Raw genomic sequence first — 72,089 nt, 5'->3', positions numbered from 1 at the left:
CACTCAATGATTCAGGAACAGCTTCTTCCCCTCTGCCATCAGGGAGGAGGTACAGAAGCCTGAAGACACACACTCAACGGTTCAGGGACAGCTTCTCCCCCTCTGCCATCAGGGAGGAGGTACAGAAGCCTGAAGACACACACTCAGTGATTCAGGGACTGCTTCTCCCCCTCTGCCATCAGAGAGGAGGTACAGGAGCCTGAAGACACACACTCAACGATTCAGGAACAGCTTCTCCCCCTCTGCCATCAGGGAGGAGGTACAGGAGCCTGAAGACACACACTCAACGGTTCAGGGACAGCTTCTCCCCCTCTGCCATCAGGGAGGAGGTACAGGAGCCTGAAGACACACACTCAACGGTTCAGGGACAGCTTCTTCCCCTCTGCCATCAGGGAGGAGGTACAGGAGCCTGAAGACACACACTCAACGATTCAGGAACAGCTTCTTCCCCTCTGCCATCAGGGAGGAGGTACAGGAGCCTGAAGACACACACTCAACGATTCAGGGACAGCTCCTTACCCTCTGCCATCAGGGAGGGGGTACAGGAGCCTGATGACACACACTCAACGATTCAGGATCAGCTTCTTCCCCTCTGCCATCAGGGAGGGGGTACAGGAGCCTGAAGACACACACTCAACGATTCAGGGACAGCTCCTTCCCCTCTGCCATCAGGAAGGGGGTACAGGAGCCTGAAGACACACACTCAGCGATTCAGGAACAGCTTCTTCCCCTCTGCCATCAGGGAGGAGGTACAGGAGCCTGAAGACACACACTCAACGATTCAGGGACAGCTTCTTCCCCTCTGCCATCAGGGAGGAGGTACAGGAGCCTGAAGACACACACTCAACGATTCAGGGACAGCTCCTTCCCCTCTGCCATCAGGGAGGGGGTACAGGAGCCTGATGACACACACTCAACGATTCAGGAACAGCTTCTTCCCCTCTGCCATCAGGGAGGGGGTACAGGAGCCTGAAGACACACACTCAACGATTCAGGGACAGCTCCTTCCCCTCTGCCATCAGGGAGGGGGTACAGGAGCCTGAAGACACACACTCAGCGATTCAGGAACAGCTTCTTCCCCTCTGCCATCAGGGAGGAGGTACAGGAGCCTGAAGACACACACTCAACGATTCAGGGACAGCTTCTTCCCCTCTGCCATCAGGGAGGAGGTACAGGAGCCTGATGACACACACTCAACGATTCAGGAACAGCTTCTTCCCCTCTGCCATCAGGGAGGGGGTACAGGAGCCCGAAGACACACACTCAATGATTCAGGAACAGCTTCTCCCCCTCGGCCATCAGGGAGGAGGTACAGGAGCCTGAAGACACACACTCAACGATTCAGGAACAGCTTCTGCCCCTCTGCCATCAGGGAGGAGATGCAGGAGCCTGACGACACACACTCAACGATTCAGGAACAGCTTCTCCCCCTCTGCCATCAGGGAGGAGGTACAGGAGCCTGAAGACACACACTCAACGATTCAGGAACAGCTTCTTCCCCTCTGCCGTCAGGGAGGAGGATACAGGAGCCTGAAGACACACACTCAACGATTCAGGAACAGCTTCTCCCCCTCGGCCATCAGGGAGGAGGTACAGGAGCCTGAAGACACACACTCAACGATTCAGGAACAGCTTCTTCCCCTCTGCCGTCAGGGAGGAGGATACAGGAGCCTGAAGACACACACTCAACGATTCAGGAACAGCTTCTCCCCCTCGGCCATCAGGGAGGAGGTACAGGAGCCTGAAGACACACACTCAACGATTCAGGAACAGCTTCTTCCCCTCTGCCATCAGGGAGGGGGTACAGGAGCCCGAAGACACACACTCAACGATTCAGGAACAGCTTCTCCCCCTCTGCCATCAGGGAGGGGGTACAGGAGCCTGAAGACACACACTCAACGATTCAGGAACAGCTTCTTCCCCTCTGCCATCAGGGAGGGGGTACAGGAGCCCGAAGACACACACTCAATGATTCAGGAACAGCTTCTCCCCCTCGGCCATCAGGGAGGAGGTACAGGAGCCTGATGACACACACTCAACGATTCAGGAACAGCTTCTTCCCCTCTGCCATCAGGGAGGGGGTACAGGAGCCCGAAGACACACACTCAATGATTCAGGGACAGCTCCTTCCCCTCTGCCATCAGGGAGGGGGTACAGGAGCCTGAAGACACACACTCAGCGATTCAGGAACAGCTTCTTCCCCTCTGCCATCAGGGAGGAGGTACAGGAGCCTGAAGACACACACTCAACGATTCAGGGACAGCTTCTTCCCCTCTGCCATCAGGGAGGAGGTACAGGAGCCTGATGACACACACTCAACGATTCAGGAACAGCTTCTTCCCCTCTGCCATCAGGGAGGGGGTACAGGAGCCCGAAGACACACACTCAATGATTCAGGAACAGCTTCTCCCCCTCGGCCATCAGGGAGGAGGTACAGGAGCCTGAAGACACACACTCAACGATTCAGGAACAGCTTCTGCCCCTCTGCCATCAGGGAGGAGATGCAGGAGCCTGACGACACACACTCAACGATTCAGGAACAGCTTCTCCCCCTCTGCCATCAGGGAGGAGGTACAGGAGCCTGAAGACACACACTCAACGATTCAGGAACAGCTTCTTCCCCTCTGCCGTCAGGGAGGAGGATACAGGAGCCTGAAGACACACACTCAACGATTCAGGAACAGCTTCTCCCCCTCGGCCATCAGGGAGGAGGTACAGGAGCCTGAAGACACACACTCAACGATTCAGGAACAGCTTCTTCCCCTCTGCCGTCAGGGAGGGGGTACAGGAGCCCGAAGACACACACTCAACGATTCAGGAACAGCTTCTCCCCCTCTGCCGTCAGAGAGGGGGTACAGGAGCCTGAAGACACACACTCAACGATTCAGGAACAGCTTCTTCCCCTCTGCCATCAGGGAGGAGGTACAGGAGCCTGAAGACACACACTCAACGATTCAGGAACAGCTTCTTCCCCTCTGCCATCAGGGAGGAGGTACAGGAGCCTGAAGACACACACTCAACGATTCAGGAACAGCTTCTCCCCCTCTGCCATCAGGGAGGAGGTACAGGAGCCCGAAGACACACACTCAGCGATTCAGGAACAGCTTCTTCCCCTCTGCCATCAGGGAGGGGGTACAGGAGCCTGAAGACACACACTCAACGATTCAGGAACAGCTTCTTCCCCTCTGCCATCAGGGAGGAGGTACAGAAGCCTGAAGACACACACTCAACGGTTCAGGGACAGCTTCTCCCCCTCTGCCATCAGGGAGGAGGTACAGAAGCCTGAAGACACACACTCAGTGATTCAGGGACAGCTTCTCCCCCTCTGCCATCAGGGAGGAGGTACAGGAGCCTGAAGACACACACTCAACGATTCAGGAACAGCTTCTTCCCCTCTGCCATCAGGGAGGAGGTACAGGAGCCTGAAGACACACACTCAACGGTTCAGGGACAGCTTCTTCCCCTCTGCCATCAGGGAGGGGGTACAGGAGCCTGAAGACACACACTCATCGATTCAGGAACAGCTTCTTCCCCTCTGCCGTCAGGGAGGAGGTACAGGAGCCTGAAGACACACACTCAACGGTTCAGGGACAGCTTCTTCCCCTCTGCCATCAGGGAGGAGGTACAGGAGCCTGAAGACACACACTCAACGATTCAGGAACAGCTTCTTCCCCTCTGCCATCAGGGAGGAGGTACAGGAGCCTGAAGACACACACTCAACGATTCAGGAACAGCTTCTTCCCCTCTGCCATCAGGGAGGAGGTACAGGAGCCTGAAGACACACACTCAACGATTCAGGGACAGCTCCTTCCCCTCTGCCATCAGGGAGGGGGTACAGGAGCCTGATGACACACACTCAACGATTCAGGATCAGCTTCTTCCCCTCTGCCATCAGGGAGGGGGTACAGGAGCCTGAAGACACACACTCAACGATTCAGGGACAGCTCCTTCCCCTCTGCCATCAGGGAGGGGGTACAGGAGCCTGAAGACACACACTCAGCGATTCAGGAACAGCTTCTTCCCCTCTGCCATCAGGGAGGAGGTACAGGAGCCTGAAGACACACACTCAACGATTCAGGGACAGCTTCTTCCCCTCTGCCATCAGGGAGGAGGTACAGGAGCCTGAAGACACACACTCAACGATTCAGGGACAGCTCCTTCCCCTCTGCCATCAGGGAGGGGGTACAGGAGCCTGATGACACACACTCAACGATTCAGGAACAGCTTCTTCCCCTCTGCCATCAGGGAGGGGGTACAGGAGCCTGAAGACACACACTCAACGATTCAGGGACAGCTCCTTCCCCTCTGCCATCAGGGAGGGGGTACAGGAGCCTGAAGACTCACACTCAGCGATTCAGGAACAGCTTCTTCCCCTCTGCCATCAGGGAGGAGGTACAGGAGCCTGAAGACACACACTCAACGATTCAGGGACAGCTTCTTCCCCTCTGCCATCAGGGAGGAGGTACAGGAGCCTGAAGACACACACTCAACGATTCAGGGACAGCTCCTTCCCCTCTGCCATCAGGGAGGGGGTACAGGAGCCTGATGACACACACTCAACGATTCAGGAACATCTTCTTCCCCTCTGCCATCAGGGAGGGGGTACAGGAGCCTGAAGACACACACTCAACGATTCAGGGACAGCTCCTTCCCCTCTGCCATCAGGGAGGGGGTACAGGAGCCTGAAGACACACACTCAGCGATTCAGGAACAGCTTCTTCCCCTCTGCCATCAGGGAGGAGGTACAGGAGCCTGAAGACACACACTCAATGATTCAGGAACAGCTTCTCCCCCTCTGCCATCAGATTTCTGAATGGACATTGAACACCTCCTCACTAACCCAAGAGGTTCTGGAAATCCGGGCAAACACAAAGAACATTCTGGAAGGTCAGGCAGCTTCTACGGAGAGGAATACAGAGTTCAAAAGCAAGTTTATTATCAGAGTACGTACACGTCACCATGTACAACCCTGAGATTCATTTTCTGGTGGGCTGTGGTGAACTACATATACCTGTCTGACCCCGGTATAAAGGCGATTGAGGCCTGAGCCTGGCCCTCAGTCTCCAGGATGTAGTATGGTGGTCAACTACTGCTTGTTCTTTCTTCCAGTCAATAAAAGCCGATATCTCGCCTTCACATCTCAGAGAGAGTTATTGATGGTGCATCATGGACATACTCTGTAATTTCAAAACCTTCAAGGCTGGTGAATATCAGCCAATAAAGCGAGGAGTCAGACAGGGTTGTGTTCTATCACCAGACAAGTTCTCTCTGTACGGTGAAAACATCACGAGGACTATACAGGGCCCACCTGGAATAAGTACAGGAGGCTACAATATCAACAACGTCCGCCGCACGGATGATTCAATACTGACAGCAAACAGTGAAGTAAATTCACAGAAACTAGAACCTACCATCAACGCAGAGAGCGAAAGACTTGGCCTAAGCTTAAACAAAAAGAAACCTGAAGTAATGGGAATATCAAAGAAACCTGATATCCCAGACTGTAGGATCGTATTGGGGAATGAAATCCTGAAACAAGTTCACAACTTCAAGTACCTTGGATCGTGGGTAACATCTGACGGCAAATGCGAAACAGACATAAAAGCAAGAATAGCAACGGCAAGAACAGCATTTACAGGAATGAGAAACATCCTAACGGACAAGAAAACAGCAATTGACGTCCACGTTCGAACCCTCAGCTGCTACATTCTCCCTATATTGATGTACGGCTGCGCGATGGACCATCACAAAATCAGTGGGAAAAGGAATCAAAGCAGCAGAGATGTGGTTCCTCAGAAGAACGCGATGCATATCATCTACGGACAGGATCACCAACGAAGAAGTTCTACAGAGAACAAAAACAAACGTACATTACTTTAAAAGATCAGAAAACAGTGATCAGTATTCTTTGGACACGTCATGCGAAGAGAAACATTGGAACATTTAGTTACAACTGGAAAGCTGGAAGGTGAACGACGCAGAGGCTGACAGAGGTAGTGCCCGTGGGTTTGTTGTCTGTTCAGAAATCTGAGCAGAAGCTGTGCCTAACATTGAGTGTGTGTGTCTTCAGGCTCCTGTACTTCATCTGGGATGGTAGCAATGCCAAGAGGGCATGACTTGTGTGGTGGGGGTCCTTAATGATGGATGCAGCCTCTTTGAGTCTTTAGGAGTTACAAGATTCAGCACACGAGTGTAAATGAGAATGAAATAATTGTTAGGCCGAGTATGACCGAGTTAGACAGAAGTATAGGTATGAAAGCAATCCTATAGACTACACTGTACAAATGTCACTCACTCTCACTCTCTCACACACACACTCACTCGCACGCACTCACTCTCACTCTCACACACACTCACTCGCACGCACTCACTCTCACTCTCACACACACACTCCCTCGCACGCACTCACTCTCACGCACTCACATTCGCACGCACTCACTCTCACTCTCACACACACTCCCTCGCACGCACTCACTCACACTCTCACACACACTCCCTCGCACGCACTCACTCACACTCTCACACACACACTCCCTCGCACGCACTCACTCTCACGCACTCACATTCGCACGCACTCACTCTCACTCTCACACACACACTCCCTCGCACGCACTCACTCTCACGCACTCACATTCGCACGCACTCACTCTCACTCTCACACACACTCCCTCGCACGCACTCACTCACACTCTCACACACACTCCCTCGCACGCACTCACTCTCACTCTCACACACACACTCCCTCGCACGCACTCACTCTCACGCACTCACATTCGCACGCACTCACTCTCACTCTCACACACACTCCCTCGCACGCACTCACTCACACTCTCACACACACTCCCTCGCACGCACTCACTCTCACTCTCACACACACACTCCCTCGCACGCACTCACTCTCACTCTCACACACACTCCCTCGCACGCACTCACTCACACTCTCACACACATTCACTCGCACGCACTCACTCTCACTCTCACACACACTCCCTCGCACGCACTCACTCACACTCTCACACACACTCCCTCGCACGCACTCACTCTCACTCTCACACACACTCCCTCGCACGCACTCACTCACACTCTCACACACACTCCCTCGCACGCACTCACTCTCACTCTCTCACACACACACTCCCTTGCACGCACTCACTCACACACACACACTCCCTCGCACGCACTCACTCTCACGCACTCACATTCGCACGCACTCACTCTCACTCTCACACACACTCCCTCGCACGCACTCACTCACACTCTCACACACACTCCCTCGCACGCACTCACTCTCACTCTCACACACACACTCCCTCGCACACACTCACTCACACTCTCACACACACACTCCCTCGCACGCACTCACTCTCACGCACTCACATTCGCACGCACTCACTCTCACTCTCTCACACACACACTCACTCGCACGCACTCACTCACACTCTCACACACACTCCCTCGCACGCACTCACTCTCACGCACTCACATTCGCACGCACTCACTCTCACTCTCTCACACACACACTCACTCGCACGCACTCACTCTCACTCTCACACACACTCCCTCGCACGCACTCACTCACACTCTCACACACACTCCCTCGCACGCACTCACTCTCACTCTCACACACACTCCCTCGCACGCACTCACTCACACTCTCACACACACTCCCTCGCACGCACTCACTCTCACTCTCTCACACACACACTCCCTTGCACGCACTCACTCACACTCTCACACACACTCCCTCGCACGCACTCACTCTCACGCACTCACATTCGCACGCACTCACTCTCACTCTCACACACACTCCCTCGCACGCACTCACTCACACTCTCACACACACTCCCTCGCACGCACTCACTCTCACTCTCACACACACACTCCCTCGCACACACTCACTCACACTCTCACACACACACTCCCTCGCACGCACTCACTCTCACGCACTCACATTCGCACGCACTCACTCTCACTCTCTCACACACACACTCACTCGCACGCACTCACTCACACTCTCACACACACTCCCTCGCACGCACTCACTTTCACGCACTCACATTCGCACGCACTCACTCTCACTCTCACACACACACTCCCTCGCACGCACTCACTCTCACGCACTCACATTCGCACGCACTCACTCTCACTCTCACACACACACTCCCTCGCACGCACTCACTTTCACGCACTCACATTCGCACGCACTCACTCTCACTCTCTCACACACACACTCCCTCGCACGCACTCACTCACACTCTCACACACACTCCCTCGCACGCACTCACTCTCACTCTCACACACACACTCCCTCGCACACACTCACTCACACTCTCACACACACACTCCCTCGCACGCACTCACTCTCACGCACTCACATTCGCACGCACTCACTCTCACTCTCTCACACACACACTCACTCGCACGCACTCACTCACACTCTCACACACACTCCCTCGCACGCACTCACTTTCACGCACTCACATTCGCACGCACTCACTCTCACTCTCTCACACATTCACTCTCACACACACACTCCCTCTCACACACACTCCCTCGCACGCACTCACTCTCACTCTCACACGCACTCACTCTCACACACACACTCCCTCACACGCACTCACTCTCACTCTCACGCACTCACATTCGCACGCACTCACTCTCACACACACACTCCCTCGCACGCACTCACTCTCACTCTCACACACACTAACTCGCGCTCTCTCCCTCTCACTCTGTCACACATTCACTGTATTGTTATGTGCGATGAGAAAACCATTGGGGAGATGGGGTCCAGAGTTGACCCCCCCGGGAACTATGCTGCTAACGAGAGAGAGAGATAAAGAGGGGGAGAGGTGCCATGCTACACATGCTGATAATGAGAGAGATACAAGTATTTAAAATTATGGCAATAACAATCATCATAATAACAAATACATAAACAGTAAATATCGAGTAAATATGAGATGAAGAGTCCTTGAACATGAGAACAGTTGTTTGTGGGAACATTTCGATGATGGGGTGAGTTGAGGTGAGTGAAGTTATCCCCTCTGGTTCAGGAGCCTGATGGTTGAGGGGTAATAACTGTTCCTGAACCTGGTGGTGTGGGACCTGAGGCTCCTGTACCTCCTTCCCGATGGAATCAGTTCAGAGTTGAAGTTATCCTCACTGGTTCAGGAGCCTGATGGTTGAGGGGTAATAACTGTTCCTGAACCTGGTGGTGTGGGTCCTGAGGCTCCTGTACCTCCTTCCCGATGGAATCAGTTCAGAGTTGAGGTTATCCTCACTGGTTCAGGAGCCTGATGGTTGAGGGGTAATAACTGTTCCTGAACCTGGTGGTGTGGGACCTGAGGCTCCTGTACCTCCTTCCCGATGGCAGCAGTGAGAAGAGAGCATGTCCTGGGTGGTGGGGTCCCTGATGATGCTCTGTGTAGATGGTGATAGTTACAGGTAAACTGTCAACAGTGCCTTGTTATCCTTTAATTTTGTAATTTGTAGCTATTTTTATATTTTTTCTGCTGCCTTGGAACAACCGATTTTACACCACAGAAGTGAGTAACAATAAATATGACTGTTTGAAGCAAAGCAGAACATTACCAGACTCAATTCGCCTCAGGGCGGCCTGGACCTGGGCCTGATTATCCATTGCTGTGAACACAAAAGAAGGGTGAGTCAGGACCGTTAGGGACCTCTGTAATCATTAGCTCCAGTCATTAACAGCAGATTGGGTGCTGAGGATGTCTGTACCTGCCTTTCGCAGGTCTCATCATTTTGCAGGGTGTCATTGTTCCCCCCAGACCCAACTTCACAGGGCCATTTGCACCTTCTTTGTGCCTCTGACAGTTGTTTGTACTGGCTGGAGGCGAGCACCGCCCTGTTGTCTGGCCCTGCACCAGGCCGGGCAGTCTCTGGGAGGTTGTCCCACAGGGACATGTCTGTTCTTGTCGATGAGCGAGGACAGGCCGGCTGCGATCGTGGCTGAACTCTGGGACCCCGGCGTTGGAATTGGAGCTGGGCAATTATGGTCACATCTGGGCTGGTGATGACCACTGACGTATATCGTGCAGTGTGGCAAGTTGTTAAAGAATATAAAAAATAAGTCACAAAAATAAATACCGCAGCAGAAGGTGAATAGCGAGGCAGCACCCACCCGGTCAGAGAGAGAGCGTGCAAACTCCACACAGACAGACGTAGATAGATACACACGCAGGGGTTGAGGGGGGCAGGGTTCCTGTGCCGGCCAGAGAGAGAGCGAGCAAACTCCACACAGACAGACGTAGATACACACACAGGGGTTGAGGGGGGCAGGGTTCCTGGGCCGGCCAGAGAGAGAGCGTGCAAACTCCACACAGACAGACATAGATAGATACACACACAGGGGTTGAGGGGGGCAGGGTTCCTGGGCCGGCCAGAGAGAGAGCGTGCAAACTCCACACAGACAGACGTAGATAGATACACACACAGGGGTTGAGGGGGGCAGGGTACCTGGGCCGGCCAGAGGCCTTAACCGCAAGGCGGGGGTCTTTGCCTCTATCTCCACCTGCCCTCTGAGGGGGCCCAGTGGCACCTCAGCGGCCCTGATCGGAAAAGCGGTAGTCCAGTCCCCACCACCCTGTGTCCCGGGGGTGATTCCCTCACCCCTCAAACAATGCCTCTCATACTGATCCCAGTGCCTGTGGGAGGGAGATTGCAAGTGGTGCCGGAACGACAACTGTTCCCTCAATGTCAGCAAGACCGAGGAGCTGATTATCGACTGCAGGAGAGGGAAACCAGAGGGCCTTGAGCCAGTCCTCATCATGGGATCAGAGGTGGAGAGGGTCAGCAATTTCACATTCCTCACTGTTATCATCTGGAGGACCTGTCCTGGGCCCAGCACGTAAGTGCAGTTACAAATCCTACTGCCTTGGGAGTTCGCAGAGATTCGGCGTGACATCCAAAACTTTGACAAACTCTACAGATGTGTGGAGGAGAGTATATTGACTGGCTGCATCACAGCCTGGGATGGAAAAACACCCAGGAAATGCCCTTGTACAGAAAATCCTATAAAAAGTAGTGGACAAGGCCCAGTCCGTCATGTGCTCCCCACCTTCAAGCACATCTACATGGACCACAGTCACAGGAAAGCAGCATCTAACATCAGGGACCCCCAGCACCCAGGACATGCTCTCTTCTCACTGCTCCCAGCAGGAAGCAGGTACAGGAGCCTCAGGTCCCACACCACCAGGTTCAGGAACAGTTATTATCCCTCAACCATCAGGCTCCTGAACCAGTGAGGATAACCTCAACTCTGAACTGATTCCATCGGGAAGGAGGTACAGGAGCCTCAGGCCCCACACCACCAGGTTCAGGAACAGTTATTACCCCTCAACCATCAGGCTCCTGAACCAGTGAGGATAACCTCAACTCTGAACTGATTCCATCGGGAAGGAGGTACAGGAGCCTCAGGCCCCACACCACCAGGTTCAGGAACAGTTATTACCCCTCAACCATCAGGCTCCTGAACCAGTGAGGATAACCTCAACTCTGAACTGATTCCATCGGGAAGGAGGTACAGGAGCCTCAGGTCCCACACCACCAGGTTCAGGAACAGTTATTACCCCTCAACCATCAGGCTCCTGAACCAGTGAGGATAACCTCAACTCTGAACTGATTCCATCGGGAAGGAGGTACAGGAGCCTCAGGACCCACACCACCAGGTTCAGGAACAGTTATTACCCCTCAACCATCAGGCTCCTGAACCAGTGAGGATAACCTCAACTCTGAACTGATTCCATCGGGAAGGAGGTACAGGAGCCTCAGGCCCCACACCACCAGGTTCAGGAACAGTTATTACCCCTCAACCATCAGGCTCCTGAACCAGAGGGGATGACTTCACTCACCCATCACTGAACTGTTCCCACAACCTATGGACTCCCTTTCAAGGACTCTTCACCTCATGTTCTTAACATTTACTGTTCATTTATTTATTATTATCATTTGTTTCTCTTTGGATTTGCTGTCTGTTGTCTTTTGCAGCCCGGCCCAACGCCAACATTGGCGAGGTCTTTCCCTGATTCAGTCTGGATTTTGGATTTATTGAGGGACCCGTAGGCATGGACACGGTGCTGTGTGTGTGCACACGGTTAATAAAATTCACTTTGCAGTCAGTATCTGCAGAGCCCAGCACTACAGTCCAGGGCAAAGGTGCTACCCGAGCGCACGTCTGATAACCTGACACTGCTCACCACGGGGAGAAGGAATCCCTGAGCTGACCCCGCGAGCCCGGAGGACCAGCGGACTCTGGCCTCTACCCTTCGACCTGTGACCCGATCCACAGCCAAGGCGTGCAGCCCTGACTCCAGCTGACGCAGCTCTCCGGGTCACTGAGGCATGCGAGCCTCCAGACCCAACGACAAGCCTGTCGTAACGGGGGCAAAGCGGCCTACTCTCTCAGCTCCCCACCTCCCCCCCGCCACCGGCGCATCCTGGCGACAAAACGCTCCCCGGTTACACATCCGGTCTGCCCCACCATGGACAGCGGCCGCAGGGGAAGCCCAACTCGGAAAGAGACCACAGAACGGTATCGGGCCATTCCGCCCCTGTGTGGGTGTGTGTGTGAGTGCGCATGTGTATGTGCGTGTGCGTGTGTGTGTGGTTGTGTGTGTGTTTGTGCGTGCGTGTGTGAGTGTGTGGTTGTGTGAGCGTGTGTGAGTGTGTGTGTTCATGTGTGTGTTTGTGCATGCGTGTGTGTGCGCGTGTGTGTGAGTGTGTGAGCGTGTGTGTGTGTGTGTGGTTGTGTGAGCGTGTGTGAGTGTGTGTGTTCATGTGTGTGTTTGTGCGTGCATGTGCGTGTGTGCGTGTGTGTGAGTGTGTAAGCGTGTGTGTGGTTGTGTGAGCGAGTGTGAGTGTGTGGTTGTGTGTGTTCATGTGTGTGTTTGTGCGCACGTGTGTGGTTGTGTGCGCGCGTGTGTGTTCATGTGTGTGTTTGTGCATGCGTGTGTGCATGTGCGTGTGTGTGTGTGTGTGTGTGTGTGTGTGTGGTTGTGTGCGTGCGTGTGTGTGAGTGTGTGTGTGAGTGTCTAATAGTTTTGCACAGGGGTCTATCTGCCTCTCCCACCACCCCTGCACGGTGTGACACACAGCCACTGCTCTGTGATAAAAGGAACCCATTCTGACATCGACCCTGCCATTTCCCAGCAAGGCAGAAGGTCCCGATGGAGTACCTGGTAAGTCTCTGAAAGCCTGTGCCAACCAACTAACGGGAGTGTTCAAGGACATTTTGAACCTCTCACTGCTACAGGTGGAGTTCCCACTTGCTTCAAAAGGGTAACAATTGTACCAGTCCCTAAGAAGCATAATGTGAGCTGCCTTGATGACTGTTGCCCGGTAACACTCACATCGATAGTGATGAAATGCTTTGAGACATTGGTCATGACTAGACTAAACTCCTGCCTCACCAAGGACCTGGACCCATTGCAATTTGCCTATCATCACACGGCAGATACAATCTCAATGGCTCTCCACATGGCTTTAGACCACCTGGACAACACAGACACCTATGTCAGGATGCTATTCATTAACTATAGCTCAGCATTTAATACCATCATTCCCACAATCCAGATTGAGAAGTTGCAGAACCTGTTCCTCCCTCAGCAATTGGATCCTCGACTGACTAACCGGAAGACCACAGTCTGTGCGGATTGGTGATAACATATCCTCCTCGCTGACGATCAACACTGGTGTACCTCAGGCTGTGTGCTTAGCCCACTGCTCCACTCTCTGTATACACATGACTGTCTGACTATGCACAGCTCAAATACCATCTACAAAATTTGCTGACAATACAACCATTGTTTGTAGAATCTCAGGTGGTGACGAGAGGGCATACAGGAGTGAGATATGCCAACCAGTGGAATGGTGCCGCAGCAACAACCTGGCACTCAACGTCAATAAGATGAAAGAGCTGATTTTGGAGTTCAGGAAGGGTACGATGAAGGAACACATACCAATCCTCATAGAGGGATCAGAGGTGGAGAGAGTGAGCAGCTTCAAGTTCCTGGGTGTCAAGATCTCTGAGGATCTAACCTAGTCCCAACATATCGATGTAGTTATCAAGAAGGCAAGACAGCGGCTACACTTTATGAGGAGTTTGAAGAGATTTCGCATGTCAACAAATACACTCAAAAACTTCTATAGTTGTACTGTAGTGAGCATTCTGACAGGCTGCATCACTGTCTGGTACGGAGGGGCTACTGCATTCTGACAGGCTGCGTCACTGTCTGGTACGGAGGGGCTACTGCATTCTGACAGGCTGCGTCACTGTCTGGTACGGAGGGGCTACTGCATTCTGACAGGCTGAGTCAATGTCTGGTACGGAGGGGCTACTGCATTCTGACAGGCTGCATCACTGTCTGGTACGGAGGGGCTACTGCATTCTGACAGGCTGCATCACTGTCTGGTACGGAGGGGCTACTGCATTCTGACAGGCTGCATCACTGTCTGGTACGGAGGGGCTACTGCATTCTGACAGGCTGCATCACTGTCTGGTACGGAGGGGCTACTGCATTCTGACAGGCTGCGTCACTGTCTGGTACGGAGGGGCTACTGCATTCTGACCGGCTGCATCACTGTCTGGTACGGAGGGGCTACTGCATTCTGACAGGCTGCATCACTGTCTGGTACGAGGGGCTACTGCATTCTGACAGGCTGCATCACTGTCTGGTACGGAGGGGCTACTGCATTCTGACGGGCTGCATCACTGTCTGGTACGAGGGGCTACTGCATTCAGACAGGCTGCATCACTGTCTGGTACGAGGGGCTACTGCATTCTGACAGGCTGCATCACTGTCTGGTACGAGGGGCTACTGCATTCTGACAGGCTGCATCACTGTCTGGTACGGAGGGGCTACTGCATTCTGACAGGCTGCGTCACTGTCTGGTACGGAGGGGCTACTGCATTCTGACCGGCTGCGTCACTGTCTGGTACGGAGGGGCTACTGCATTCTGACAGGCTGCGTCACTGTCTGGTACGGAGGGGCTACTGCATTCTGACAGGCTGCGTCACTGTCTGGTACGGAGGGGCTACTGCATTCTGACAGGCTGAGTCAATGTCTGGTACGGAGGGGCTACTGCATTCTGACAGGCTGCATCACTGTCTGGTACGGAGGGGCTACTGCATTCTGACAGGCTGCATCACTGTCTGGTACGGAGGGGCTACTGCATTCTGACAGGCTGCATCACTGTCTGGTACGGAGGGGCTACTGCATTCTGACAGGCTGTATCACTGTCTGGTACGGAGGGGCTACTGCATTCTGACAGGCTGCGTCACTGTCTGGTACAGAGGGGCTACTGCGTTCAGACTGGCTGCATCACTATCTGGTACGGAGGGACTACTGCGTTCAGACTGGCTGCATCACTGTCTGGTACGGAGGGGCTACTGCATTCTGACAGGCTGCGTCACTGTCTGGTACGGAGGGGCTACTGCATTCTGACAGGCTGCGTCACTGTCTGGTACGGAGGGGCTACTGCATTCTGACAGGCTGTGTCACTGTCTGGTACGGAGGGGCTACTGCATTCTGACCGGCTGCGTCACTGTCTGGTATGGAGGGGCTACTGCATTCTGACCGGCTGCGTCACTGTCTGGTACCGAGGGGCTACTGCATTCTGACAGGCTGCGTCACTGTCTGGTACGGAGGGGCTACTGCATTCTGACAGGCTGCATCACTATCTGGTACGGAGGGGCTACTGCATTCTGACAGGCTGCGTCACTGTCTGGTACGGAGGGACTACTGCGTTCAGACTGGCTGCGTCACTGTCTGGTACGGAGGGGCTACTGCATTCTGACAGGCTGCGTCACTGTCTGGTACGGAGGGACTACTGCGTTCAGACTGGCTGCATCACTGTCTGGTACGGAGGGGCTACTGCATTCTGACCGGCTGCATCACTGTCTGGTATGGAGGGGCTACTGCATTCTGACAGGCTGCGTCACTGTCTGGTACGGAGGGGCTACTGCATTCTGACAGGCTGCGTCACTGTCTGGTACGGAGGGGCTACTGCATTCTGACAGGCTGCGTCACTGTCTGGTACGGAGGGGCTACTGCATTCTGACAGGCTGCGTCACTGTCTGGTACGGAGGGGCTACTGCATTCTGACAGGCTGCGTCACTGTCTGGTACGGAGGGGCTACTGCATTCTGACCGGCTGCGTCACTGTCTGGTACCGAGGGGCTACTGCATTCTGACAGGCTGCGTCACTGTCTGGTACGGAGGGGCTACTGCATTCTGACAGGCTGCGTCACTGTCTGGTACGGAGGGGCTACTGCATTCTGACAGGCTGCATTACTGTCTGGTACGGAGGGGCTACTGCATTCTGACAGGCTGCGTCACTGTCTGGTACGGAGGGGCTACTGCATTCTGACCGGCTGCGTCACTGTCTGGTACGGAGGGGCTACTGCATTCTGACAGGCTGCGTCACTGTCTGGTACGGAGGGGCTACTGCATTCTGACAGGCTGCATCACTGTCTGGTACTGAGGGGCTACTGCATTCTGACAGACTGCGTCACTGTCTGGTACAGAGGGGCTACTGCATTCTGACCAGCTGTGTCACTGTCTGGTACGGAGGGGCTACTGCATTCTGACAGGCTGCGTCACTGTCTGGTACGGAGGGGCTACTGCATTCTGACAGGCTGCGTCACTGTCTGGTACGGAGGGGCTACTGCATTCTGACAGGCTGCGTCACTGTCTGGTACGGAGGGGCTACCGCATTCTGACAGGCTGCGTCACTGTCTGGTACGGAGGGGCTACCGCATTCTGACAGGCTGCATCACTGTCTGGTACGGAGGGGCTACTGCATTCTGACAGGCTGCGTCACTGTCTGGTACGGAGGGGCTACCGCATTCTGACAGGCTGCGTCACTGTCTGGTACGGAGGGGCTACCGCATTCTGACAGGCTGCGTCACTGTCTGGTACGGAGGGGCTACCGCATTCTGACAGGCTGCGTCACTGTCTGGTACGGAGGGGCTACTGCATTCTGACCGGCTGCATCACTGTCTGGTACGGAGGGGCTACCGCATTCTGACAGGCTGCGTCACTGTCTGGTACGGAGGGGCTACTGCATTCTGACAGGCTGCGTCACTGTCTGGTACGGAGGGGCTACTGCATTCTGACAGGCTGCGTCACTGTCTGGTACGGAGGGGCTAGTGCCGTCACACAGAGCCTGGGACAGGGGAGAGTGATCTCTCCAGGGGACCCCGGGTCACAGTGGTGTCACACAGAGCCTGGGACAGGGGAGAGTGATCTCTCCAGGGGACCCCGGGTCACAGTGGTGTCACACAGAGCCTGGGACAGGGGAGAGTGATCTCTCCAGGGGACCCCGGGTCACAGTGGTGTCACACAGAGCCTGGGACAGGGGAGAGTGATCTCTCCGGGGGACCCCGGGTCACAGTGGTGTCACAGAGAGCCTGGGACAGGGGAGAGTGATCTCTCCGGGGGACCCCGGGTCACAGTGCCGTCACACAGAGCCTGGGACAGGGGAGAGTGATCTCTCCGGGGGACCCCGGGTGACAGTGGAGTCACACAGAGCCTGGGACAGGGGAGAGTGATCTCTCCGGATGACCCCGGGTCACAGTGCTGTCACACAGAGCCTGGGACAGGGGAGAGTGATCTCTCCGGGGGACCCCGGGTGACCGTGCCGTCACACAGAGCCTGGGACAGGGGAGAGTGATCTCTCCAGGTGACCCCGGGTCACAGTGCTGTCACACAGAGCCTGGGACAGGGGAGAGTGATCTCTCCGGGGTACCCCGGGTCACAGTGGTGTCACACAGAGCCTGGGACAGGGGAGAGTGATCTCTCCGGGGGACCCCGGGTCACAGTGGTGTCACACAGAGCCTGGGACAGGGGAGAGTGATCTCTCCGGGGGACCCCGGGTCACAGTGGTGTCACACAGAGCCTGGGACAGGGGAGAGTGATCTCTCCGGGGGACCCCGGGTGACAGTGGTGTCACACAGAGCCTGGGACAGGGGAGAGTGATCTCTCCGGGGGACCCCGGGTCACAGTGGTGTCACACAGAGCCTGGGACAGGGGAGAGTGATCTCTCCGGGGGACCCCGGGTCACAGTGGTGTCACACAGAGCCTGGGACAGGGGAGAGTGATCTCTCCGGGGGACCCCGGGTGACAGTGCAGTCACACAGAGCCTGGGACAGGGGAGAGTGATCTCTCCAGGGGACCCCGGGTCACAGTGCCGTCACACAGAGCCTGGGACAGCGGAGAGTGATCTCTCCGGGGGACCCCGGGTGACAGTGGTGTCACACAGAGCCTGGGACAGGGGAGAGTGATCTCTCCGGGGGACCCCGGGTCAGAGTGCCCTCACACAGAGCCTGGGACAGGGGAGAGTGATCTCTCCGGGGGACCCCGGGTCACAGTGCTGTCACACAGAGCCTGGGACAGGGTAGAGTGATCTCTCCGGGGGACCCCGGGTCACAGTGCCCTCACACAGAGCCTGGGACAGGGTAGAGTGATCTCTCCAGGGGACCCCGGGTGACCGTGCCGTCACACAGAGCCTGGGACAGGGGAGAGTGATCTCTCCGGGGGACCCCGGGTGACAGTGGTGTCACACAGAGACTGGGACAGGGTAGAGTGATCTCTCCGGGGGACCCCGGGTCACAGTGCCCTCACACAGAGCCTGGGACAGGGGAGAGTGATCTCTCCGCGGGACCCCGGGTGACAGTGGTGTCACACAGAGCCTGGGACAGGGGAGAGTGATCTCTCCGGGGGACCCCGGGTGACCGTGCCGTCACACAGAGCCTGGGACAGGGGAGAGTGATCTCTCCGGGGGACCCCGGGTGACCGTGCCGTCACACAGAGCCTGGGACAGGGGAGAGTGATCTCTCCGGGGGACCCCGGGTCACAGTGGTGTCACACAGAGCCTGGGACAGGGGAGAGTGATCTCTCCGGGGGACCCCGGGTGACAGTGCTGTCACACAGAGCCTGGGACAGGGGAGAGTGATCTCTCCGGGGGACCCCGGGTGACAGTGCCGTCACACAGAGCCTGGGACAGGGGAGAGTGATCTCTCCGGGGGACCCCGGGTGACCGTGCCGTCACACAGAGCCTGGGACAGGGGAGAGTGATCTCTCCGGGGGACCCCGGGTCACAGTGTTGTCACACAGAGCCTGGGACAGGGGAGAGTGATCTCTCCGGGGGACCCCGGGTCACAGTGCTGTCACACAGAGCCTGGGACAGGGGAGAGTGATCTCTCCGGGGGACCCCGGGTCACAGTGCTGTCACACAGAGCCTGGGACAGGGGAGAGTGATCTCTCCGGGGGACCCCGGGTCACAGTGCTGTCACACAGAGCCTGGGACAGGGGAGAGTGATCTCTCCGGGGGACCCCGGGTCACGTGGTGTCACACAGAGCCTGGGACAGGGGAGAGTGATCTCTCCGGGGGACCCCGGGTCACAGTGCTGTCACACAGAGCCTGGGACAGGGGAGAGTGATCTCTCCGGGGGACCCCGGGTCACAGTGGTGTCACACAGAGCCTGGGACAGGGGAGAGTGATCTCTCCGGGGGACCCCGGGTGACAGTGCAGTCACACAGAGCCTGGGACAGGGGAGAGTGATCTCTCCAGGGGACCCCGGGACACTGTGCTGTCACACAGAGCCTGGGACAGGGGAGAGTGATCTCTCCAGGGGACCCCGGGTGACAGTGCCGTCACACAGATCAGATCCTTTTGCTGCCCTTAAAGGTAGAATGCAGAATGAGCCTGGTGGTGTGGGCATTCTTGTATTTTCAGTCTGTCTGGATGGTAGAGTGGATACACGTCTCTACCAGAGGAGGTGTAAGGGGCTCCTTCCCTCCGCTGGCCTGCAGGTCACCCTCGGGCAAGTTGTAGCTCCTGCTTAGCCCCTGATCGGGGTGAGGTGAAGCCGTGGGAGCAGGTGGTGGATGGTCGTATGAGTAGCCGGTGCAGATCACAAGTCCTGGTTATGTGACCACTGACGCCAGGCGGACAATCTCTGACCAGCATTGATAACGGCTGGGGTCACCCGTCTTGTAGGATAACTGGAGAGAAATTTGACAAGAGCGATCAGAGCCATGGAAAGGGCACGATTGCCAACGAGATCGCTGCCTTTCTGAGACACCGCTCCCTGAAGATGTCCTGGGTACTCTGTTGGCTCGTGCCCAATATGGAGCTGACTACATTTACAACCCTCTGTAGCTTCTTTCGGTCTTGTGGAGTAGTCCCTCCACACCAGACAGTGATGCAGCCTGTCAGCAAGTCTACGGGATACCAAATCTCTTCAAACTCCTAATGAAGTACAGCCACCATCTTGCCTTCTTTATGAATACATCGACATGTTGGGACCAGGTTAGATCCTCAGAGATCCTGACACCCAGGAACTTGAAACTGCTCACTCTCTCCATGACTATGGACCAGAACTATTCTCATCTTACTCATGTTAATATTATTGACAATACCACTATTATTTTCTTTATTGAACTATGGCTTTAAATAGGCCCCTCGAGCTGTGTCGAACAGCAATCCCGGACAATTTAAAATGACTAATTAACTACTGACCGGTTTGAGAGGAAACGGCAGCAAACGGAGAAAACCCACACAGACACAGGGGGAACGTGCAAACTCCTCACAGACAGCGATTGGAGTCGAAACCGGGTGGCTGGTACCCTAAAACGTTGTGTTAATCACTACACTACCGTGTGATGGGAATCGAACCCGGGTCACTGGTACTGTAAAACGTTGTGTTAATCACTACACTACCGTGTGATGGGAATCGAACCCGGGTCACTGGTACTGTAAAACGTCGTGTTAATCACTACACTACCGTGTGATGGGAATCGAACCCGGGTCGCTGGTACTGTAAAACGTCGTGTTAATCACTACACTACCGTGTGATGGGAATCGAACCCGGGTCGCTGGTACTGTAAAACGTTGTGTTAATCACTACACTACCGTGTGATGGGAATCGAACCCGGGTCACTGGTACTGTAAAACGTTGTGTTAACCACTACACTACCGTGTGATGGGAATCGAACCCGGGTCACTGGTACTGTAAAACGTTGTGTTAATCACTACACTACCGTGTGATGGGAATCGAACCCGGGTCACTGGTACTGTAAAACGTTGTGTTAATCACTACACTACCGTGTGATGGGAATCGAACCTGGGTCACTGGTACTGTAAAACGTTGTGTTAACCACTACACTACCGAGTGATGGGAATCGAAGCCGGGTCACTGGTACTGTAAAACGTTGTGTTAATCACTACACTACCGTGTGACGGGAATCGAACCCGGGTCACTGGTACTGTAAAACGTTGTGCTAACCACTACACTACCGTGTGATGGGAATCGAACCCGGGTCACTGGTACTGTAAAACGTTGTGTTAATCACTACACTACCGTGTGATGGGAATTGAACCCGGGTCACTGGTACTGTAAAACGTTGTGTTAATCACTACACTACCGTGTGATGGGAATCGAACCCGGGTCACTGGTACTGTAAACATTGTGTTAACCACTACACTACCGTGTGAAGTGAATTGAACCCGGGTCGCTGGGTGTGTAAAACGTTGTGTTAATCACTACACTACCGTGTGATGGGAATCGAACCCGGGTCACTGGTACTGTAAAACATTGTGATAACCACTACACTACCGTGTGATGGGAATCGAACCCGGGTCACTGGTACTGTCAAACGTTGTGTTAATCACTACACTACCGTGTGATGGGAATGGAACCCGGGTCACTGGTACTGTAAAACGTTGTGCTAACCACTACACTACCGTGTGATGGGAATCCAACACGGGTTACTGGTACTGTAAAACGTTGTGTTAATCACTACACTACCGTGTGATGGGAATTGAACCCGGGTCACTGGTACTGTAAAACGTTGTGTTAATCACTACACTACAGAGTGATGGGAATCGAACCTGGGTCACTGGTACTGTAAAACGTTGTGTTAACCACTGCACTACCGTGTGATGGGAATCGAACCTGGGTCACTGGTACTGTAAAACGTTGTGTTAACCACTGCACTACCGTGTGATGGGAATCGAACCCGGGTCACTGGTACTGTAAAACGTTGTGTTAATCACTACACTACCGTGTGATGGGAATCGAACCCGGGTCACTGGTACTGTAAAACATTGTGTTAATCACTACACTACCGTGTGATGGGAATCGAACCCGGGTCACTGGTACTGTAAAACGTTGTGTTAATCACTACACTACCGTGTGATGGGAATCGAACCCGGGTCACTGGTACTGTAAAACGTTGTGTTAATCTCTACACTACCGTGTGATGGGAATCGAACCCGGGTCGCTGGTACTGTAAAACGTTGTGGTAATCACTACACTACCGTGTGATGGGAATCGAACCCGGGTCACTGGTACTGTAAAACGTTGTGTTAATCACTACACTCCCGTGTGATGGGAATCGAACCCGGGTCACTGGTACAGTAAAACGTTGTGTTAATCACTACACTACCGTGTGATGGGAATCGAACCCGGGTCACTGGTACTGTAAAACGTTGTGCTAATCACTACACTACCGTGTGATGGGAATCGATCCCGGGTCACTGGGTGTGTAAAATGTTGTGTTAATCACTACACTACCGTGTGATGGGAATTGAACCCGGGTCACTGGTACTGTAAAACGTTGTGCTAATCACTACACTACCGTGTGATGGGAATTGAACCCGGGTCACTGGGTGTGTAAAATGTTGTGTTAATCACTACACTACCGTGTGATGGGAATTGAACCCGGGTCACTGGTACTGTAAAACGTTGTGTTAATCACTACACTACCGTGTGATGGGAATTGAACCCGGGTCACTGGGTGTGTAAAATGTTGTGTTAATCACTACACTACCGTGTGATGGGAATTGAACCCGGGTCACTGGTACTGTAAAACGTTGTGCTAATCACTACACTACCGTGTGATGGGAATTGAACCCGGGTCACTGGGTGTGTAAAATGTTGTGTTAATCACTACACTACCGTGTGATGGGAATTGAACCCGGGTCACTGGTACTGTAAAACGTTGTGTTAATCACTACACTACCGTGTGATGGGAATTGAACCCGGGTCACTGGTACTGTAAAACGTTGTGCTAATCATGACACTACCGTGTGATGGGAATCGAACCCGGGTCACTGGTACTGTAAACATTGTGTTAACCACTACACTACCGTGTGATGTGAATTGAACCCGGGTCGCTGGGTGTGTAAAACGTTGTGTTAATCACTACACTACCGTGTGATGGGAATCGAACCCGGGTCACTGGTACTGTAAAACGTTGTGTTAATCACTACACTACCGTGTGATGGGAATCGAACCCGGGTCACTGGTACTGTAAAACATTGTGATAACCACTACACTACCGTGTGATGGGAATCGAACCCGGGTCACTGGTACTGTCAAACGTTGTGTTAATCACTACACTACCATGTGATGGGAATGGAACCCGGGTCACTGGTACTGTAAAACGTTGTGCTAACCACTACACTACCGTGTGATGGGAATCGAACACGGGTTACTGGTACAGTAAAACGTTGTGTTAATCACTACACTACCGTGTGATGGGAATTGAACCCGGGTCACTGGTACTGTAAAACGTTGTGTTAACCACTACACTACCGTGTGATGGGAATTGAACCCGGGTCACTGGTACTGTAAAACGTTGTGTTAATCACTACACTACCGAGTGATGGGAATCGAACCTGGGTCACTGGTACTGTAAAACGTTGTGTTAACCACTGCACTACCGTGTGATGGGAATCGAACCCGGGTCACTGGTACTGTAAAACATTGTGATAACCACTACACTACCGTGTGATGGGAATCGAACCCGGGTCACTGGTACTGTCAAACGTTGTGTTAATCACTACACTACCGTGTGATGGGAATGGAACCCGGGTCACTGGTACTGTAAAACGTTGTGCTAACCACTACACTACCGTGTGATGGGAATCGAACACGGGTTACTGGTACAGTAAAACGTTGTGTTAATCACTACACTACCGTGTGATGGGAATTGAACCCGGGTCACTGGTACTGTAAAACGTTGTGTTAATCACTACACTACCGAGTGATGGGAATCGAACCCGGGTCACTGGTACTGTCAAACGTTGTGTTAATCACTACACTACCGTGTGATGGGAATTGAACCCGGGTCACTGGTACTGTAAAACGTTGTGTTAATCACTACACTACCGAGTGATGGGAATCGAACCCGGGTCACTGGTACTGTAAAACGTTGTGCTAACCACTACACTACCGTGTGATGGGAATCGAACCCGGGTCACTGGTACTGTCAAACGTTGTGTTAATCACTACACTACCGTGTGATGGGAATTGAACCCGGGTCACTGGTACTGTAAAACGTTGTGTTAATCACTACACTACCGAGTGATGGGAATCGAACCTGGGTCACTGGTACTGTAAAACGTTGTGTTAACCACTGCACTACCGTGTGATGGGAATCGAACCCGGGTCACTGGTACTGTAAAACGTTGTGTTAATCACTACACTACCGTGTGATGGGAATCGAACCCGGGTCACTGGTACTGTAAAACGTTGTGTTAATCACTACACTACCGTGTGATGGGAATCGAACCCGGGTCGCTGGTACTGTAAAACGTTGTGTTAATCACTACACTACCGTGTGATGGGAATCGAACCCGGGTCACTGGTACTGTAAAACGTTGTGTTAATCACTACACTACCGTGTGATGGGAATCGAACCCGGGTCACTGGTACTGTAAATGTTGTACTAACCACTACACTACCGTGTGATGGGAATCGAACCCGGGTCACTGGTACTGTAAAACGTTGTGTTAATCACTACACTACCGTGTGATGGGAATCGAACCCGGGTCACTGGTACTGTAAATGTTGTACTAACCACTACACTACCGTGTGATGGGAATCGAACCCGGGTCACTGGTACTGTAAAACGTTGTGCTAACCACTACACTACCATGTGATGGGAATGGAACCCGGGTCACTGGTACTGTAAAACGTTGTGTTAATCACTACACTACCGTGTGATGGGAATTGAACCCGGGTCACCGGTATTGTAAAACGTTGTGTTAATCACTACACTACCGTGTGATGGGAATCGAACCCGGGTCACTGGTACTGTAAAACGTTGTGCTAACCACTACACTACCGTGTGATGGGAATCGAACACGGGTTACTGGTACAGTAAAACGTTGTGTTAATCACTACACTACCGTGTGATGGGAATTGAACCCGGGTCACTGGTACTGTAAAACGTTGTGTTAACCACTACACTACCGTGTGATGGGAATTGAACCCGGGTCACTGGTACTGTAAAACGTTGTGTTAATCACTACACTACCGAGTGATGGGAATCGAACCTGGGTCACTGGTACTGTAAAACGTTGTGTTAACCACTGCACTACCGTGTGATGGGAATCGAACCCGGGTCACTGGTACTGTAAAACATTGTGATAACCACTACACTACCGTGTGATGGGAATCGAACCCGGGTCACTGGTACTGTCAAACGTTGTGTTAATCACTACACTACCGTGTGATGGGAATGGAACCCGGGTCACTGGTACTGTAAAACGTTGTGCTAACCACTACACTACCGTGTGATGGGAATCGAACACGGGTTACTGGTACAGTAAAACGTTGTGTTAATCACTACACTACCGTGTGATGGGAATTGAACCCGGGTCACTGGTACTGTAAAACGTTGTGTTAATCACTACACTACCGAGTGATGGGAATCGAACCCGGGTCACTGGTACTGTCAAACGTTGTGTTAATCACTACACTACCGTGTGATGGGAATTGAACCCGGGTCACTGGTACTGTAAAACGTTGTGTTAATCACTACACTACCGAGTGATGGGAATCGAACCCGGGTCACTGGTACTGTAAAACGTTGTGCTAACCACTACACTACCGTGTGATGGGAATCGAACCCGGGTCACTGGTACTGTCAAACGTTGTGTTAATCACTACACTACCGTGTGATGGGAATTGAACCCGGGTCACTGGTACTGTAAAACGTTGTGTTAATCACTACACTACCGAGTGATGGGAATCGAACCTGGGTCACTGGTACTGTAAAACGTTGTGTTAACCACTGCACTACCGTGTGATGGGAATCGAACCCGGGTCACTGGTACTGTAAAACGTTGTGTTAATCACTACACTACCGTGTGATGGGAATCGAACCCGGGTCACTGGTACTGTAAAACGTTGTGTTAATCACTACACTACCGTGTGATGGGAATCGAACCCGGGTCGCTGGTACTGTAAAACGTTGTGTTAATCACTACACTACCGTGTGATGGGAATCGAACCCGGGTCACTGGTACTGTAAAACGTTGTGTTAATCACTACACTACCGTGTGATGGGAATCGAACCCGGGTCGCTGGTACTGTAAAACGTTGTGTTAATCACTACACTACCGTGTGATGGGAATCGAACCCGGGTCACTGGTACTGTAAAACGTTGTGTTAATCACTACACCACCGTGTGCTGGGAATCGAACCCGGGTCACTGGTACTGTAAATGTTGTACTAACCACTACACTACCGTGTGATGGGAATCGAACCCGGGTCACTGGTACTGTAAAACGTTGTGTTAATCACTACACTACCGTGTGATGGGAATCGAACCCGGGTCACTGGTACTGTAAAACGTTGTGTTAATCACTACACTCCCGTGTGATGGGAATCGAACCCGGGTCACTGGTACTGTAAAACGTTGTGTTAATCACTACACTACCGTGTGATGGGAATCGAACCCGGGTCACTGGTACTGTAAAACGTTGTGTTAATCACTACACTCCCGTGTGATGGGAATCGAACCCGGGTCACTGGTACTGTAAAACGTTGTGTTAACCACTACACTACCGTGTGATGGGAATCGAACCCGGGTCACTGGTACTGTAAATGTTGTGTTAATCACTACACTACCGAGTGATGGGAATCGAACCTGGGTCACTGGTACTGTAAAACGTTGTGTTAATCACTACACTCCCGTGTGATGGGAATCGAACCCGGGTCACTGGTACTGTAAAACGTTGTGTTAACCACTACACTACCGTGTGATGGGAATCGAACCCGGGTCACTGGTACTGTCAAACGTTGTGTTAATCACTACACTACCATGTGATGGGAATGGAACCCGGGTCACTGGTACTGTAAAACGTTGTGCTAACCACTACACTACCGTGTGATGGGAATCGAACACGGGTTACTGGTACAGTAAAACGTTGTGTTAATCACTACACTACCGTGTGATGGGAATTGAACCCGGGTCACTGGTACTGTAAAACGTTGTGTTAACCACTACACTACCGTGTGATGGGAATTGAACCCGGGTCACTGGTACTGTAAAACGTTGTGTTAATCACTACACTACCGAGTGATGGGAATCGAACCTGGGTCACTGGTACTGTAAAACGTTGTGTTAACCACTGCACTACCGTGTGATGGGAATCGAACCCGGGTCACTGGTACTGTAAAACATTGTGATAACCACTACACTACCGTGTGATGGGAATCGAACCCGGGTCACTGGTACTGTCAAACGTTGTGTTAATCACTACACTACCGTGTGATGGGAATGGAACCCGGGTCACTGGTACTGTAAAACGTTGTGCTAACCACTACACTACCGTGTGATGGGAATCGAACACGGGTTACTGGTACAGTAAAACGTTGTGTTAATCACTACACTACCGTGTGATGGGAATTGAACCCGGGTCACTGGTACTGTAAAACGTTGTGTTAATCACTACACTACCGAGTGATGGGAATCGAACCCGGGTCACTGGTACTGTCAAACGTTGTGTTAATCACTACACTACCGTGTGATGGGAATTGAACCCGGGTCACTGGTACTGTAAAACGTTGTGTTAATCACTACACTACCGAGTGATGGGAATCGAACCCGGGTCACTGGTACTGTAAAACGTTGTGCTAACCACTACACTACCGTGTGATGGGAATCGAACCCGGGTCACTGGTACTGTCAAACGTTGTGTTAATCACTACACTACCGTGTGATGGGAATTGAACCCGGGTCACTGGTACTGTAAAACGTTGTGTTAATCACTACACTACCGAGTGATGGGAATCGAACCTGGGTCACTGGTACTGTAAAACGTTGTGTTAACCACTGCACTACCGTGTGATGGGAATCGAACCCGGGTCACTGGTACTGTAAAACGTTGTGTTAATCACTACACTACCGTGTGATGGGAATCGAACCCGGGTCACTGGTACTGTAAAACGTTGTGTTAACCACTACACTACCGTGCGATGGGAATCGAACCCGGGTCGCTGGTACTGTAAAACGTTGTGTTAATCACTACACTACCGTGTGATGGGAATCGAACCCGGGTCACTGGTACTGTAAAACATTGTGCTAACCACTACACTACCGTGTGATGGGAATCGAACCCGGGTCACTGGTACTGTAAAACGTTGTGTTAATCACTACACTACCGTGTGATGGGAATCGAACCCGGGTCACTGGTACTGTAAAACGTTGTGTTAATCACTACACTCCCGTGTGATGGGAATCGAACCCGGGTCACTGGTACTGTAAAACGTTGTGTTAATCACTACACTACCGTGTGATGGGAATCGAACCCGGGTCACTGGTACTGTAAAACGTTGTGTTAATCACTACACTCCCGTGTGATGGGAATCGAACCCGGGTCACTGGTACAGTAAAACGTTGTGTTAATCACTACACTACCGTGTGATGGGAATCGAACCCGGGTCACTGGTACTGTAAAACGTTGTGTTAATCACTACACTACCGTGTGATGGGAATCGAACCCGGGTCACTGGTACTGTAAAACGTTGTGTTAATCACTACACTACCGTGTGATGGGAATTGAACCCGGGTCACTGGTACTGTAAAACGTTGTGTTAATCACTACCCTACCGTGTGATGGGAATTGAACCCGGGTCACTGGTACTGTAAAACGTTGTGTTAATCACTACACTACCGTGTGATGGGAATCGAACCCGGGGTCACTGGTACAGTAAAACGTTGTGTTAATCACTACACTACCGTGTGATGGGAATTGAACCTGGGTCACTGGTACTGTAAAACGTTGTGCTAATCACTACACTACCGTGTGATGGGAATCGAACCCGGGTCACTGGTACTGTAAAACGTTGTGTTAATCACTACACTACCGTGTGATGGGAATTGAACCCGGGTCACTGGTACTGTAAAACGTTGTGTTAATCACTACACTACCGTGTGATGGGAATGGAACCTGGGTCACTGGTACTGTAAAACGTTGTGCTAATCACTACACTACCGTGTGATGGGAATCGAACCCGGGTCACCGGTACTGTAAAACGTTGTGTTAATCACTACACCTCCGTGTGATGGGAATCGAACCCGGGTCACCGGTACTGTAAAACGTTGTGTTAATCACTACACTACCGTGTGATAGGAATCGAACCCGGGTCACTGGTACTGTAAAACGTTGTGTTAATCACTACACTACCGTGTGATAGGAATTGAACCCGGGTCACTGGTACTGTAAAACGTTGTGTTAATCACTACACTACCGTGTGATGGGAATTGAACCCGGGTCGCTGGTACTGTAAAACGTTGTGCTAACCACTACACTACCGTGTGATACACAGTCAATTTTTCGGGTAGAAGCCCTTTGGCTCAAGTCCTGTTTAATCTTTCTCTTCTGACTTTTAACCTGTGACCTCTAGTTTTTTTGACTCCCCTGCCGCGATGAAAAGTCCAAGTGTCCCCTCGTGATCTTATACACCTCCCTCAGGTCTCCTGCACCTCAGCCTTAGCAAGAAAATCTTTGGGAGTGCGGGAGGCTGCGACCCGAAACGTCGACTGTTCATTCATTTCCCCAGACGCTGCCTGAGCCGCTGAGTTTGTGTGTGTGTGTCGCTCTGAATTTCCAGCGCCTGCATCTTGTTTGTCGTTGTCTCTGTGTCTCTTTTGGTCTTATGATAAGCAACGCGCAGTCCCATTTCCCGGAGGTGTTTATCTCCCTGTTTTGTGGATTGGAGAGGGGCGGGGGAGGGGGTGTCACAGAGGGAGGAGATTCCGGCCACATCATGCCTCGACTTGTTCCCAGGGCCCTCCCTATAAAGTTGGGGAGTCGGTCGGGCTAGAGGCAGGTACAATTTGGACTTTACTTTGTCTTCGGAGCGATGCAGACGCTGCGGGCGCCGGAGCCCCGGAGGGACATGGTGCCCGACAGTTCCCGGGACCAGGAGGCGGACAGGACGGACGGGATGGCGCTGATGGGTAAGTTCACTATGACCGAGTCAGACGCGCAGGGTCTCCGGAACCTCTCGTGACCGGGCGTCTGAGACCTGCCGGTTTGGTCACAGTCCCTCTCCTCACCTCTGCTCTGTCCTCAGTGCCCCTCTCAATCCCCTCCAAATCCTCCCAACCGGATTCAATCCCCTTCTCAAACTCCCAGTCTCCTCTCAACCGCCTTCAGAATCTCCTCTCTACCCCAGTCCTCCTCGCCCAACGCCCCCATTCGTCCTCTCTGCGCCCCCTCATTTAACCCCTCAATATCCCCCTCACAACATCCTTCAACCCCCTCCCTCCGTCACCAGCCCTCTGCGCTCTCATCCTCTGTCTAACTCTCACCCCCTTGTGTTCCCTCTTTCCCGATGCCCTGTCCTCTCTCCCCGTTTTCCCACCAACGTCCCCCTTTCCCCTCGCTGCCTCCCTGCACTCTCCCCCTGTACTCCTGGACCCTGAGTGTGGGCGGCCGAGGTGCTACTCAGGCACATCGCATCTCCGGAAGGGCGTTCCTGGCCCCGGAGAGGACACGGAAGGGTTAATGTATGAGGATAGTGTCCATGTCTCTGGGCCTGTATTTGCTGCAGTTCGGGACGGTGGGGGGAGTCTCAGGACTGTACTGTACTTCACCTCATCTTTCAGCCTAACCTTTCCCTCCCAACTAATCCTCCGTTTTTATCTCAAACGTCCCCAGTGCACCTCCCCTCTCTGTGTTAAAATAAAAATCTTACCTCTGACATTCCCTGCGGACATTCCCCGAATCACCTTTCCGTGCCCCTGTCTCCTGGCATTGACCGTTTACTCCCTGGGAAGTGGCAAATCCCTGCTGGATGAATACCTACCCTCACTGAAACCCAAAGACTGGACAGAGTAGATGTGGAGAGAGTCTAGGACCAGAGGACACAGATAGAGTGGATGTGGAGAGGATGTTTCCTATAGTGGGGGAGTCTAGGACCAGAGGACACAGATAGAGTGGATGTGGAGAGGATGTTTCCTATTGTGGGGGAGTCTGGGACCAGAGGACACTGATAGAGTGGATGTGGAGAGGATGTTTTCTATAGAGGGGGAGTCTAGGACCAGAGGACACAGATAGAGTGGATGTGGAGAGGATGTTTCCTATTGTGGGGGAGTCCAGGACCAGTCTCAGAATAGAGGAAAACCAGAGGGTGCTGAATCTCCAGAATACATTGCCGCAGACACCTGTGGGGGCCAAATCGTTAGATACATTTAAAGTGGAGGTTGATCAGGAAGGGGTGAATGGTTATGGGTGACCCGGGTTCAGTTCCCAGCGCACCGTGGTGTAGTGGGTGAATGGTCTTCAGAGGGATAATACATACCAGGATGGAGGGGAGGACAGACTCTGGCTGTCTCAGACTCTCTCTCCTCCAACACCTCCACTCTCTCTACCCCATCTCCATCTCTTCTCACACCTCCCCTCTTTCTAAACCAGTCTCTCTCTCTCTCCAACACCTCCACTCTCTCTACCCCATCTCCACCTCTTCTTACACCTCTCTTTCTAAACCAGTCCCTCCTCTCCAACACCTCCACTCTCTCTACTCCATCTCCACCTCTTCTCACACCTCCTCTCTTTCTAAACCAGTCTCTCTCTCTCTCCTTCAACACCTCCACTCTCTCTACCCCATCTCCACCTCTTCTCACACCTCCTCTCTTTCTAAACCAGTCTCTCTCTCTCTCCTCCAACAACTCCACTCTCTCTACTCCATCTCCACCTCTTCTCACACCCCCTCTCTTTCTAAACCAGTCTCTCCCTCTCTCCAACACCTCCACTCTCTCTACCCCATCTCCACCTCTTCTCACACCTCCTCTCTTTCTGAACCAGTCTCTCTCTCTCTCCTCCAACAACTCCACTCTCTCTACCCCATCTCCACCTCTTCTCACACCTCCTCTCTTTCTAAACCAGTCTCTCTCTCTCTCCAACACCTCCACTCTCTCTACCCCATCTCCACCTCTTCTCACACCTCCTCTCTTTCTAAACCAGTCTCTCTCTCTCTCCAACACCTCCACTCTCTCTACCCCATCTCCATCTCTTCTCACACCTCCCCTCTTTCTAAACCAGTCTCTCCCTCTCCTCCAACACCTCCACTCTCTCTACCCCATCTCCACCTCTTCTCACACCTCCTCTCTTTCTAAACCAGTCTCTCTCTCTCCAACACCTCCACTCTCTCTACTCCATCTCCACCTCTTCTCACACCTCCTTTCTTTCTAAACCAGTCTCTCCCTCTCCTCCAACACCTCCACTCTCTCTACCCCATCTCCACCTCTTCTCACACCTCCTCTCTTTCTAAACCAGTCTCTCTCTCTCTTCAACACCTCCACTCTCTCTACTCCATCTCCACCTCTTCTCACACCTCCTTTCTTTCTAAACCAGTCTCTCTCTCTCTCCTCCAACACCTCCACTCTCTCTACCCCATCTCCATCTCTTCTCACACCTCCTCTCTTTCTAAACCAGTCTCTCTCTCTCTAACACCTCCACTCTCTCTACTCCATCTCCACCTCTTCTCACACCTCCTCTCTTTCTAAACCAGTCTCTCTTTCTCTCCTCCAACACCTCCACTCTCTCTACCCCCTCCATCTCTTCTCACACCTCTCTTTCTAAACCAGTCTCTCTCTCTCTAACACCTCCACTCTCTCTACCCCATCTCCACCTCTTCTTACACCTCCACTCTTTCTAAACCAGTCTCTCTCTCTCTCCAACACCTCCACCTCTTCTCACACCTCCTCTCTTTCTAAACCAGTCTCTCTCTCTCTCTAACACCTCCACTCTCTCTACCCCATCTCCACCTCTTCTTACACCTCCACTCTTTCTAAACCAGTCTCTCTCTCTCCAACACCTCCACTCTCTCTACTCCATCTCCACCTCTTCTCACACCTCCTTTCTTTCTAAACCAGTCTGTCCCTCTCCTCCAACACCACTCTCTCTACTCCATCTCCACCTCTTCTCACACCTCCTCTCTTTCTAAACCAGTCTCTCTCTCTCTAACACCTCCACTCTCTCTACTCCATCTCCACCTCTTCTCACACCTCCTCTCTTTCTAAACCAGTCTCTCTCTCTCTAACACCTCCACTCTCTCTACCCCATCTCCACCTCTTCTCACACCTCCTCTCTTTCTAAACCAGTCTCTCTCTCTCTAACACCTCCACTCTCTACCCCATCACCTCTTCTTACACCTCCACTCTTTCTGAACCAGTCTCTCTCTCTCTAATGCCTCCACTCTCTCTACCCCATCTCCACCTCTTCTCACACCTCCTCTCTTTCTAAACCAGTCTCTCTCTCTCCTCCAACACCTCCACTCTCTCTACCCCATCTCCACCTCTTCTCACACCTCCTCTTTCTAAACCAGTCTCTCTCTCTCTCCTCTAACACCTGCACTCTCTCTACCCCATCTCCACCTCTTCTTACACCTCCACTCTTTCTGAACCAGTCTCTCTCTCTAACGCCGCCACTCTCTCTACCCCATCTGCACCTCTTCTCACACCTCCTCTCTTTCTAAACCAGTCTCTCTCTCTCTCCTCCAACACCTCCACTCTCTCTACTCCATCTCCACCTCTTCTCACACCTCCTCTCTTTCTAAACCAGTCTCTCTCTCTCTAACACCTCCACTCTCTCTACCCCATCTCCACCTCTTCTCACACCTCCTCTCTTTCTAAACCAGTCTCTCTCTCTCTAACACCTCCACTCTCTCTACCCCATCTCCACCTCTTCTCACACCTCCTCTCTTTCTAAACCAGTCTCTCTCTCTCTCCTCCAACACCTCCACTCTCTCTACTCCATCTCCACCTCTTCTCACACCTCCTCTCTTTCTAAACCAGTCTCTCTCTCTCTAACACCTCCACTCTCTCTACCCCATCTCCACCTCTTCTCACACCTCCTCTCTTTCTAAACCAGTCTCTCTCTCTCTAACACCTCCACTCTCTCTACCCCATCTCCACCTCTTCTCACACCTCCTCTCTTTCTAAACCAGTCTCTCTCTCTCTCCTCCAACACCTCCACTCTCTCTACTCCATCTCCACCTCTTCTCACACCTCCTCTCTTTCTAAACCAGTCTCTCTCTCTCTCCAACACCTCCACTCTCTCTACCCCATCTCCACCTCTTCTCACACCTCCTCTCTTTCTAAACCAGTCTCTCTCTCTCTAACACCTCCACTCTCTCTACCCCATCTCCACCTCTTCTCACACCTCCTCTCTTTCTAAACCAGTCTCTCTCTCTCTCCTCCAACACCTCCACTCTCTCTACCCCATCTCCATCTCTTCTCACACCTCCTCTCTTTCTAAACCAGTCTCTCTCTCTCTCCTCCAACACCTCCACTCTCTCTACCCCATCTCTTCTCACACCTCCTCTCTTTCTAAACCAGTCTCTCTCTCTCTAACACCTCCACTCTCTCTACCCCATCTCCACCTCTTCTTACACCTCCACTCTTTCTAAACCAGTCTCTCTCTCTCTCCAACACCTCCACTCTCTCTACTCCATCTCCACCTCTTCTCACACCTCCTTTCTTTCTAAACCAGTCTCTCCCTCTCCTCCAACACCTCCACTCTCTCTACTCCATCTCCACCTCTTCTCACACCTCCTTTCTTTCTAAACCAGTCTCTCTCTCTCTAACACCTCCACTCTCTCTACCCCATCTCCACCTCTTCTCACACCTCCTCTCTTTCTAAACCAGTCTCTTTCTCTCTAACACCTCCACTCTATCTACCCCATCTCCACCTCTTCTTACACCTCCACTCTTTCTGAACCCGTCTCTCTCTCTCTAACACCTCCACTCTCTCTACTCCATCTCCACCTCTTCTCACACCTCCGCTCTTTCTGAACCAGTCTCTCTCTCTCTAACACCTCCACTCTCTCTACCCCATCTCCACCTCTTCTCACACCTCCTCTCTTTCTAAACCAGTCTCTCTCTCTCTCCAACACCTCCACTCTCTCTACTCCATCTCCACCTCTTCTCACACCTCCACTCTCTATCTACCCCAGTCTTTCGCTCTTTTCCCACATCTCTCTGTGCCTGTCTCTCTCTCCTCCCACACCTCCTTTCAGTCTGTACCCAGTCTCTCTCTCTTCCCACTCCTCCTCCTGTCCCCTCTCTGCTCTCTCCCTCTCCCCCTCACTACCTCCTATCCCCTCTCTGTTTCTGTTTCACTCTTGCTCTGGCCTGCACGTGGAAGGGGTGGTAGGATCGGGACGCGGATGTGATGTCCGCCCGGGTCCCTCCGGGATCCCGGGGGCAGTGGGGGGGTGTTAGGTGTCCGGCCCCTGACTCTGCTGGCTCTCGTTTGCAGAGGCTGCCCTGATGGCCTCGCCCCACGCCGCCATGAACGGACCCCGGCGCAGGAAGAGAACCAAGTATAACTCCTGGCAGAAGAGTTTACTGGAGAGGGCATACTCGGTGTGCAAGTACCCCAACGTCTGGACCCGCGAGACCCTCTCGAAGGCCCTCAACGTCGACGACGCCCGGATTATTGTAAGTAATTCGTGGCCCCGTGTCAAATCTGCCGCAACTACCCTCTCGCTCCCCCCCCCCCCGTAGAGTGACCTTTGACCCCCACCTGACCCATGACCCTTCACCCTGGCCAACCTGTGACCCCCTCAGTCCATGAAATGCTGGGCACTCTGAGATGCGTGGCCGCACAGATCCAGAAACGCTCCCACGCACACTCCTCGGTCGCCACTCAGCCGGAACTGCACACGGCTAGAAAAGAGTTTGTGAAAGTTTGTCTTACTGAATCCCATTACACACTTCAATTTATAAATAAAATCAAGTGTGTGATTTCTCAATTTGCGTTCTAAATATGCATAGTACCCATTTTAAAGATCCGTACGTTTCTCAGACCGTGTGAAAATTTCCTCTTCAGAGCAATGGCTGGTCCGCGCAGTTGTAAAGAAAAAGTTAGAGGGAACTTCTGGTGCGACTCCTTCCTTGTGGAGTGACCCTTCACCCTGAGGAGAGTGACCCTTGCCCCCTTGACTTCAGCCCTGAGAAGAAACCCAACAACCCTCATTCCAGTGAGAGAGAGCCTCACTCCCTCTCACTCCTGAGGGTCGACTGATGCCTGTGAACTGAGTTCAATATGCTCACAGCCCGGTGACCCTTGCCCCATGCCCTTTCCCCGAGTGAAACGACGTTTCTGATCATCTGCTCCCCCCGTCCCTTTCCTTTCTTCTGATCCACCCGATTCCCCCTACTCTCTCCCCTCCTCCCTGTTTCCCTCTTCTCCACACACTCCATCTGCCCAGCACCCATGGGGTCACCTCCCCCACTGTCCCCATTTGTCCACCTCCTTTCCTTCCCTATCACACCTCACCATCAGCAGACCATCAACCCCCGAGTCTCTATCACTAATCCCACTCTCCCTCCTCCGTCTGTCCATCACTCCCCCTCAGCTCCCCAACCATCCCCTCCCAGTCCCTGTCACTATTCACACGCTCCCTCCTCCGTCTGTCCATCACTCCCCACCCATCCCCTCCCAGTCTCTGTCACTATTCCCACTCTCCCTCCTCCGTCTGTCCATCACTCCCCCTCACCTCCCCACCCATCCCCTCCCAGTCTGTGTCACTATTCCCACTCCCTCCTCCGTCTGTCCATCACTCCCCCTCACCTCCCCACCCATCCCCTCCCAGTCTCTGTCACTATTCCCACTCTCCCTCCTACGTCTGTCCATCACTCACCCTCAGCTCCCCAACCATCCCCTCCCAGTCCCTGTCACTATTCCCACTCTCCCTCCTCCGTCTGTCCATCACTCCCCCTCACCTCCCCACCCATCCCTTCCCAGTCTCTGTCACTATTCCCACTCTCCCCTCCTCTGTCTGTCCATCACTCCCCCTCACCTCCCCACCCATCCCCTCCCAGTCTCTGTCACAATTCCCACTCTCCCTCCTCCGTTTGTCCATCACTCCCCCTCACCTCCCCACCCATCCTCTCCCAGTCTCTGTCACTATTCCCACTCTCCCTCCTCTGTCTGTCCATCACTCCCCCTCACCTCCCCACCCATCCCCTCCCAGTCTCTGTCACTATTCCCACTCTCCCTCCGTCTGTCCATCACTCCCCCTCACCTCCCCACCCAGTCTCTGTCACTATTCCCACTCTCCCTCCTCCGTCTGTCCATCACTCCCCCTCACCTCCCCACCCATCCCCTCCCAGTCTCTGTCACTATTCCCACTCTCCCCTCCTCCGTCTGTCCATCACTCCCCCTCACCTCCCCACCCATCCCCTCCCAGTCCCTGTCACTATTCCCACTCTCCCTCCTCCGTCTGTCCATCAATCCCCCTCACCTCCCCACCCATCCCCTCCCAGTCTCTGTCACTATTCCCACACTCCCCTCCTCCGTCTGTCCATCACTCCCCCTCTCCTCCCCACCCATCCCTTCCCAGTCTCTGTCACTATTCCCACTCTCCCCTCCTCCGTCTGTCCATCACACCCCCTCACCTCCCCAACCATCCCCTCCCAGTCTGTGTCACTATTCCCACTCTCCCTCCTCCGTCTGTCCATCACTCCCCCTCACCTCCCCACCCATCCCCTCCCAGTCTCTGTCACTATTCCCACTCTCCCTCCTCTGTCTGTCCATCACTCCCCCTCACCTCCGCACCCATCCCCTCCCAGTCTCTGTCACTATTCCCACTCTCCCCTCCTCCGTCGGTCCATCACTCCCCCTCACCTCCCCACCCATCCCCTCCCAGTCTCTGTCACTATTCCCACTCTCCCTCCTCCGTCTGTCCATCACTCCCCCTCACCTCCCCACCCATCCCCTCCCAGGCCCTGTCACTATTCCCACTCTCCCTCCTCCGTCTGTCCATCACTACCCCTCACCTCCCCACCCATCCCCTCCCAGTCTCTGTCACTATTCCCACTCTCCCTCCTCCGTCTGTCCATCACTCCCCCTCACCTCCCCACCCAGCCCCTCCCAATCTCCGTCACTATTCCCACTCTCCCTCCTCCGTCTGTCCATCACTCCCCCTCACCTCCCCACCCAGCCCCTCCCAGTCTCTGTCACTATTCCCACTCTCCCTCCTCCGTCTGTCCATCACTCCCCCTCTCCTCCCCACCCATCCCCTCCCAGTCTCTGTCACTATTCCCACTCTCCCCTCCTCTGTCTGTCCATCACTCCCCCTCACCTCCCCACCCATCCCCTCCCAGTCTCTGTCACTATTCCCACTCTCCCTCCTCTGTCTGTCCATCACTCCCCCTCACCTCCCCACCCATCCCCTCCCAGTCTCTGTCACTATTCCCACTCTCCCCTCCTCCGTCGGTCCATCACTCCCCCTCACCTCCCCACCCATCCCCTCCCAGTCTCTGTCACTATTCCCACTCTCCCTCCTCCGTCTGTCCATCACTCCCCCTCACCTCCCCACCCATCCCCTCCCAGGCCCTGTCACTATTCCCACTCTCCCTCCTCCGTCTGTCCATCACTCCCCCTCACCTCCCCACCCATCCCCTCCCAGTCTCTGTCACTATTCCCACTCTCCCTCCTCCATCTGTCCATCACTCCCCCTCACCTCCCCACCCATCCCCTCCCAGTCTCTGTCACTATTCCCAATCCCCCCTCCGTCTGTCCATCACTCCCCCTCACCTCCCCACCCATCCCCTCCCAGTCTCTGTCACTATTCCCACTCTCCCCTCCTCCTTCTGTCCATCACTCCCCCTCACCTCCCCACCCATCCCCTCCCAGTCTCTGTCACTATTCCCACTTTCCCTCCTCCGTCTGTCCATCACTACCCCTCACCTCCCCACCCATCCCCTCCCAGTCTCTATCACTATTCCCACCCTCCCTCCTCCGTCTGTCCATCACTCCCCCTCACCTCCCCACCCATCCCCTCCCAGTCTCTATCTCTATTCCCACTCTCCCTCCTCCGACTGTCCATCACTCCCCCTCACATCCCCACCCATCCCCTCCCAGTCTCTGTCACTATCCCCACTCTCCCTCCTCCATCAGTCCATCACTCCCCCTCACCTCCCCACCCATCCCCACCCAGTCTCTGTAACTGTTCCCACTCTCCCCCCTCCGTCTGTCCATCACTCCCCCTCACCTCCCCACCCATCCCCTCCCAGTCTCTGTCACTATTCCCACTCTCCCTCCTCCGTCTGTCCATCACTCCCCCTCACCTCCCCACCCATCCCCTCCCAGTCTGTCACTATTCCCACTCTCCCCTCCTCTGTCTCTCCATCACTCCCGCTCACCTCCCCACCCATCCCCTCCCAGTCTCTGTCACTATTCCCACTCTCCCTCCTCTGTCTGTCCATCACTCCCCCTCACCTCCCCACCCATCCCCTCCCAGTCTCTGTCACTATTCCCACTCTCCCCCCTCCGTCTGTCCATCACTCCCCCTCACCTCCCCACCCATCCCCTCCCAGTCTCTGTCACTATTCCCACTCTCCCTCCTCCGTCAGTCCATCACTCCCCCTCACCTCCCCACCCATCCCCTCCCAGTCTCTGTCACTATTCCCACTCTCCCTCCTCCATCTGTCCATCACTTCCCCTCACCTCCCCACCCATCCCCTCCCAGTCTGTCACTATTCCCACTCTCCCTCCTCCATCTGTCCATCACTCCCCCTCACCTCCCCACCCATCCCCTCCCAGTCTCTGTCACTATTCCCACTCTCCCTCCTCCGTCAGTCCATCACTCCCCCTCACCTCCCCACCCATCCCCTCCCAGTCTGTCACTATTCCCACTCTCCCTCCTCTGTCTGTCCATCACTCCCCCTCACCTCCCCACCCATCCCCTCCCAGTCTCTGTCACTATTCCCACTCTCCCTCCTCCGTCAGTCCATCACTCCCCCTCACCTCCCCACCCATCCCCACCCAGTCTGTCACTATTCCCACTCTCCCCTCCTCTGTCTGTCCATCACTCCCCCTCACCTCCCCACCCATCCCCTCCCAGTCTCTGTCACTATTCCCACTCTCCCCTCCTCCGTCTGTCCATCACACCCCCTCACCTCCCCACCCATCCCCTCCCAGTCTCTGTCACTATTCCCACTCTCCCTCCTCCGTCTGTCCATCACTCCCCCTCACCTCCCCACCCATCCCCTCCCAGTCTCTGTCACTATTTCCACTCTCCCTCCTCTGTCTGTCCATCACTCCCCCTCACCTCCCCGCCCATCCCCTCCCAGTCTCTGTCACTATTCCCACCCTCCCTCCTCCGTCTGTCCATCACTCCCCCTCACCTCCCCACCCATCCCCTCCCAGTCTCTATCTCTATTCCCACTCTCCCTCCTCCGACTGTCCATCACTCCCCCTCACCTCCCCACCCATCCCCTCCCAGTCTCTGTCACTATCCCCACTCTCCCTCCTCCGTCTGTCCATCACTCCCCCTCACCTCCCCAACCATCCCCTCCCAGTCTCTGTCACTATACCCACTCTCCCTCCTCCATCTGTCCATCACTCCTCCTCACCTCCCCACCCATCCCCTCCCAGTCTCTGTCACTATTCCCACTCTCCCTCCTCCGTCTGTCCATCACTCCCCCTCACCTCCCCACCCATCCCCTCCCAGGCCCTGTCACTATTCCCACTCTCCCTCCTCCGTCTGTCCATCACTCCCCCTCACCTCCCCACCCATCCCCTCCCAGGCCCTGTCACTATTCCCTCTCTCCCCTCCTCCGTCTGTCCATCACTCCCCCTCACCTCCCCACCCATCCCCTCCCAGTCTCTGTCACTATTCCCACTCTCCCTCCTCCGTCAGTCCATCACTCCCCCTCACCTCCCCAACCATCCCCTCCCAGTCTCTGTCACTATTCCCACTCTCCCTCTTCCGTCAGTCCATCACTCCCCCTCACCTCCCCAACCATCCCCTCCCAGTCTCTGTCACTATTCCCACTCTCCCTCCTCCAACTGTCCATCACTCCCCCTCACCTCCCCACCCATCCCCTCCCAGTCTCTGTCACTATTCCCACTCTCCCTCCTCCGTCTGTCCATCACTCCCCCTCACCTCCCCACCCATCCCCTCCCAGTCTCTGTCACTATTCCCACTCTCCCCTCCTCCGTCTGTCCATCACTCCCCCTCACCTCCCCACCCATCCCCTCCCAGTCTCTGTCACTATTCCCACCCTCCCTCCTCCGTCTGTCCATCACTCCCCCTCACCTCCCCACCCATCCCCTCCCAGTCTCTGTCACTATTCCCACTCTCCCTCCTCTGTCTGTCCATCACTCCCCCTCACCTCCCCACCCATCCCCTCCCAGTCTCTGTCACTATTCCCACTCTCCCTCCTCCGTCTGTCCATCACTCCCCCTCAACTCCCCAGCCATCCCCTCCCAGTCTCTGTCACTATTCCCACTCTCCCCTCCTCCGTCTGTCCATCACTCCCCCTCACCTCCCCACCCATCCCCTCCCAGTCTCTGTCACTATTCCCACTCTCCCTCCTCCGTCTGTCCATCATACCCCCTCACCTCCCCACCCATCCCCTCCCAGTCTCTGTCACTATTCCCACTCTCCCTCCTCCGTCTGTCCATCACTCCCCCTCACCTCCCCACCCATCCCCTCCCAGTCTCTGTCACTATTCCCACTCTCCCTCCTCTGTCTGTCCATCACTCCCCCTCACCTCCCCACCCATCCCCTCCCAGTCTGTCACTATTCCCACTCTCCCCTCCTCTGTCTGTCCATCACTCCCCCTCACCTCCCCACCCATCCCCTCCCAGTCTCTGTCACTATTCCCACTCTCCCTCCTCCGTCTGTCCATCACTCCCCCTCACCTCCCCACCCATCCCCTCCCAGTCTCTGTCACTATTCCCACTCTCCCTCCTCCGTCTGTCCATCACTCCCCCTCACCTCCCCACCCATCCCCTCCCAGGCCCTGTCACTATTCCCACTCTCCCTCCTCCGTCTGTCCATCACTCCCCCTCACCTCCCCACCCATCCCCTCCCAGTCTCTGTCACTATTCCCACTCTCCCTCCTCCATCTGTCCATCACTCCCCCTCACCTCCCTACCCATCCCCTCCCAGTCTCTGTCACTATTCCCAATCCCCCCTCCGTCTGTCCATCACTCCCCCTCACCTCCCCACCCATCCCCTCCCAGTCTCTGTCACTATTCCCACTCTCCCCTCCTCCTTCTGTCCATCACTCCCCCTCACCTCCCCACCCATCCCCTCCCAGTCTCTGTCACTATTCCCACTTTCCCTCCTCCGTCTGTCCATCACTACCCCTCACCTCCCCACCCATCCCCTCCCAGTCTCTATCACTATTCCCACCCTCCCTCCTCCGTCTGTCCATCACTCCCCCTCACCTCCCCACCCATCCCCTCCCAGTCTCTATCTCTATTCCCACTCTCCCTCCTCCGACTGTCCATCACTCCCCCTCACATCCCCACCCATCCCCTCCCAGTCTCTGTCACTATCCCCACTCTCCCTCCTCCATCAGTCCATCACTCCCCCTCACCTCCCCACCCATCCCCACCCAGTCTCTGTAACTGTTCCCACTCTCCCCCCTCCGTCTGTCCATCACTCCCCCTCACCTCCCCACCCATCCCCTCCCAGTCTCTGTCACTATTCCCACTCTCCCTCCTCCGTCTGTCCATCACTCCCCCTCACCTCCCCACCCATCCCCTCCCAGTCTGTCACTATTCCCACTCTCCCCTCCTCTGTCTCTCCATCACTCCCCCTCACCTCCCCACCCATCCCCTCCCAGTCTCTGTCACTATTCCCACTCTCCCTCCTCCGTCTGTCCATCACTCCCCCTCACCTCCCCACCCATCCCCTCCCAGTCTGTCACTATTCCCACTCTCCCCTCCTCTGTCTGTCCATCACTCCCCCTCACCTCCCCACCCATCCCCTCCCAGTCTGTCACTATTCCCACTCTCCCCTCCTCTGTCTGTCCATCACTCCCCCTCACCTCCCCACCCATCCCCTCCCAGTCTCTGTCACTATTCCCACTCTCCCTCCTCCGTCAGTCCATCACTCCCCCTCACCTCCCCACCCATCCCCACCCAGTCTGTCACTATTCCCACACTCCCCTCCTCCGTCTGTCCATCACTCCCCCTCACCTCCCCACCCATCCCCTCCCAGTCTCTGTCACAATTCCCACTCTCCCTCCTCTGTCTGTCCATCACTCCCCCTCACCTCCCCACCCATCCCCTCCCAGTCTCTGTCACTATTCCCACTCTCCCTCCTCCGTCTGTCCATCACTCCCCCTCACCTCCCCACCCATCCCCTCCCAGTCTCTGTCACTATTTCCACTCTCCCTCCTCTGTCTGTCCATCACTCCCCCTCACCTCCCCGCCCATCCCCTCCCAGTCTCTGTCACTATTCCCACCCTCCCTCCTCCGTCTGTCCATCACTCCCCCTCACCTCCCCACCCATCCCCTCCCAGTCTCTGTCACTATTCCCACTCTCCCCTCCTCTGTCTGTCCATCACTCCCCCTCACCTCCCCACCCATCCCCTCCCAGTCTCTGTCACTATCCCCACTCTCCCTCCTCCGACTGTCCATCACTCCCCCTCACCTCCCCACCCATCCCCTCCCAGTCTCTGTCACTATCCCCACTCTCCCTCCTCCGTCTGTCCATCACTCCCCCTCACCTCCCCAACCATCCCCTCCCAGTCTCTGTCACTATACCCACTCTCCCTCCTCCGTCTGTCCATCACTCCCCCTCACCTCCCCACCCATCCCCGCCCAGTCTCTGTCACTATTCCCACTCTCCCTCCTCCATCTGTCCATCACTCCTCCTCACTTCCCCACCCATCCCCTCCCAGTCTCTGTCACTATTCCCACTCTCCCTCCTCCATCTGTCCATCACTCCCCCTCACCTCCCCACCCATCCCCTCCCAGTCTCTATCACTATTCCCACCCTCCCTCCTCCGTCTGTCCATCACTCCCCCTCACCTCCCCACCCATCCCCACCCAGTCTCTGTCACTATTCCCACTCTCCCTCCTCCATCTGTCCATCACTCCCCCTCACCTCCCCACCCATCCCCTCCCAGTCTCTATCACTATTCCCACCCTCCCTCCTCCGTCTGTCCATCACTCCCCCTCACCTCCCCACCCATCCCCACCCAGTCTCTGTCACTATTCCCACTCTCCCTCCTCCGTCTGTCCATCACTCCCCCTCACCTCCCCACCCATCCCCTCCCAGTCTCTATCACTATTCCCACCCTCCCTCCTCCGTCTGTCCATCACTCCCCCTCACCTCCCCACCCATCCCCACCCAGTCTCTGTCACTATTCCCACTCTCCCTCCTCTGTCTGTCCATCACTCCCCCTCTCCTCCCCACCCATCCCCTCCCAGTCTCTGTCACTATTCCCACTCTCCCCTCTTCCGTCTGTCCATCACTCCCCCTCACCTCCCCACCCATCCCCTCCCAGTCTCTGTCACTATTCCCACTCTCCCCTCTTCCGTCTGTCCATCACTCCCCCTCACCTCCCCACCCATCCCCTCCCAGTCTCTGTCACTATTCCCACCCTCCCTCCTCCGTCTGTCCATCACTCCCCCTCACCTCCCCACCCATCCCCTCCCAGTCTCTGTCACTATTCCCACTCTCCCCTTCTCCGTCTGACCATCACTCCCCCTCACCTCCCCACCCATCCCCTCCCAGTCTCTGTCACTATTCCCACTCTCCCTCCTCCGTCTGTCCATCACTCTCCCTCACCTCCCCACCCATCCCCTCCCAGTCTCTGTCACTATTCCCACTCTCTCTCCTCCGTCTGTCCATCACTCCCCCTCACCTCCCCACCCATCCCCTCCCAGACTCTGTCACTATAACCACTCTCCCTCCTCCGTCTGTCCATCACTCCCCCTCACCTCCCCACCCATCCGCACCCAGTCTCTGTCACTATTCCCACTCTCCCTCCTCCATCTGTCCATCACTCCCCCTCACCTCCCCACCCATCCCCTCCCAGTCTCTGTCACTATACCCACTCTCCCTCCTCCGTCTGTCCATCACTCCCCCTCACCTCCCCACCCATCCCCTCCCAGTCTCTGTCACTATTCCCAATCTCCCTCCTCCGTCTGTCCATCACTCCCCCTCACCTCCCCACCCATCCCCTCCCAGTCTCTGTCACTATTCCCACTCTCCCTCCTCCGTCTGTCCATCACACTCCCTCACCTCCCCACCCATCCCCTCCCAGTCTCTGTCACTATTCCCACTCTCCCTCCTCCGTCTGTCCATCACTCCCCCTCACCTCCCCACCCATCCGCACCCAGTCTCTGTCACTATTCCCACTCTCCCTCCTCCATCTGTCCATCACTCCCCCTCACCTCCCCAGCCATCCCCTCCCAGTCCCTGTCACTATTCCCACTCTCCCTCCTCCGTCTGTCCATCACTCCCCCTCACCTCCCCACCCATCCCCTCCCAGTCTCTGTCACTATTCCCACTCTCCCTCCATCTGTCCATCACTCCCCCTCACCTCCCCACCCATCCCCTCCCAGTCTCAGTCACTATTCCCACTCTCCCCTCCTCCGTCTGTCCATCACTCCCCCTCACCTCCCCACCCATCCCCTCACAGTCTCTGTCACTATTCCCACACTCCCTCCTCTGTCTGTCCATCACTCCCCCTCACCTCCCCACCCATCCCCTCCCAGTCTCTGTCATTATTCCCACTCTCCCCTCCTCCGTCAGTCCATCACTCCCCCTCACCTCCCCACCCATCCCCTCCCAGTCTCTGTCACTATTCCCACTCTCCCTCCTCTGTCTGTCCATCACTCCCCCTCACCTCCCCACCCATCCCCTCCCAGTCTCTGACACTATTCCCACTCTTCCTCCTCCGTCTGTCCATCACTCCCCCTCACCTCCCCACCCATCCCCTCCCAGTCTCTGTCACTATTCCCACTCTCCCTCCTCTGTCTGTCCATCACTCCCCACCCATCCCCTCCCAGTCTCTGTCACTATTCCCACTCCCCCCTCCGTCTGTCCATCACTCCCCCTCACCTCCCCACCCATCCCCTCCCAGTCTCTGTCACTATTCCCACTCTCCCTCCTCCGTCTGTCCATCACTCCCCCTCACCTCCCCACCCATCCCCTCCCAGTCTCTGTCACTATTCCCACTCTCCCTCCTCCGTCTGTCCATCACTCCCCCTCACCTCCCCACGCATCCCCTCCCAGTCTGTCACTATTCCCTCTCCCCTCCTCTGTCTGTCCATCACTCCCCCTCACCTCCCCACCCATCCCCTCCCAGTCTCTGTCACTATTCCCACTCTCCCCTCCTCCGTCTGTCCATCACTCCCCCTCTCCTCCCCACCCATCCCCTCCCAGTCTCTGTCACTATTCCCACTCTCCCTCCTCCGTCTGTCCATCACTCCCCCTCACCTCCCCACCCATCCCCTCCCAGGCCCTGTCACTATTCCCTCTCTCCCCTCCTCCGTCTGTCCATCACTCCCCCTCACCTCCCCACCCATCCCCTCCCAGTCTCTGTCACTATTCCCACTCTCCCTCCTCCGTCTGTCCATCACTCCCCCTCACCTCCCCACCCATCCCCTCCCAGTCTCTGTCACTATTCCCACTCTCCCTCCTCCGTCTGTCCATCACTCCCCCTCACCTCCCCACCCATCCCCTCCCAGTCTCTGTCACTATTCCCACTCTCCCTCCTCCGTCTGTCCATCACTCCCCCTCACCTCCCCACCCATCCCCTCCCAGTCTCTGTCACAATTCCCACTCTCCCCTCCTCCGTCTGTCCATCACTCCCCCTCACCTCCCCACCCATCCCCTCCCAGTCTCTGTCACTATTCCCACTCTCCCTCCTCCCTCTATCCATCACTCCCCCTCACCTCCCCACCCATCCCCTCCCAGTCTCTGTCACTATTCCCACTCTCCCTCCTCCGTCTGTCCATCACTCCCCCTCACCTCCCCACCCATCCCCTCCCAGTCTCTGTCACTATTCCCACTCTCCCTCCTCTGTCTGTCCAACACTCCCCCTCACCTCCCCACCCATCCCCTCCCAGTCTCTGTCACTATTCCCACTCTCCCTCCTCCGTCTGTCCATCACTCCCCCTCACCTCCCCACCCATCCCCTCACAGTCTCTGTCACTATTCCCACTCTCCCTCCTCCGTCTGTCCATCATTCCCCCTCACCTCCCCACCCATCCCCTCCCAGTCTCTGTCACTATTCCCACTCTCCCTCCTCCGTCTGTCCATCACTCCCCCTCACCTCCCCACCCATCCCCTCCCAGTCTCTGTCACTATTCCCACTCTCCCTCCTCCGTCTGTCCAACACTCCCCCTCAACTCCCCACCCATCCCCTCCCAGTCTCTGTCACTATTCCCACTCTCCCCCCTCCGTCTGTCCATCACTCCCCCTCACCTCCCCACCCATCCCCTCCCAGTCTCTGTCACTATTCCCACTCTCTCTCCTCCGTCTGTCCATCACTCCCCCTCACCTCCCCACCCATCCGCACCCAGTCTCTGTCACTATTCCCACTCTCCCTCCTCCATCTGTCCATCACTCCCCCTCACCTCCCCAGCCATCCCCTCCCAGTCCCTGTCACTATTCCCACTCTCCCTCCTCCGTCTGTCCATCACTCCCCCTCACCTCCCCACCCATCCCCTCCCAGTCTCAGTCACTATTCCCACTCTCCCCTCCTCCGTCTGTCCATCACTCCCCCTCACCTCCCCACCCATCCCCTCACAGTCTCTGTCACTATTCCCACACTCCCTCCTCTGTCTGTCCATCACTCCCCCTCACCTCCCCACCCATCCCCTCCCAGTCTCTGTCATTATTCCCACTCTCCCCTCCTCCGTCTGTCCATCACTCCCCCTCACCTCCCCACCCATCCCCTCCCAGTCTCTGTCACTATTCCCACTCTCCCTCCTCTGTCTGTCCATCACTCCCCCTCACCTCCCCACCCATCCCCTCCCAGTCTCTGTCACTATTCCCACTCTCCCTCCTCCGTCTGTCCATCACTTCCCCTCACCTCCCCACCCATCCCCTCCCAGTCTCTGTCACTACTACCACTCTCCCTCCTCCGTCTGTCCATCACACCGCCTCACCTCCCCACCCATCCCCTCCCAGTCTCTGTCACTATTCCCACTCTCCCTCCTCCATCTGTCCATCACTCCCCCTCACCTCCCCACCCATCCCCTCCCAGTCTCTGTCACTATTCCCACTCTCCCTCCTCCATCTGTCCATCACTCCCCCTCACCTCCCCACCATCCCCTCCCAGTCTCTGTCACTATTCCCACTCTCCCTCCTCCGTCTGTCCATCACTCCCCCTCACCTCCCCACCCATCCCCTCCCAGTCTCTGTCACTATTCCCACTCTCCCTCCTCCGTCTGTCCATCACTCCCCCTCACCTCCCCACCCATCCCCTCCCAGTCTCTGTCACTATTCCCACTCTCCCTCCTCCATCTGTCCATCATACCCCCTCACCTCCCCACCCATCCCCTCCCAGTCTCTGTCATTATTCCCACTCTCCCCTCCTCCGTCAGTCCATCACTCCCCCTCACCTCCCCACCCATCCCCTCCCAGTCTCTGTCACTATTCCCACTCTCCCTCCTCTGTCTGTCCATCACTCCCCCTCACCTCCCCACCCATCCCCTCCCAGTCTCTGACACTATTCCCACTCTTCCTCCTCCGTCTGTCCATCACTCCCCCTCACCTCCCCACCCATCCCCTCCCAGTCTCTGTCACTATTCCCACTCTCCCTCCTCTGTCTGTCCATCACTCCCCACCCATCCCCTCCCAGTCTCTGTCACTATTCCCACTCCCCCCTCCGTCTGTCCATCACTCCCCCTCACCTCCCCACCCATCCCCTCCCAGTCTCTGTCACTATTCCCACTCTCCCTCCTCCGTCTGTCCATCACTCCCCCTCACCTCCCCACCCATCCCCTCCCAGTCTCTGTCACTATTCCCACTCTCCCTCCTCCGTCTGTCCATCACTCCCCCTCACCTCCCCACGCATCCCCTCCCAGTCTGTCACTATTCCCACTCTCCCCTCCTCTGTCTGTCCATCACTCCCCCTCACCTCCCCACCCATCCCCTCCCAGTCTCTGTCACTATTCCCACTCTCCCCTCCTCCGTCTGTCCATCACTCCCCCTCTCCTCCCCACCCATCCCCTCCCAGTCTCTGTCACTATTCCCACTCTCCCTCCTCCGTCTGTCCATCACTCCCCCTCACCTCCCCACCCATCCCCTCCCAGGCCCTGTCACTATTCCCTCTCTCCCCTCCTCCGTCTGTCCATCACTCCCCCTCACCTCCCCACCCATCCCCTCCCAGTCTCTGTCACTATTCCCACTCTCCCTCCTCCGTCTGTCCATCACTCCCCCTCACCTCCCCACCCATCCCCTCCCAGTCTCTGTCACTATTCCCACTCTCCCTCCTCCGTCTGTCCATCACTCCCCCTCACCTCCCCACCCATCCCCTCCCAGTCTCTGTCACTATTCCCACTCTCCCTCCTCCGTCTGTACATCACTCCCCCTCACCTCCCCACCCATCCCCTCCCAGTCTCTGTCACAATTCCCACTCTCCCCTCCTCCGTCTGTCCATCACTCCCCCTCACCTCCCCACCCATCCCCTCCCAGTCTCTGTCACTATTCCCACTCTCCCTCCTCCCTCTATCCATCACTCCCCCTCACCTCCCCACCCATCCCCTCCCAGTCTCTGTCACTATTCCCACTCTCCCTCCTCCGTCTGTCCATCACTCCCCCTCACCTCCCCACCCATCCCCTCCCAGTCTCTGTCACTATTCCCACTCTCCCTCCTCTGTCTGTCCAACACTCCCCCTCACCTCCCCACCCATCCCCTCCCAGTCTCTGTCACTATTCCCACTCTCCCTCCTCCGTCTGTCCATCACTCCCCCTCACCTCCCCACCCATCCCCTCACAGTCTCTGTCACTATTCCCACTCTCCCTCCTCCGTCTGTCCATCATTCCCCCTCACCTCCCCACCCATCCCCTCCCAGTCTCTGTCACTATTCCCACTCTCCCTCCTCCGTCTGTCCATCACTCCCCCTCACCTCCCCACCCATCCCCTCCCAGTCTCTGTCACTATTCCCACTCTCCCTCCTCCGTCTGTCCAACACTCCCCCTCAACTCCCCACCCATCCCCTCCCAGTCTCTGTCACTATTCCCACTCTCCCCCCTCCGTCTGTCCATCACTCCCCCTCACCTCCCCACCCATCCCCTCCCAGTCTCTGTCACTATTCCCACTCTCTCTCCTCCGTCTGTCCATCACTCCCCCTCACCTCCCCACCCATCCGCACCCAGTCTCTGTCACTATTCCCACTCTCCCTCCTCCATCTGTCCATCACTCCCCCTCACCTCCCCAGCCATCCCCTCCCAGTCCCTGTCACTATTCCCACTCTCCCTCCTCCGTCTGTCCATCACTCCCCCTCACCTCCCCACCCATCCCCTCCCAGTCTCAGTCACTATTCCCACTCTCCCCTCCTCCGTCTGTCCATCACTCCCCCTCACCTCCCCACCCATCCCCTCACAGTCTCTGTCACTATTCCCACACTCCCTCCTCTGTCTGTCCATCACTCCCCCTCACCTCCCCACCCATCCCCTCCCAGTCTCTGTCATTATTCCCACTCTCCCCTCCTCCGTCTGTCCATCACTCCCCCTCACCTCCCCACCCATCCCCTCCCAGTCTCTGTCACTATTCCCACTCTCCCTCCTCTGTCTGTCCATCACTCCCCCTCACCTCCCCACCCATCCCCTCCCAGTCTCTGTCACTATTCCCACTCTCCCTCCTCCGTCTGTCCATCACTTCCCCTCACCTCCCCACCCATCCCCTCCCAGTCTCTGTCACTACTACCACTCTCCCTCCTCCGTCTGTCCATCACACCGCCTCACCTCCCCACCCATCCCCTCCCAGTCTCTGTCACTATTCCCACTCTCCCTCCTCCATCTGTCCATCACTCCCCCTCACCTCCCCACCCATCCCCTCCCAGTCTCTGTCACTATTCCCACTCTCCCTCCTCCATCTGTCCATCACTCCCCCTCACCTCCCCACCATCCCCTCCCAGTCTCTGTCACTATTCCCACTCTCCCTCCTCCGTCTGTCCATCACTCCCCCTCACCTCCCCACCCATCCCCTCCCAGTCTCTGTCACTATTCCCACTCTCCCTCCTCCGTCTGTCCATCACTCCCCCTCACCTCCCCACCCATCCCCTCCCAGTCTCTGTCACTATTCCCACTCTCCCTCCTCCATCTGTCCATCATACCCCCTCACCTCCCCACCCATCCCCTCCCAGTCTCTGACACTATTCCAACTCTCCCTCCTCCGTCTGTCCATCACTCCCCCTCACCTCCCCACCCATCCCCTCCCAGTCTCTGTCACTATTCCCACTCTCCCTCCTCCGTCTGTCCATCACTCCCCCTCACCTCCCCACGCATCCCCTCCCAGTCTGTCACTATTCCCACTCTCCCCTCCTCCGTCTGTCCATCACTCCCCCTCACCTCCCCACCCATCCCCTCCCAGTCTCTGTCACTATTCCCACTCTCCCTCCTCCGTCTGTACATCACTCCCCCTCACCTCCCCACCCATCCCCTCCCAGTCTCTGTCACTATTCCCACTCTCCCCTCCTCCGTCTGTCCATCACTCCCCCTCACCTCCCCACCCATCCCCTCCCAGTCTCTGTCACTATTCCCACTCTCCTCTCCTCCGTCTGTCCATCACTCCCCCTCACCTCCCCACCCATCCCCTCCCAGTCTCTGTCACTATTCCCACTCTCCCTCCTCCATCTGTCCATCACACCCCCTCACCTCCCCACCCATCCCCTCCCAGTCTCTGTCACTATTCCCACTCTCCCTCCTCCGTCTGTCCATCCCTCCCCCTCACCTCCCCACCCATCCCCTCCCAGTCTCTGTCACTATTCCCACTCTCCCTCCTCCGTCTGTCCATCACTCCCCCTCACCTCCCCACCCATCCCCTCCCAGTCTCTGTCACTATTCCCACTCTCCCTCCTCCGTCTGTCCATCACTCCCCCTCACCTCCCCACCCATCCCCTCCCAGTCTCTGTCACTATTCCCACTCTCCCTCCTCCGTCTGTCCATCACTCCCCCTCACCTCCCCACCCATCCCCTCCCAGGCCCTGTCACTATTCCCACTCTCCCTCCTCCGTCTGTCCATCACTCCCCCTCACCTCCCCACCCATCCCCTCCCAGGCCCTGTCACTATTCCCTCTCTCCCCTCCTCCGTCTGTCCATCACTCCCCCTCACCTCCCCACCCATCCCCTCCCAGTCTCTGTCACTATTCCCACTCTCCCTCCTCCCTGTCCATCACTCCCCCTCACCTCCCCACCCATCCCCTCCCAGTCTCTGTCACTATTCCCACTCTCCCTCCTCCGTCTGTCCATCACTCCCCCTCACCTCCCCACCCATCCCCTCCCAGTCTCTGTCACTATTCCCACTCTCCCTCCTCCGTCTGTCCATCACTCCCCCTCACCTCCCCACCCATCCCCTCCCAGTCTCTGTCACTATTCCCACTCTCCCCTCCTCCGTCTGTCCATCACTCCCCCTCACCTCCCCACCCATCCCCTCCCAGTCTCTGTCACTATTCCCACTCTCCCTCCTCCGTCTGTCCATCACTCCCCCTCACCTCCCCACCCATCCCCTCCCAGTCTCTGTCACTATTCCCACTCTCCCTCCTCTGACTGTCCAACACTCCCCCTCACCTCCCCACCCATCCCCTCCCAGTCTCTGTCACTATTCCCACTCTCCCTCCTCCGTCTGTCCATCACTCCCCCTCACCTCCCCACCCATCCCCTTCCAGTCCCTGTCACTATTCCCACTCTCCCTCCTCCGTCTGTCCAACACTCCCCCTCACCTCCCCACCCATCCCCTCCCAGTCTCTGTCACTATTCCCACTCTCCCTCCTCCGTCTGTCCATCATTCCCCCTCACCTCCCCACCCATCCCCTCCCAGTCTCTGTCACTATTCCCACTCTCCCTCCTGCGTCTGTCCATCACTCCCCCTCACCTCCCCACCCATCCCCTCCCAGTCTCTGTCACTATTCCCACTCTCCCTCCTCCGTCTGTCCATCACTCCCCCTCACCTCCCCACCCATCCCCTCCCAGTCTCTGTCACTATTCCCACTCTCCCTCCTCCGTCTGTCCATCACTCCCCCTCTCCTCCCCACCCATCCCCTCCCAGTCTCTGTCACTATTCCCACTCTCCCTCCTCCGTCTGTCCATCACTCCCCCTCACCTCCCCACCCATCCCCTCCCAGGCCCTGTCACTATTCCCACTCTCCCTCCTCCGTCTGTCCATCACTCCCCCTCACCTCCCCACCCATCCCCTCCCAGTCTCTGTCACTATTCCCACTCTCCCTCCTCTGTCTGTCCATCACTCACGCTCACCTCCCCACCCAGCCCCTCCCAGTCTCTGTCACTATTCCCACTCTCCCTCCTCTGTCTGTCCATCACTCCCCCTCACCTCCCCACCCATCCCCTCCCAGTCTCTGTCACTATTCCCACTCTCCCTCCTCCGTCAGTCCATCACTCCCCCTCACCTCCCCAACCATCCCCTCCCAGTCTCTGTCACTATTCCCACTCTCCCTCCTCCGTCAGTCCATCACTCCCCCTCACCTCCCCAACCATCCCCTCCCAGTCTCTGTCACTATTCCCACTCTCCCTCCTCCAACTGTCCATCACTCCCCCACCCATCCCCTCCCAGTCTCTGTCACTATTCCCACCCTCCCTCCTCCGTCTGTCCATCACTCCCCCTCACCTCCCCACCCATCCCCTCCCAGTCTCTGTCACTATTCCCACTCTCCCTCCTCTGTCTGTCCATCACTCCCCCTCACCTCCCCACCCATCTCCTCCCAGTCTCTGTCACTATTCCCACTCTCCCCTCCTCCGTCTGTCCATCACTCCGCCTCACCTCCCCACCCATCCCCTCCCAGTCTCTGTCACTATTCCCACTCTCCCTCCTCCGTCTGTCCATCACTCCCCCTCACCTCCCCAGCCATCCCCTCCCAGTCTCTGTCACTATTCCCACTCTCCCTCCTCCGTCAGTCCATCACTCCCCCTCACCTCCCCAACCATCCCCTCCCAGTCTCTGTCACTATTCCCACTCTCCCTCCTCCAACTGTCCATCACTCCCCCACCCATCCCCTCCCAGTCTCTGTCACTATTCCCACCCTCCCTCCTCCGTCTGTCCATCACTCCCCCTCACCTCCCCACCCATCCCCTCCCAGTCTCTGTCACTATTCCCACTCTCCCTCCTCCGTCTGTCCATCACTCCCCCTCACCTCCACACCCATCCCCTCCCAGTCTCTGTCACTATTCCCACTCTCCCTCCTCCGTCTGTCCATCACTCCCCCTCACCTCCCCACCCATCCGCACCCAGTCTCTGTCACTATTCCCACTCTCCCTCCTCCATCTGTCCATCACTCCCCCTCACCTCCCCAGCCATCCCCTCCCAGTCCCTGTCACTATTCCCACTCTCCCTCCTCCGTCTGTCCATCACTCCCCCTCACCTCCCCAGCCATCCCCTCCCAGTCTCTGTCACTATTCCCACTCTCCCTCCTCCGTCTGTCCATCACACCCCCTCACCTCCCCACCCATCCCCTCCCAGTCTCTGTCACTATTCCCACTCTCCCTCCTCCGTCTGTCCATCACTCCCCCTCACCTCCCCACCCATCCCCTCCCAGTCTCTGTCACTATTCCCACCCTCCCTCCTCCGTCTGTCCATCACTCCCCCTCACCTCCCCACCCATCCCCTCCCAGTCTCTGTCACTATTCCCACTCTCCCTCCTCCGTCTGTCCATCACTCCCCCTCACCTCCCCACCCATCCCCTCCCAGTCTCTGTCACTATTCCCACTCTCCCCTCCTCCGTCTGTCCATCACTCTCCCTCACCTCCCCACCCATCCCCACCCAGTCTCTGTCACTATTCCCACTCTCCCTCCTCCGTCTGTCCATCACTCCCCCTCACCTCCCCACCCATCCCCTCCCAGTCTCTGTCACTATTCCCACTCTCCCCTCCTCCGTCTGTCCATCACTCCCCCTCACCTCCCCACCCATCCCCTCCCAGTCCCTGTCACTATTCCCACTCTCCCTCCTCCGTCTGTCCATCACTCCCCCTCACCTCCCCACCCATCACCTCCCAGTCTCTGACACTATTCCCACTCTCCCCTCCTCCGTCTGTCCATCACTCCCCCTCACCTCCCCACCCATCCCCTCCCAGTCTCTGTCACTATTCCCACTCTCCCTCCTCCATCTGTCCATCACTCCCCCTCACCTCCCCACCCATCCCCTCCCAGTCTCTGTCACTATTCCCACACTCCCCTCCTCCGTCTGTCCATCACTCCCCCTCACCTCCCCACCCATCCCCTCCCAGTCTCTGTCACTATTCCCACTCTCCCTCCTCCGTCTGTCCATCACTCCCCCTCACCTCCCCACCCATCCCCTCCCAGTCTCTGTCACTATTCCCACTCTCCCCTCCTCTGTCTGTCCATCACTCCCCCTCACCTCCCCACCGATCCCCTCCCAGTCTCTGTCACTATTCCCACTCTCCCCTCCTCCTTCTGTCCATCACTCCCCCTCACCTCCCCACCCATCCCCTCCCTGTCTCTGTCACTATTCCCACTTTCCCTCCTCCGTCTGTCCATCACTACCCCTCACCTCCCCACCCATCCCCTCCCAGTCTCTATCACTATTCCCACCCTCCCTCCTCCGTCTGTCCATCACTCCCCCTCACCTCCCCACCCATCCCCTCCCAGTCTCTATCTCTATTCCCACTCTCCCTCCTCCGACTGTCCATCACTCCCCCTCACATCCCCACCCATCCCCTCCCAGTCTCTGTCACTATCCCCACTCTCCCTCCTCCATCAGTCCATCACTCCCCCTCACCTCCCCACCCATCCCCACCCAGTCTCTGTAACTGTTCCCACTCTCCCTCCTCCGTCTGTCCATCACTCCCCCTCACCTCCCCACCCATCCGCACCCAGTCTCTGTCACTATTCCCACTCTCCCTCCTCCGTCTGTCCATCACTCCCCCTCACCTCCCCACCCATCCCCTCCCAGTCTCTGTCACTATTCCCACTCTGCCTCCTCTGTCTGTCCATCACTCCCCCTCACCTCCCCACCCATCCACTCCCAGTCTGTCACTATTCCCACTCTCCCTCCTCCGTCTGTCCATCACTCCCCCTCACCTCCCCACCCATCCCCTCCCAGTCTCTGACACTGTTCCCTCTCTCCGTCCTCCGTCTGTCCATCACTCCCCCTCACCTCCCATTCCATCCCCTCCCAGTCTCTGACACTATTCCCACTCTCCCTCCTCTGTCTGTCCATCACTCCCCCTCACCTCCCCACCCATCCCCTCCCAGTCTCTGTCACTATTCCCACTCTCACTCCTCCGTCTGTCCATCACTCCCCCTCTCCTCCCCACCCATCCCCTCCCAGTCTCTGTCACTATTCCCACTCTCCCTCCTCCGTCTGTCCATCACTCCCCCTCACCTCCCATTCCATCCCCTCCCAGTCTCTGACACTATTCCCACTCTCCCTCCTCTGTCTGTCCATCACTCCCCCTCACCTCCCCACCCATCCCCTCCCAGTCTCTGTCACTATTCCCACTCTCACTCCTCCGTCTGTCCATCACTCCCCCTCACCTCCCCACCCATCCCCTCCCAGTCTCTGTCACTATTCCCACTCTCCCTCCTCCGTCTGTCCATCACTCCCCCTCACCTCCCCACCCATCCCCTCCCAGTCTCTGTCACTATTCCCACTCTCCCTCCTCCGTCTGTCCATCACTCCCCCTCACCTCCCCACCCATCCCCTCCCAGTCTCTGTCACTATTCCCAGTCTCCCCTCTTCCGTCTGTCCATCACTCCCCCTCACCTCCCCACCCATCCCCTCCCAGTCTCTGTCACTATTCCCACTCTCCCCTCCTCCGTCTGTCCATCACACCCCCTCACCTCCCCACCCATCCGCTCCCAGTCTCTGTCACTATTCCCACTCTCCCTCCTCCGTCTGTCGATCACTCCCCCTCACCTCCCCACCCATCCCCTCCCAGTCTCTGTCACTATTCCCACTCTCCCTCCTCCGTCTGTCCATCACACCCCCTCACCTTCCCACCCATCCCCTCACAGTCCCTGTCACTATTCCCTCTCTCCCTCCTCCGTCAGTCCATCACTCCCCCTCACCTCCCCAACCATCCCCTCCCAGTCTCTGTCACTATTCCCACTCTCCCTCCTCCGTCTGTCCATCACTCCCCCTCACCTCCCCACCCATCCCCTCCCAGTCTCTGTCACTATTCCCACTCTCCCCTCCTCCGTCTGTCCATCACTCCCCCTCACCTCCCCACCCATCCCCTCCCAGTCTCTGTCACTATTCCCACTCTCCCCTCCTCCGTCTGTCCATCACTCCCCCCTCTCCTCCCCACCCATCCCCTCCCAGTCTCTGTCACTATTCCCACTCTCCCTCCTCCGTCTGTCCATCACTCCCCCTCACCTCCCCACCCATCCCCTCCCAGGCCCTGTCACTATTCCCACTCTCCCTCCTCCGTCTGTCCATCACTCCCCCTCACCTCCCCACCCATCCCCTCCCAGGCCCTGTCACTATTCCCTCTCTCCCCTCCTCCGTCTGTCCATCACTCCCCCTCACCTCCCCACCCATCCCCTCACAGTCTCTGTCACTATTCCCACTCTCCCTCCTCCGTCTGTCCATCACTCCCCCTCACCTCCCCACCCATCCCCTCCCAGTCTCTGTCACTATTCCCACTCTCCCTCCTCCGTCTGTCCATCACTCCCCCTCACCTCCCCACCCATCCCCTCCCAGTCTCTGTCACTATTCCCACTCTCCCTCCTCCGTCTGTCCATCACTCCCCCTCACCTCCCCACCCATCCCCTCCCAGTCTCTGTCACTATTCCCACTCTCCCTCCTCCGTCTGTCCATCACTCCCCCTCACCTCCCCACCCATCCCCTCCCAGTCTCTGTCACTATTCCCACTCTCCCTCCTCCGTCTGTCCATCACTCCCCCTCACCTCCCCACCCATCCCCTCCCAGTCTCTGTCACTATTCCCACTCTCCCCTCCTCCGTCTGTCCATCACTCCCCCTCACCTCCCCACCCATCCCCTCCCAGTCTCTGTCACTATTCCCACTCTCCCTCCTCCGTCTGTCCATCACTCCCCCTCACCTCCCCACCCATCCCCTCCCAGTCTCTGTCACTATTCCCACTCTCCCTCCTCCGTCTGTCCATCATTCCCCCTCACCTCCCCACCCATCCCCTCCCAGTCTCTGTCACTATTCCCACTCTCCCTCCTCCGTCTGTCCATCACTCCCCCTCACCTCCCCACCCATCCCCTCCCAGTCTCTGTCACTATTCCCACTCTCCCTCCTCCGTCTGTCCATCATTCCCCCTCACCTCCCCACCCATCCCCTCCCAGTCTCTGTCACTATTCCCACTCTCCCTCCTCTGTCTGTCCATCACTCCCCCTCACCTCCCCACCCATCCCCTCCCAGTCTGTCACTATTCCCACTCTCCCCTCCTCTGTCTGTCCATCACTCCCCCTCACCTCCCCACCCATCCCCTCCCAGTCTCTGTCACTATTCCCACCCTCCCTCCTCCGTCTGTCCATCACTCCCCCTCACCTCCCCACCCATCCCCTCCTTGTCTCTGTCACTATTCCCACTCTCCCCTCCTCCGTCTGTCCATCACACCCCCTCACCTCCCCACCCATCCGCTCCCAGTCTCTGTCACTATTCCCACTCTCCCTCCTCCGTCTGTCGATCACTCCCCCTCACCTCCCCACCCATCCCCTCCCAGTCTCTGTCACTATTCCCACTCTCCCTCCTCCGTCTGTCCATCACACCCCCTCACCTCCCCACCCATCCCCTCACAGTCCCTGTCACTATTCCCTCTCTCCCTCCTCCGTCAGTCCATCACTCCCCCTCACCTCCCCACCCATCCCCTCCCAGTCTCTGTCACTATTCCCACTCTCCCTCCTCCGTCTGTCCATCACTCCCCCTCACCTCCCCACCCATCCCCTCCCAGTCTCTGTCACTATTCCCACTCTCCCCTCCTCCGTCTGTCCATCACTCCCCCTCACCTCCCCACCCATCCCCTCCCAGTCTCTGTCACTATTCCCACTCTCCCTCCTCCGTCTGTCCATCACTCCCCCTCACCTCCCCACCCATCCCCTCCCAGTCTCTGTCACTATTCCCACTCTCCCCTCCTCCGTCTGTCCATCACTCCCCCTCTCCTCCCCACCCATCCCCTCCCAGTCTCTGTCACTATTCCCACTCTCCCTCCTCCTTCTGTCCATCACTCCCCCTCACCTCCCCACCCATCCCCTCCCAGGCCCTGTCACTATTCCCACTCTCCCTCCTCCGTCTGTCCATCACTCCCCCTCACCTCCCCACCCATCCCCTCCCAGGCCCTGTCACTATTCCCTCTCTCCCCTCCTCCGTCTGTCCATCACTCCCCCTCACCTCCCCACCCATCCCCTCACAGTCTCTGTCACTATTCCCACTCTCCCTTCTCCGTCTGTCCATCACTCCCCCTCACCTCCCCACCCATCCCCTCCCAGTCTCTGTCACTATTCCCACTCTCCCTCCTCCGTCTGTCCATCACTCCCCCTCACCTCCCCACCCATCCCCTCCCAGTCTCTGTCACTATTCCCACTCTCCCTCCTCCGTCTGTCCATCACTCCCCCTCACCTCCCCACCCATCCCCTCCCAGTCTCTGTCACTATTCCCACACTCCCTCCTCCGTCTGTCCATCACTCCCCCTCACCTCCCCACCCATCCCCTCCCAGTCTCTGTCACTATTCCCACTCTCCCTCCTCCGTCTGTCCATCACTCCCCCTCACCTCCCCACCCATCCCCTCCCAGTCTCTGTCACTATTCAAACTCTCCCCTCCTCCGTCTGTCCATCACTCCCCCTCACCTCCCATTCCATCCCCTCCCAGTCTCTGTCACTATTCCCACTCTCCCCTCCTCCGTCTGTCCATCACTCCCCCTCACCTCCCCACCCATCCCCTCCCAGTCTCTGTCACTATTCCCACTCTCCCCTCCTCCGTCTGTCCATCACTCCCCCTCACCTCCCCACCCATCCCCTCCCAGTCTCTGTCACTATTCCCACTCTCCCCTCCTCCGTCTGTCCATCACTCCCCCTCACCTCCCCACCCATCCCCTCCCAGTCTCTGTCACTATTCCCACTCTCCCCTCCTCCGTCTGTCCATCACTCCCCCTCACCTCCCATTCCATCCCCTCCCAGTCTCTGTCACTATATCCACTCTCCCTCCTCCGTCTGTCCATCACTCCCCCTCACCTCCCCACCCATCCCCTCCCAGTCTCTGTCACTATTCCCACTCTCCCTCCTCCGTCTGTCCATCACTCCCCCTCACCTCCCCACCCATCCCCTCCCAGTCTCTGTCACTATTCCCACTCTCCCTCCTCCGTCTGTCCATCACTCCCCCTCACCTCCCCACCCATCCCCTCCCAATCTCTGTCACTATTCCCACTCTCCCTCCTCCGTCTGTCCATCACTCCCCCTCACCTCCCCACCCATCCCCTCCCAGTCTCTGTCACTATTCCCACTCTCCCTCCTCTGTCTGTCCAACACTCCCCCTCACCTCCCCACCCATCCCCTCCCAGTCTCTGTCACTATTCCCACTCTCCCTCCTCCGTCTGTCCATCACTCCCCCTCACCTCCCCACCCATCCCCTCCCAGTCTCTGTCACTATTCCCACTCTCCCTCCTCCGTCTGTCCATCATTCCCCCTCACCTCCCCACCCATCCCCTCCCAGTCTCTGTCACTATTCCCACTCTCCCTCCTCCGTCTGTCCATCACTCCCCCTCACCTCCCCACCCATCCCCTCCCAGTCTCTGTCACTATTCCCACTCTCCCTCCTCCGTCTGTCCATCATTCCCCCTCACCTCCCCACCCATCCCCTCCCAGTCTCTGTCACTATTCCCACTCTCCCTCCTCCGTCTGTCCATCACTCCCCCTCACCTCCCCACCCATCCCCTCCCAGTCTCTGTCACTATTCCCACTCTCCCTCCTCTGTCTGTCCATCACTCCCCCTCACCTCCCCACCCATCCCCTCCCAGTCTGTCACTATTCCCACTCTCCCCTCCTCTGTCTGTCCATCACTCCCCCTCACCTCCCCACCCATCCCCTCCCAGTCTCTGTCACTATTCCCACCCTCCCTCCTCCGTCTGTCCATCACTCCCCCTCACCTCCCCACCCATCTCCACCCAGTCTCTGTAACTGTTCCCACTCTCCCCCCTCCGTCTGTCCATCACTCCCCCTCACCTCCCCACCCTTCCCCTCCCAGTTTCTGTAACTGTTCCCACTCTCCCCCCTCCGTCTGTCCATCACTCCCCCTCACCTCCCCACCCTTCCCCTCCCAGTCTCTGTCACTATTCCTACTCTCCCTCCTCCGTCAGTCCATCACTCCCCCTCACCTCCCCAACCATCCCCTCCCAGTCTCTGTCACTATTCCCACTCTCCCTCCTCCAACTGTCCATCACTCCCCCACCCATCCCCTCCCAGTCTCTGTCACTATTCCCACCCTCCCTCCTCCGTCTGTCCATCACTCCCCCTCACCTCCCCACCCATCCCCTCCCAGTCTCTGTCACTATTCCCACTCTCCCTCCTCTGTCTGTCCATCACTCCCCCTCACCTCCCCACCCATCCCCTCCCAGTCTCTGTCACTATTCCCACTCTCCCTCCTCCGTCTGTCCATCACTCCCCCTCACCTCCCCAGCCATCCCCTCCCAGTCTCTGTCACTATTCCCACTCTCCCCTCCTCCGTCTGTCCATCACTCCCCCTCACCTCCCCACCCATCCCCTCCCAGTCTGTCACTATTCCCACTCTCCCCTTCTCTGTCTGTCCATCACTCCCCCTCACCTCCCCACCCATCCCCTCCCAGTCTCTGTCACTATTCCCACTCTCCCTCCTCCGTCTGTCCATCACTCCCCCTCTCCTCCCCACCCATCCCCTCCCAGTCTCTGTCACTATTCCCACTCTCCCTCCTCCATCTGTCCATCACTCCCCCTCACCTCCCCACCCATCCCCTCCCAGTCTCTGTCACTATTCCCACTTTCCCTCCTCCGTCTGTCCATCACTACCCCTCACCTCCCCACCCATCCCCTCCCAGTCTCTGTCACTATTCCCACTTTCCCTCCTCCGACTGTCCATCACTACCCCTCACCTCCCCACCCATCCCCTCCCAGTCTCTATCACTATTCCCACCCTCCCTCCTCCGTCTGTCCATCACTCCCCCTCTCCTCCCCACCCATCCCCTCCCAGTCTCTGTCACTATTCCCACTCTCCCTCCTCCGTCTGTCCATCACTCCCCCTCACCTCCCCACCCATCCCCTCCCAGTCTCTGTCACTATTCCCACTCTCCCTCCTCCATCTGTCCATCACTCCCCCTCACCTCCCCACCCATCCCCTCCCAGTCTCTGTCACTATTCCCACTTTCCCTCCTCCGTCTGTCCATCACTACCCCTCACCTCCCCACCCATCCCCTCCCAGTCTCTATCACTATTCCCACCCTCCCTCCTCCGTCTGTCCATCACTCCCCCTCACCTCCCCACCCATCCCCTCCCAGTCTCTATCTCTATTCCCACTCTCCCTCCTCCGACTGTCCATCACTCCCCCTCACATCCCCACCCATCCCCTCCCAGTCTCTGTCACTATCCCCACTCTCCCTCCTCCGTCTGTCCACCACTCCCCCTCACCTCCCCACCCATCCCCTCCCAGTCTCTGTCACTATTCCCACTCTCCCTCCTCCGTCTGTCCATCACTCCCCCTCTCCTCCCCACCCATCCCCTCCCAGTCTGTCACTATTCCCACTCTCCCTCCTCCGTCTGTCCATCACTCCCCCTCACCTCCCCACCCATCCCCTCCCAGTCTCTGTCACTATTCCCACTCTCCCCTCCTCCGTCTGTCCATCACTCCCCCTCACCTCCCCACCCATCCCCTCCCAGTCTCTGTCACTATTCCCACTCTCCCTCCTCCGTCTGTCCATCACTCCCCCTCACCTCCCCACCCATCCCCTCCCAGTCTCTGTCACTATTCCCACTCTCCCTCCTCCGTCTGTCCATCACTCCCCCTCACCTCCCCACCCATCCCCTCCCAGTCTCTGTCACTATTCCCACTCTCCCTCCTCCGTCTGTCCATCACTCCCCCTCACCTCACCACCCATCCCCTCCCAGGCCCTGTCACTATTCCCTCTCTCCCCTCCTCCGTCTGACCATCACTCCCCCTCACCTCCCCACCCATCCCCTCACAGTCTCTGTCACTATTCCCACTCTCCCTCCTCCGTCTGTCCATCACTCCCCCTCACCTCCCCACCCATCCCCTCCCAGTCTCTGTCACTATTCCCACTCTCCCTCCTCCGTCTGTCCATCACTCCCCCTCACCTCCCCACCCATCCCCTCCCAGTCTCTGTCACTATTCCCACTCTCCCTCCTCCGTCTGTCCATCACTCCCCATCACCTCCCCACCCATCCCCTCCCAGTCTCTGTCACTATTCCCACTCTCCCTCCTCCGTCTGTCCATCACTCCCCCTCACCTCCCCACCCATCCCCTCCCAGTCTCTGTCACTATTCCCACTCTCCCTCCTCCATCTGTCCATCACTCCCCCTCACCTCCCCACCCATCCGCACCCAGTCTCTGTCACTATTCCCACTCTCCCTCCTCCGTCTGTCCATCACTCCCCCTCACCTGCCCACCCATCCCCTCCCAGTCTCTGTCACTATTCCCACTCTCCCTCCTCTGTCTGTCCATCACTCCCCCTCACCTCCCCACCCATCCCCTCCCAGTCTCTGTCACTATTCCCACTCTCCCTCCTCCGTCTGTCCATCACTCCCCCTCACCTCCCCACCCATCCCCTCCCAGTCTCTGTCACTATTCCCACTCTCCCTCCTCCGTCTGTCCATCACTCCCCCTCTCCTCCCCACCCATCCCCTCCCAGTCTGTCACTATTCCCACTCTCCCTCCTCCATCTGTCCATCACTCCCCCTCACCTCCCCACCCATCCCCTCGCAGTCTCTGTCACTATTCCCACACTCCCTCCTCCGTCTGTCCATCACTCCCCCTCACCTCCCCACCCATCCCCTCCCAGTCCCTGTCACTATTCCCACTCTCCCTCCTCCGTCTGTCCATCACTCCCCCTCACCTCCCCACCCATCCCCTCCCAGTCTCTGTCACTATTCCCACTCTCCCTCCTCCTCACCCATACCCTCCTAGTGCCCGTGCTTGTGTGTGTCGACCCATGTTCGTGTTCCATGTCACTGTTTAGTTCCCGTGTCCCGTGATGCTGACCCGTTCCGTGTCCCTGTGTAGTTCCCGTGACGCTGACCTGTGTCCATGTTCCGTGTCCCTGTGTAGTTCCCGTGATGCTGAGCCGTGTCCATGTTCCGTGTCCCTGTGAAGTTCCCATGATGCTGACCCGTGTTCCGTGTCCCTGTGTAGTTCCCGTGTTTGTGCCATTCCCGTAATGCTGACCTGTGTCCATGTTCCGTGTCCCTGTGAAGTTCCCATGATGCTGACCCGTGTTCCGTGTCCCTGTGTAGTTCCCGTGTTTGTGCCATTCCCGTGACACTGACCTGTGTCCGTGTTCCGTATCCCTGTGTAGTTCCCGTGTTTGTGCCATTCCCGTGACACTGACCTGTGTCCGTGTTCCGTATCCCTGTGTAGTTCCCGTGTTTGTGCCATTCCCGTGACACTGACCTGTGTCCGTGTTCCGTGTCCCTGTGTAGTTCCCGTGTTTGTGCCATTCCCGTGACACTGACCTGTGTCCGTGTTCCGTGTCCCTGTGTAGTTCCCGTGTTTGTGCCATTCCCGTGACACTGACCTGTGTCCATGTTCCGTATCCCTGTGTAGTTCCCGTGTTTGTGCCATTCCCGTGACACTGACCTGTGTCCGTGTTCCGTGTCCCTGTGTAGTTCCCGTGTTTGTGCCATTCCCGTGACACTGACCTGTGTCCGTGTTCCGTATCCCTGTGTAGTTCCCGTGTTTGTGCCATTCCCGTGACACTGACCTGTGTCCGTGTTCCGTATCCCTGTGTAGTTCCCGTGACGCTGACCCGTGTCCGTGTCCTGTGTCCCTGTGAAGTTCCCGTGTCTCGTGACGCTAACCTGTGTCCGTGTTCCGTGTCCCTGTGTAGTTCCCGTGTTTGTGCCATTCCCATGATGCTGACCCGTGTCCGTGTTGTGTCCCTGTGTAGTTCCTGTGTCCCGTGACGCTAACCTGTGTCCGTGTTTCCCCTGCAGGTGTGGTTCCAGAACCGGCGTGCCCGCTACAGCCGACAGACTGGAGGTGCACGGGGCCGTGCCCGTGCTGCACCTGGGGACGACCCCCCCCGCCACCCTTCGGGGACCCTGCATTACCCCGGCCCCGGCTACCAGCTGCCCTGCATTGCCCTGGGCCCCAACCCCTGCCCCTCCTGTCACGGCCCCCAAGCAGGAGGGAAATTTCTCAGCCCCGGCCTGCAGCCTGGCGCAGCCCCCGGCCCCCGAGCTCGGGCACTGGGCCCCACCGCCGACCCCCTGCTTGTACCCGGCCCACCCGCTGGACGGCATCGAGCTCGACTTCACCAAGGCGGACTTTGAGGTGGGGCTGGAGATGGATTACGCCCTGTGACGACCCTCCCCGCTGCCCGGCTGCGGCCCTCTCCTCCTCCTCGGCGACGCCAGACCCAGCCCGCCACCCGATCTCGGGAAGAGAACTCTGAGAGGGGTGACTGGGGTGGGGACGATCACTGACGCGATGTGGCTGCAGTTCTAGGGGAATTGTCTACCCGGGAGTGTGTGATGGGACAGTGTGTAGGGAGATTCACTCTGTGTCTGACCCCGGGAGTGTGTGATGGGACAGTGTGGAGGGAGATTCACTCTGTGTCTGACCCAGTGAGTGTGTGATGTGACGGTGTGGAGGGAGGGTCACTCTGTGTCTGACCCCGGGAGTGTGTGATGGGACGGTGTGGAGGGAGATTCAATCTGTGTCTGACCCCGGGAGTGTGCGATGGGACGGTGTGGAGGGAGATTCACTCTGTGTCTGACCCCGGGAGTGTGTGATGGGACGGTGTGGAGGGAGATTCACTCTGTGTCTGACCCAGTGAGTGTGTGATGGGACGGTGTGGAGGGAGGGTCACTCTGTGTCTGACCCCGGGAGTGTGTGATGGGACGGTGTGGAGGGAGATTCACTCTCTGTCTGACCCCGGGAGTGTGTGATGGGACGGTGTGGAGGGAGATTCACTCTGTGACTGACCCCGGGAGTGTGTGATGGGACGGTGCGGAGGGAGATTCAGTCTGTGTCTGACCCAGGGAGTGTGTGATGGGACGGTGTGGAGGGAGATTCACTCTGTGACTGACCCCGGGAGTGTGTGATGGGACGGTGCGGAGGGAGATTCAGTCTGTGTCTGACCCCGGGAGTGTGTGATGGGACGGTGCGGAGGGAGATTCACTCTGTGTCTGACCCCAGGAGTGTGAGATGGGACGGTGTGGAGGGAGATTCACTCTGTGTCTGACCCCGGGAGTGTGTGTGGGGATGGTGCAGAGGGAGATTCACTCTGTGTCTGACCCCGGGAGTGTGTGATGGGACGGTGTGGAGGGAGGGTCACTCTGTGTCTGACCCAGGGAGTGTGTGATGGGACGGTGTGGAGGGAGGGTCACTCTGTGTCTGACCCCGGGAGTGTGTGACGGGACGGTGTGGAGGGAGGGTCACTCTGTGTCTGACCCAGGGAGTGTGTGATGGGACGGTGTGGAGGGAGGGTCACTCTGTGTCTGACCCCGGGAGTGTGTGATGGGACGGTGTTGGGGATAGTTCGTTGGTGTCTCAACCCTGGTGATTGAACTGTGACCACAGCTAGCTATTTATTTATTTAATATTTAATAATTTTTTTATGCGGGAAATGATTTTTCGCCACCTCTGACGCGTGCCTTGTACTGCTCACCTTTATCACAGTCCGTACCCCCTGCGTGGGGAGTGACTGATTTAAATTCCCCCTGTAGTGGCAGTGACGGCCTCCAGCCAGAAAGATGGCCGGTCGCAAAACGGCTGTTTTCACGGTGGACGAAGCGCTCCAGTTACGATTTAAAGGTGGCGGGTAGAAGTGGCCAAGTCCCAGCACGCGACACGGACCGCGTCAAATCTGCCCTTCGATGGGGAGACCTGCAGCTTGACGACAGAGCAGCGGGTGGGGCTGCCGGGAGGTATCCCCCCGCAGGAGAGAATACCCCCAATACGGGCGGGTGGAGGGGTGGGGAGGGGGGTGGTAGTGTGAGTGTGGGGAGGGTGATGGCTGGTGGCGGTTTGACCTCGGGCCCTCTGCGTGAAGGAGAGGGTTGGGTCAGGTACACGGGTGGTTTGTTCTGGGTGGTGATGCCTTCTATGGCCGAATATCTGACTGTGCAGGAATCGTCATGTTTTGAAGGAATGCCTTTCGCTGTAAGGAGATAATTTATGATTTTAATAAAAGGTTGATATGTGGTGTCTGTAATCCTGACTGTCTTGGGACACGGATCCAGGGGACTGGTTGGGGCCGCGGTACGGGAGCGAGGGGGACGGAGGAAGTGGGAGGGGGTAGAGACACTGGTTCAGTTGTCGCCTCTGGGCCTGTGCCTGTGTGCACAGCGTTCCTCCGGGTCTCAGTTCGCACTCCTGCCGGGTTCCTGTGAGTACAATCCTGGGAAACAACGGCACAGAAACGGGCCCTTCAGCCCATCTAGTCTGCCGGCCCATTTAAACTTCCGGCTGCCTGCACCCGGACACAGAGCTCTCCGCACCCCCACCATCCGTTCCAATACAGACTTTAAAATCGAGCTCACATCCGCCAGTCGCACTGGCAGCTCGTTCCACACTCTCCCCACCCTCTGAGTGCAGTACTCCCGCTCGTGTTCCCCTTACACCCTTCACCCATGACCTCCAGTTATCGTCTCACCTAACTTTAGGGGAAACAGCCTGCTTGGATTTACCCGACCTCTACCCCTCATGATTCTGTATGCCTCTATCAAATCTCCCCTCAATCTTTACGTTCGGGGGGGCCAAATCCCACCCTATTCCATGTGGGTGGGGGGGTCGATGAGGATCTGGGATGGGATGGTGTTTGAGTGTCATGTGGGTGGGGGGGTCGATGAGGGGATGGGATGGGATGGTGTTTGTGTGTCATGTGGGTGGGGGGGGTCGATGAGGATATGGGATGGGATGGTGTATGTGTGTCATGTGGGTGGGGGGGTCGATGAGGGGATGGGATGGTGTTTGAGTGTCATGTGGGTGGGGGGGTCGATGAGGATATGGGATGGGAGGGTGTTTGTGTGTCATGTGGGTGGGGGGGTCGATGAGGATATGGGATGGGAGGGTGTTTGTGTGTCATGTGGGTGGGGGGGTCGATGAGGATATGGGATGGGACGGTGTTTGTGTGTCATGTGGGTGGGAGGGTCGATGAGGATATGGGATGGGATGGTGTTTGAGTGTCATGTGGGTGGGGGGGGTCGATGATGGGATGGGATGGGATGGTGTTTGTGTGTCATGTGGGTGGGGGGGGTCGATGAGGATCTGGGATGGGATGGTGTTTGTGTGTCATGTGGGTGGGGGGGTCGATGAGGATATGGGATGGGAGGGTGTTTGTGTGTAATGTGGGTGGGGGGGTCGATGGGATGGGATGGGATGGTGTTTGTGTGTCATGTGGGTGGGGGGGTCGATGAGGATATGGGATGGGATGGTGTTTGTGTGTCATGTGGGTGGGGGGTCGATGAGGGGATGGGATGGGATGGTGTTTGTGTGTCATGTGGGTGGGGGGGTCGATGAGGATATGGGATGGGATGGTGTTTGTGTGTCATGTGGGTGGGGGGGGTCGATGAGGATATGGGATGGGATGGTGTTTGTGTGTCATGTGGGTGGGGGGGTCGATGAGGATCTGGGATGGGATGGTGTTTGTGTGTCATGTGGGTGGGGGGGTCGATGAGGATCTGGGATGGGAGGGTGTTTGAGTGTCATGTGGGTGGGGGGGTCGATGAGGATATGGGATGGGATGGTGTTTGAGTGTCATGTGGGTGGGGGGGTCGATGAGGATATGGGATGGGATGGTGTTTGTGTGTCATGTGGGTGGGGGGGTCGATGAGGGGATGGGATGGGATGGTGTTTGTGTGTCATGTGGGTGGGGGGGTCGATGAGGATATGGGATGGGATGGTGTTTGTGTGTCATGTGGGTGGGGGGGTCGATGAGGATATGGGATGTGATGGTGTTTGTGTGTCATGTGGGTGGGGGGGTCGATGAGGATCTGGGATGGGATGGTGTTTGTGTGTCATGTGGGTGGGGGGGTCGATGAGGATATGGGATGGGATGGTGTTTGTGTGTCATGTGGGTGGGGGGGTCGATGAGGATATGGGATGGGATGGTGTTTGTGTGTCATGTGGGTGGGGGGGTCGATGAGGATATGGGATGGGATGGTGTTTGTGTGTCATGTGGGTGGGGGGGTCGATGAGGGGATGGGATGGGATGGTGTTTGAGTGTCATGTGGGTGGGGGGGTCGATGAGGGGATGGGATGGGATGGTGTTTGTGTGTCATGTGGGTGGGGGGGTCGATGAGGATATGGGATGGGAGGGTGTTTGTGTGTAATGTGGGTGGGGGGGTCGATGGGATGGGATGGGATGGTGTTTGTGTGTCATGTGGGTGGGGGGTCGATGAGGGGATGGGATGGGATGGTGTTTGTGTGTCATGTGGGTGGGGGGGTCGATGAGGATATGGGATGGGATGGTGTTTGTGTGTCATGTGGGTGGGGGGGGTCGATGAGGGGATGGGATGGGATGGTGTTTGTGTGTCATGTGGGTGGGGGGTCGATGAGGGGATGGGATGGGATGGTGTTTGTGTGTCATGTGGGTGGAGGGTCGATGAGGGGATGGGATGGGATGGTGTTTGTGTGTCATGTGGGTGGAGGGGTCGATGAGGATATGGGATGGGATGGTGTTTGTGTGTCATGTGGGTGGGGGGGTCGATGAGGGGATGGGATGGGATGGTGTTTGTGTGTCATGTGGGTGGGGGGGTCGATGAGGATATGGGATGGGATGGTGTTTGTGTGTCATGTGGGTGGGGGGGTCGATGAGGATATGGGATGGGATGGTGTTTGTGTGTCATGTGGGTGGGGGGTCGATGAGGGGATGGGATGGGAGGGTGTTTGTGTATCATGTGGGTGGGGGGGTCGATGAGGATATGGGATGGGATGGTGTTTGTGTGTCATGTGGGTGGGGGGGTCGATGAGGGGATGGGATGGGATGGTGTTTGTGTGTCATGTGGGTGGGGGGGTCTATGAGGATATGGGATGGGATGGTGTTTGTGTGTCATGTGGGTGGGGTGGTCGATGAGGATATGGGATGGGATGGTGTTTGTGTGTCATGTGGGTGGGGGGTCGATGAGGGGATGGGATGGGAGGGTGTTTGTGTGTCATGTGCGTGGGGGGGTCGATGAGGATATGGGATGGGAGGGTGTTTGAGTGTCATGTGGGTGGGGGGGTCGATGAGGATATGGGATGGGATGGTGTTTGAGTGTCATGTGGGTGGGGGTCGATGAGGATATGGGATGGGATGGTGTTTGTGTGTCATGTGGGTGGGGGGGTCGATGAGGGGATGGGATGGGATGGTGTTTGAGTGTCATGTGGGTGGGGGGGTCGATGAGGATATGGGATGGGATGGTGTTTGTGTGTCATGTGGGTGGGGGGGTCGATGAGGATATGGGATGGGATGGTGTTTGAGTGTCATGTGGGTGGGGGGGTCGATGAGGGGATGGGATGGGATGGTGTTTGAGTGTCATGTGGGTGGGGGGGTCGATGAGGATATGGGATGGGATGGTGTTTGTGTGTCATGTGTGTGGGGGGGTCGATGAGGATATGGGATGGGATGGTGTTTGTGTGTCATGTGGGTGGGGGGGTCGATGAGGATATGGGATGGGATGGTGTTTGTGTGTCATGTGGGTGGGGGGGTCGATGAGGGGATGGGATGGTGTTTGTGTGTCATGTGGGTAGGGGGGTCGATGAGGGGATGGGATGGTGTTTGTGTGTCATGTGGGTGGGGGGTCGATGAGGGGATGGGATGGGAGGGTGTTTGTGTGTCATGTGGGTGGGGGGTCGATGGGGGGATGGGATGGGATGGTGTTTGTGTGTCATGTGGGTGGGGGGTCGATGGGGGGATGGGATGGGATGGTGTTTGTGTGTCATGTGGGTGGGGGGGTCGATGGGGGGATGGGATGGGATGGTGTTTGTGTGTCATGTGGGTGGGGGGTCAATGAGGGGATGGGATGGGATGGTGTTTGTGTGTCATGTGGGTGGGGGGGTCGATGAGGGGATGGGATGGGAGGGTGTTTGAGTGTCATGTGGGTGGGGGGGTCGATGAGGATATGGGATGCGATGGTGTTTGTGTGTCATGTGGGTGGGGGGGTCGATGAGGATCTGGGATGGCATGGTGTTTGTGTGTCATGTGGGTGGGGGGGTCGATGAGGATATGGGATGGGATGGTGTTTGTGTGTCATGTGGGTGGGGGGGTCGATGAGGATATGGGATGGGATGGTGTTTGTGTGTAATGTGGGTGGGGGGGTCGATGAGGATCTGGGATGGGATGGTGTTTGTGTGTCATGTGGGTGGGGGGGTCGATGGGGGGATGGGATGGGATGGTGTTTGTGTGTCATGTGGGTGGGGGGGTCGATGAGGGGATGGGATGGGATGGTGTTTGTGTGTCATGTGGGTGGGGGGGTCGATGAGGATATGGGATGGGATGGTGTTTGTGTGTCATGTGGGTGGGGGGGTCGATGGGGGGATGGGATGGGATGGTGTTTGTGTGTCATGTGGGTGGGGGGGTCGATGGGGCGATGGGATGGGATGGTGTTTGTGTGTCATGTGGGTGGAGGGGTCGATGAGGATATGGGATGGGATGGTGTTTGTGTGTCATGTGGGTGGGGGGGTCGATGAGGGGATGGGATG

General features: G+C 56.7%; 1 protein-coding gene across 1 annotated transcript; it reads left to right on the top strand.

Moving 5' to 3' along the window:
- Positions 1-30,168: 30,168 nt before the first annotated feature.
- LOC140717570 (aristaless-related homeobox protein-like) lies at positions 30,169-65,917 on the top strand. Its single transcript, XM_073031145.1, has 3 exons — positions 30,169-30,286; positions 35,592-35,773; positions 65,396-65,917. The coding sequence occupies exons 1-3, from the start codon at positions 30,190-30,192 to the stop codon at positions 65,732-65,734; spliced, it is 618 nt and encodes a 205-aa protein (XP_072887246.1). The 5' UTR covers positions 30,169-30,189; the 3' UTR covers positions 65,735-65,917.
- The last annotated feature ends 6,172 nt before the right edge of the window (positions 65,918-72,089 follow it).

This window comes from Hemitrygon akajei, chromosome 28 (assembly GCF_048418815.1).
Source record: "Hemitrygon akajei chromosome 28, sHemAka1.3, whole genome shotgun sequence".
Classification (NCBI taxonomy): Eukaryota; Metazoa; Chordata; class Chondrichthyes; order Myliobatiformes; family Dasyatidae; genus Hemitrygon; species Hemitrygon akajei.
Note: the sequence above shows the minus strand (reverse complement) of the source record. Positions and strands in the feature narration are given on the sequence as shown.

What these genes read in the sequence shown, in the direction of transcription:
- LOC140717570 (XM_073031145.1), top strand. Translation starts at nt 30,190, where the DNA reads ATGCAGACGCTGCGGGCGCCGGAGCCCCGGAGGGACATGGTGCCCGAC. An exon ending in GGACGGGATGGCGCTGATGG is followed by an intron (nt 30,287 to 35,591) that starts GTAAGTTCACTA and finishes TCTCGTTTGCAG; the next exon opens with AGGCTGCCCTGATGGCCTCG. An exon ending in TCGACGACGCCCGGATTATT is followed by an intron (nt 35,774 to 65,395) that starts GTAAGTAATTCG and finishes TTTCCCCTGCAG; the next exon opens with GTGTGGTTCCAGAACCGGCG.